Source organism: Dermacentor albipictus, chromosome 1 (assembly GCF_038994185.2).
Source record: "Dermacentor albipictus isolate Rhodes 1998 colony chromosome 1, USDA_Dalb.pri_finalv2, whole genome shotgun sequence".
Classification (NCBI taxonomy): Eukaryota; Metazoa; Arthropoda; class Arachnida; order Ixodida; family Ixodidae; genus Dermacentor; species Dermacentor albipictus.
This window is the reverse complement of record NC_091821.1, coordinates 87,623,350-87,695,438: the sequence shown is the minus strand read 5'-3', so window position 1 is coordinate 87,695,438 and position 72,089 is coordinate 87,623,350. Positions and strand designations below refer to the sequence as shown.

General features: G+C 44.7%; 2 protein-coding genes across 6 annotated transcripts in view; both read left to right on the top strand.

Moving 5' to 3' along the window:
• The window catches only part of LOC135897826 (uncharacterized), a 237,810-nt gene extending 224,758 nt beyond the window's left edge, over positions 1-13,052 (top strand). For all 5 annotated transcript variants that reach the window (XM_065426534.1, XM_065426533.2, XM_065426532.2 and 2 more), the window contains 8 exons: positions 2,867-2,994; positions 7,083-7,286; positions 7,469-7,542; positions 7,636-7,737; positions 7,824-7,994; positions 10,283-10,423; positions 10,510-10,591; positions 10,689-13,052. In XM_065426534.1, coding sequence (XP_065282606.1) covers positions 2,867-2,994; positions 7,083-7,286; positions 7,469-7,542; positions 7,636-7,737; positions 7,824-7,994; positions 10,283-10,423; positions 10,510-10,591; positions 10,689-10,835 — 1,049 coding nt within the window. In that variant the 3' untranslated portion in view covers positions 10,836-13,052. The remainder of the gene's footprint in view (positions 1-2,866; positions 2,995-7,082; positions 7,287-7,468; positions 7,543-7,635; positions 7,738-7,823; positions 7,995-10,282; positions 10,424-10,509; positions 10,592-10,688) is intronic.
• Positions 13,053-42,323: 29,271 nt separating this feature from the next.
• Positions 42,324-71,163, top strand: LOC135897814 (protein Wnt-8b-like). The gene is made up of 7 exons (XM_065426518.2): positions 42,324-42,698; positions 47,440-47,473; positions 49,643-49,781; positions 53,662-53,787; positions 62,042-62,184; positions 65,867-66,141; positions 69,466-71,163. Exons 1-7 carry the CDS (start codon positions 42,631-42,633, stop codon positions 69,650-69,652), a joined length of 972 nt encoding a protein of 323 aa, XP_065282590.2. The 5' UTR covers positions 42,324-42,630; the 3' UTR covers positions 69,653-71,163.
• Positions 71,164-72,089: the final 926 nt, after the last annotated feature.

Below are 72,089 nucleotides of genomic sequence, written 5' to 3'. Positions count from 1 at the left end.
TGATATTATCCTGCTTATCTTTCTGCGCATACATCTCGGTTTGTCCTATGCCAAGTTTCCTTCTCAGTGATTTCATGCAGCGTCCATTTTTATGGCTTCCTCAGTCTTTCTCACATCCCTTATTTTCTCCTTGTTGATCAGTTTTCAAACTTCCACGAATTCTATCTTATTACTTCAGTTGAACACTTTCATTCTTTGTCGCTTCTTTATTAGGTCCTTTGTTACTTGGGAGAGCTTGCCTACGGATTTCCTTGGTGTCTTACCTCCCACTTCAATTGCTGTCCCAGAAGCCAGCCTAGTTACGGTTTCATTCATTACCTCAATGTCACCTACCCCGTCCTAACACATGCTGTTTGCTGCAGAGAGCTCATCCTAACTAAACGTCTCGGCAATTTTAAGAATAGATATGTGTCAGGAGACAACTCTTTCAAATCTTTCGGAGCTAGTGGCCCTTATTTTACTGCGAACATTTGCTGCCGTAATTTTTATAGGGCTTCTAAACAGGCATCAGCCCTGCTTCGGACTGTCTGCTTCATCAGTACTCGAGTGTGATCAAATAACAATATGCAGCGCGTGAATACTACGTTACGATAATTGCAAGTTACTTCCAAAGATCTTTTCAAACAAGTCGGACAGCAAGTCACCAAAAGTTAGTGACATTTGCACCAGATGACACTATCAAAGTTCTAGCGTAAAGCTTTGTAGCTGTTTTTTTTAATGTAGAATAATATAGCATGCCAACAATGCCGAAAGCGCGATTGAGTGATAGGCAACTTGCAAAATAGTGCCCGTCCTCTCCCCTACGTAGCCGTGGCCGTACCACTGACTAGAAGATCTGGCTGGAAAACAAAGGTGATCTCCACTGTTATCTGGGCTGCAACAAGTCTGGCCTGCGAATGAGAACACACATGATAGTGTGCTGTCCTGTTTTTATATGGCCCTGTTCTTAGCGCTGTTAATTTTTCCAAGTCATGTCATTCCCATACATTATATAAATACATCAATTCATAAATGAAATTTTACTTTTTGAGATATCATCCTTTTTAAAAATAACATAAGGATGATAGCATAATTTGATGCGAAGTGACTGCAAAACATGCATCTTCATTGTTAAGCATTCTTGTCCGGGGATTGCTAGGAATTTATCATTGCGTGGTGTACATCCTAACACACACACACACACATACACGCACACACACACACACACACACACACACACACATATATATATATATATATATATATATATATATATATATATATATATATATATATATATATACATATATATATATATATATATATATATATATATATAAAGAGAGAGAGAGAGAGGGGTGTGTGAAGGAGGGGGAGAAGTGGTAGTTGTCGGCGGAACCGCCCCCCTGACATAAATTTTGTCTACGCCACTGGGATATGCTGATTGACTGCAGAAAATTGGTGCTTTGGAACAGCTGTTTTCCAAAAACAGCTGGCACCAAATAAAATAAAATAGTAGAACTTCAATGTAAACAGGAAACACTGGCATGAGATTGAGTCATTGCACAGTACCCTAAGCACATTTTGCTGTTTGACTCATGATATCATGCAGTCCAAAGGATTGTTGTAAGCACAGGTAAGTGACTGGATGCAACACAATAGAAGCCTCAAGTTGTGCAGTTTAATTTATGGTTTCTTCAGTGATGGTACAGGTTGAGTTAGGTAGAAGTTGGCCATTTATGTATAAAAATACACATTTCTGACACCGAGCCTGCCAAGATAGTGGAGTAACATACTCCTAGTGTCCTATTGCATAAATATGTTCCCAGATGGTACTCTGGGGCTGAATCCTCATGTAAAAACCACTTGACTATAACGAGCAAATTTGCAGGCATCATGAAACTTGTAAGTATGTAAGTATAGGCATAAAGCTATATCTTTTAGAAGGTTAGTGAGGCACACAGTATGAGGAGAATGTAATGTGAGAAATGTACATTGTGCATTTTAAATAAAGAAAGAAATTAATAATTTTACACCAGTATCAAGTACAAAACTAGCTGCCTCTGACCACGTTTGAAATAAATTTCCAGTATGATTTACTATTGTTGGTTTGTACTGCATTGCTTTACTGCATTGCTTTGCTGCATGTCAGTACTGCCTGAAACAAAAAAGTTATCAAACTACAAAATTTTGCGTTAGTGGGACCGCTAGTTATACATGACTCTTCAAGCTAAACCGCTGGCCGGCTTGCACTCAAATTTCGCACACAGATGAAATTTCAGAATTAATACATTTTAATACCACCATTTATCACCTTACTTGTCTGTTTCATCGAAAATGAATAAAAAGCATGTGTCATTTGTGGCAATGCCAGTCAATAAGTATAGAATTTGTGGAAATGAAATGGTGGTGTCATCTGTCATTGTTAGGATGAAACTGTAGGCTGCATACAAAACACAGCATGCACCTTGTTTCGCTGTTACAGTGCCACAGTTCTGTTCTTTCAAATTCTACGCTTTCTGTTTGGTTTTGCTTAAGCAACACATACTTCTGATTTATTCTGGATGAAACAGAGTAATGCACCCAATGTAGCATAAAAGATGCATCCACCACAGAATTCCACCTCTGTGCAAAACTTAATATCAAGTGAGCCGGCAGTTTACCCAGAATAAGAGTCATGCTTACCTAGCATTCTTATTTCTGCAACATTTGGTACACTGTAGCCTGAGAATGTAAAGACCAGGTGGTCATCTCTGGCAGTGGTCGCGCTTGCCTTTACTTGTTTTTGATCGAATATGCACTAGTTCCCACAATGTACTGGAATATTTAGTCACTCTATGCATTGATAAACTACAAACTTGATGAACTGTACTTCTGTATTTTACAGCATTCAAACTCGCAGTTTCTGAAAACGCATGGGTTAAATTCAACAACAACATGACTGGAGTCTTCTTTGTGAAGTATGACAAAAAGAACTTTCTTTTACTTGAAGACGTACTTAAACGGGACATTAATGTAAGTTGAAATTTATTTACTCCAAATAATTAAATACCAGTATTATTTCCAACCATGCTTAATTTGGGCTACAAATTGTGGTATGTTTTGTAAGTATATAAAATGGAGTATTGAAATGACAGTGTATGAAAGTGGCAGTTTTCTGTAAAAAATGGACTGTTTTGTATGTAGTCTTTATAGCGCATTTGCACAAGAAGGTACTACAAGGTAATTATCAGACTTAACATACTTAAAAGTTTGGCTAGTTATATAATCATGGCTCCTGGGGAGCAACACAGACAGACCTACCGCTTTGTATGCGGTAGGTCTGTTAACTTGAAGGGTTTCAGTGAATGAGAATGGGATAGCTGTTGCATTGCCATAAGGTGGTGTTACAAGAAATAGTAGACAAAGTGAAGATGAAATTATACTTGTGGTTACATCACTACCTTTATAGCACTGCTCTCTGTGCTATATGATAAAGGAAGTGTTACAGATAGAAGCACAGAAGCCTACAAAACTGGAGGCATGGTCTTCATAAAGTTGGTTTAGCAATGAAGGCACTGACATGCATTAAGTGCTGCAGAATCTCATAAGTCTTGATGAAAAGGATGTTTACAGGTTTCAAACCTCTAGGTCAAGTTCTACAAGATATGGCCAACCCTTGTGACATAGACCATTGATAAAAAATGCCTATATGGTTAAATGACATGTCGGGAATGTCCTACATGTGACATATCTGTCTAGAAGACATTTTTCCCAAGCTCAAATTACAGTAATCTTAGTAACATTGCAGTCTGAAACAGCAGTACTGTGCATGTTGCTCAGATAAGGAGATAAAAACAACGCTTGGGGAAGAAAAATTACAGACATTTTGAGCTTGCGCTACAAATTATTACTGTTACATGTAGTCACAACTTAAATACAAGCATACAAACTCGTCCTTCAATTATCTTCAATTGGCTGTTTTCTGTAAAAATGGACTGTATTGTATGTAGTGTTTATAGTGAATTTTTTTAAGAACTGTAACAGTGAGGTAAATTTAACAAAAAGGGCTGTCGCCAATTTTCAATGAATTGCACATGAAAAAGAAAGTGCCTAGGAAGTGGACATTGTATCTTAATAACTTTATCTTAAATGAAAAGGGATAAGACATACAGCAGTATGCGTGTGATAGGTTATTTTTGTTGCAGTTAAAGCATGCAACGTAGAACCTTCTTATTTAACCTCATGAAGTCGGGAAATAATGCAGTTAAGATACAGAAAAATGATATTATGGGACTAAACTGGCCAACTAGAACATAGGTAATGAAGTAGCGATTCGTACACAAATCGCCATGCAACAGGCCATATTGTTCCTTTTAAACTGTGATAAAAGCTCCTTAGCAGGTTAGTTTCTTGTGCAGCACTAAAAAATGCATGCTAAAGACAACCATAGCCTTCTTGGAGTAAATCTGCTGATTGAAAATGTAATAGTTTGTTTATTTCTGTTTCTAACGAACAAAAAAGACAAATAACAGTTACAATTGATATCAACATATTAAATACAAAACACTACACAGCTATGGTTGAACAGCTGTGGTTGAAACACTGCACAGCTGTGGTTTGATTGAACAAAATTTTCAGTGCAGCGAAACTTGTTTTCTTCCCTTAAACACTTTTATTGAAGCCCATGTGAATTTCGCTTGATTTTGTGGCCATTTTCATTTGCAGCTTTGATCGAATGGAGAACTCATGCATTGCATTTGAAACAGTCTCTATAAAAAGTACTCATGCAGAAGTGGCATGAAAAATACATCACCATATCATTTGCTGATTCAGCACCTCATCAGAACTTTTTTGACAAACATTGGCTGCATGCGCTGAATAACACGACAGCAAAAAGAGTTGTGCTTCTGTGACCTGACAGTCACATTTGTATTAAGTAGTGCCTGTTTGATCTATATCCATGGTTAAAATGTAATAGTGAACACAGTCAAACTTACACATGGAAAACAAGATGTCTGGTATGCTTTTACATGCGGTTCACAAGCAAGTTCCCGCAGTGGCTGGCTTGTTATTGCACTTTCGTTCATTTCTACCTCGGCAAAAAAAAAACTGAGCGCTCTTAAAACTAGTGAGCAGAGCAGCCTCTCAAGGTACGTGCGGCTCTTAAAGTATACTACAAGGTGGTGTGAGCTACGATACAGCCATGCTTCATGTGACCTACACAAAACACAATGAACCTTTAAAGAGTGCAATTCAATCACGATGCTCTAAGTGTAAAATAAATTCACACATATGTCACTTTATTCTTCATGAGCATGAAGCATTTAGTGGGCCTGCAACTCAGTAGCCACTGAATCATGTCATGCTTGGTACGTTAGTCAAGACGTCATTTGCAAAAACAAAAAAATTATGGCCTTCGAAATTAAATTTTGTTGTGCTCTTTTGGTTATGCTTCCCTAGCCTTCATCCGTACACCCGTTATCTATGAGTACAGCTGTCACGACAACATGGTGAAGTGATAGTCAGTATTTTAATTTATTGGCCATATTAACCCCTTCCGTGCTGTTGACGAGCTGGGTTCGTCTATGCTTTTCTGGTAAAAACGTCCAAGAACAAGCTCAGCTCATAATGGAACTTTTAATGTTCTAGCAATGCCATGAACAAGCTGGTTTCGTCTCAGTGATTTGTTGTGCTTCTGGTAGATGGCAGCACAGAATCCATGGGGCTGTGCAAGAACTAGTGAAATTATTCTTTCTGAAGAAGAAAAACATGTTGACAACTGGAATATTTACCTAACTTTGCCATTTTTGCTCAGAAATTGGTACAGTAGTGTAGCACGAAATGGGTTATGCAATTATCATTCTTAGCCTACTTCGCCCACTTTAGCGTGCTGCTGCTGTTCGCTATCTAGCTTCTAAACCATCGCTCTTGCTCAAGAAACAAAGAAGAAAATTACATGTCCGACTGATAAAAGTGAGAACACGTGCTTTTCTAGCCGGCAACGAAAATTAAAGTTTTATGCCAGAAAAAGATGCCTATGTAATCACACCATAGTTCATTTGAAGTCGGATGCGGTGGACCTCAATTCTACAGTGCCAGCAGGGCAAAACTGGCTGCACTTGGGAGGCTGCATTTAGCGAAGCTTTCTTTATGGCGTCCAAAGCTGTAAATATTGTAGTCTGTGGTGGCCAGCGGTACAAAATTGGCTGCAATTGGGAAGCCACATTTAATGAAGCTTTGGTTGCACCATCCAAAGGTCTAAACACCGTGGTCTGTGGTGGCTTTGTGGTGGCTGGGTGTTTTAATGCGATTGGTATTCTTAGTCTACTTCCCCGCTACAGATTGTAAATAAATGTGTCTTCAGCAATATGGTGTGCAGCTACATTGCTTAAATGATAATCGCACTAATAAGATATATTCTGCTAGGCGTTCTCCATGATATAAGGATCTTGAAAATAAACGGCGTGAGCTTGTACTTTTCTGCTGCTTGCTCTTCACTCGAATGCACCTCATTTCCTTCTCTCAGCTCACCAGCAGTTCCAACCACTCAGAACAGTATAAAATGTTGTACGTGTGCAGGTGTAGATAAGGTCTCAGTAGAAAACACTCCATTTGTGTCCATAACCTAGGAATGTTTTCTACTGAGACCTTACCTGAAGTTGCACATGCACAACATTTGATACTGTTCTGAGCAGTTGGAGCTGCTGGCGGGCAGAGAGAAGGAAATGAAGTGCATTCGAGTGAAGAGCAAGGAGCAGGAGAGTGCAAGCTTGCACAGTTTCTTATTGAGCTCCTTACATCATACAGCACACAGCAAGAAGTAGAGGGAAACTGGAGGTGAATGTCCAGGTTTAGAAGCAAGTGTATGTGGGTGGCTCAAGTAATGCTGCTACCGGTGCCGGTGCAAGGCAAGAGCTGACAGCAGACGTGCTAGTTATTCAGACTGCTCTAAGTTAATCGATTACTATTTATTTGCATCGATAAAACATGGGAATTAACAAAATTCGCTATTTAAGAAAGCTCTTTGCTTCAACCACAATGAACTTGACTGGTTAAAGGTTCAACCACACATGCATGAACTAACAGCTCTTTGTTAAAAAATTATATATTATGTTTCACAGGCTTTTACTCCAAGTGATAGGGGAGAGCTACTGGCAGAAGCCTTTTTCCTGGCTAGAGCAGGCCATCTGAGCTACATGTCTGCCCTGAATCTGAGCAGATACATTGTCCAGGAGAACCATTATGTCCCATGGTCAATATTTTCCACGGCAACTTCCTTCCTGCATCACCGCCTCACTGGCACCGAGACTGGAAAGCATTACAAGGCAAGAGGCAGATTTTTTCATATACTTTATTAATATTTTTGAACAGAAGAAGCTACTCCATGCAGCTTGATTTTGTTAGCAAAGGATAAAGTAACAGCTGATTACAAAAGAGCTATCCACAGCCAAGAAGTAAAAATATACAAACAAGCTATTTTGAAAATTATATGGTCTTTTTTTTCCAGGCATTTATCAGAAGTTTACTCACTGAAGCTCTCAAAGGTGTTAAGTTTAGTGACACAGGAACTCATTTAGAAAGGTAATGCTTTTCTTTTCACCAAGTATTATTTGACTTACTGAATGTTCTGCTGTGTGTTGCTTCCTTTGCTAAGTTTACTCCTATCTTTTGCAGGCTAAGGAGGGCAGCTATATTCAAAGTCGCTTGCAGATGCGGTGAGAAAAGTTGTCTCCATGTTGCCAGTCATGCTTTCAAAACTTGGCTGAATGGAGAATCGTAAGTGCTGGTCATCTAGAGACATACTGCTGACTTCACGGCTAAACATAATGTAAAAATAACTAATTTTAATATTTGTTTTCTAGGCTTGAACCAAATTTCAAGAACATTGTATTTCACTATGGCATGAGGCAAATCGGTGATGAAAGCACATGGCAGCAAGTGTTTGAAAAATATCTTCGGGAGCCTAACCATGCAGAAAAAATTAAAATAATGACCGGTCTTGGACAAGTTCAGGATGAAGTTATACTCTCCAGGTATGTACACGGAAGGTTTTCTTCAATATGTGAAGTGTGCAATAGGCCTAGAATGTATAATATCTATGATTCTGCTTCTCAAAACATAATTTGAACCAGACACTCGCAGAAGCATGTTGAAAATTTACATTAATTCTCTTGTGGTATATATAGGGTCAATAATTATCTTGCTCTTGTGAAGAAAAAATGAAGGTAGGAGTTGCACGTTTCATAAATGTGCACGTAACATTCATATAAAATGTTTTTGTATCGTATGTGCATAAATATAGTTTGAGTTGGTACTGCTGACGAATCAGAAAATAAATCATGATCCCGATCATGAGACTGAAATAATCAGAAGGATAAGAATGGGCTGGGGTGCGTTTGGCAGGCATTCTCAAATCATGAACAACAGGTGGCCACTATCCCTCAAGAGAAAAGTATATAACAGCTGTGTCTTACCAGTACTCACGTATGGGGCAGAAACCTGGAGGCTTACGAAAAGGGTTCTGCTTAAATTGAGGACGACGCAACGAGCTATGGAAAGAAGAATGATGGGTCTAACGTTAAGGGGATACGAAGAGAGAAGATTGGGTGAGGGAACAAACGCGAGTTAATGACATCTTAGTTGAAATCAAGGAAAAGAAATGGGCATGGGCAGGACATGTAGTGAGGAGGGAAGATAACCGATGGTCATTAAGGGTTACGGACTGGATTCCAAGGGAAGGGAAGCGTAGCACGGGGCGGCAGAAATTGAGGTGGGTGGATGACATTAAGAAGTTTGCAGGGACAACATGGCCACAATTAGTACATGACCGGGGTAGTTGAAGAAGTATGGGAGAGGCATTTGCCCTGCAGTGGGCGTAACCAGGCTGATGATGATGACCCCCGTATATATACATACATACACCCACCCTATATGTTTATATCCAAGTCCAAAAAAATTTATTGGGTCCAATTGTGTTTTCAGTGGGACACAATTAGACATTTTTGTGTTGCCAAAACCTTGTTGTGTCTGCTTGGTTACAATTGAGCATCAATGTGGGTACCGTTTGTAGTAATAGGTATGACGGGGCCTCACTCTGCGTCCAACTGGCTCTATTTGAAGCCAAAGGGTTGCATGTTTAGATAAATGCTGCTGTTGTTCAGAGATACATAGAGGAATCTATAAATAACTGCTCTTATCAGGACCCTAAATGCCAGTTCGTCTTAATGGGACTCTATATGCTGATTGATGTCACTCGGAATTGACATGAATGAATAATGCTATGGAACAACAAAATAGTTAATAGAATGATAGCATAATTAAAATTCAACTCCTGCAGTTTTGTATGATCATTGGAAAGCAGTTGCAGGAGTTGAAAGAAGTGTTTATTGTTTACAGTTACAAAATTTGCTATACAATATTATATCTATTTATTTTAAACACTAACAATACTTAGTGATATAAATTTTCTTGGCATATATAGCATGAGAGTGAGGTTACATTAAATGATATGGTGGACACCTCTTTGGAATGAATAACTTTGTGCATGAGTAAGCCTCTGTAATTGAATTTGAAATGATCTTGTTTGTGAGCAATTCAATATCACAAGCATCAAGGAAGTTTCATTTTGGCCAATCAATTGGAAACCGCAATGTTTTTTTTTACTGGGATTACAATGCTAATTAGCTATTGGCAGTGTAACCATATCAATGAGCTTAAATGAGAATATTTTGGAAATGTTATTGTATAATTTGATGCATAATCTGTCATTAATGTGCACCAGTACGAGACTACCTGCACAGCTGCGCTTCTCTATGCAAAAACCACGAGGTGTTGTGCCCCAAAGCCCCACAAAGCCAAAGTTATGTGCACTGAGTGGCTGTGCACAAGTGAAGCCACATGGGCACACATAAGGACAGACAGAACGGTTGCACACTGCACAGCACAATATGAACTTCAACAGCATATGTGACATTTGGTTCATCATCACTCTGTTGATGTTGTGGATCATTAGTGCATTAAATGGATGTACTTAATTCGTTGCTCTGCAACCCCCTTGTTCGTTCATTGCGTTCTCATTCTCTAGCAGAGCCTCATCCCCTCCATCACATGAAAGTGGGAAAAATAAAGTGATAAAGTGTATTTTTGCGTGGTTACAAATGTAACAAAAGATGCTTTCTCAGGGTAGTAGTTGTGCTGACAAAATTTTGCGTTGTATTTGTGCGAGTAGGGTACTCCCATTGTTTTGTTCTCTCAGCATCATTTTTGAACACGTCTGGCATAATTGTAAAGACTCACTGCATAACTTCAATGCTTATTCTAGATACCTCAACTTTACTTTTGATGAAACAAAGATAAGAGGTCAAGATATTGCTACAGTTTTTGGGACAGTTGTAAGTAACCCCAAGGGGCATGATCTTGCTTGGAACTTTTTAAGAGATAACTGGAACTCCATAATCTACAAGTAAGTGGCAATGCTGGAAAGCATGCTTCTAATCAACCATTACCAATGATTACGTGTGATTCCTTTCACTTTTTTCATTTTGTTAGGTTTGGCAAGCATTCTCGCATACCAGGAAAATTGCTTCGTGTTGTCTGCAGTGATTTCAACACTCCTGAGAAGATGCAGGAGGTAACAAACCATTGCTAGTTGCTACACCTAAGTTCTATGCTTATAATCAATGGTATGGGTGCAGCGCCAGAATATTTGTGTATTGCTTTATCTACAGATCAAAGAGTTTCTCAAGGAGCATCCTGAAACAGATATGACAAAGCAGTCTCGGAGAGAATGCCTCCAAGATGTGGAAAACAACATCAAATGGATATCAAAGTTTGAGCCAAAAGTTGCAGAGTCTTTACGTGGATTGCTCAGTTGACCGCTGTAGCTCTGCAAGCAGTTGATGACTTTACACTAAGCCAGTGTCTATGGCTACAAGAAAATTTGAAACAAATATCTCATTTGAACTTTACTCTGTTAAGGGATACAGAATGAATGGCATGCATAGACACACTGGGATTGACAAAATTTTTTGATGTACAGTTCTTTAGATATAACTGATGATGAAGTGGGGAAACATGCGATAGCTTAGGTGTGAGTCAAAGAACAACTGTTTTCTTACCAAAGTGATTTTACAGGAGTCATGTAAATAGTTATTTGTACATACAGTATTTTATTGTGAAAAATTATCTTGTTTCCTTTTCTAGAGTATACATGCATATATTAATATAGTACAACATTTGCATTTCAAGTTGCCACTATTGTCTGTACTGTAAGCAAAGTAAGCTGCCATGATTGTGTGACTGCCAGATATACACGATTAAATTGTAAACAACTTTCACAACTTGCGTTTCATATTTCATGAACATTACATTCCTTTTCACGTTAATGGACACTTACTATAAACTATGGGCATAAGTCATACTTATAGCATACTTTTAAATCATACTTATAAATCATTGCCCTATACCAGGACTTCTCACAACATAAATATTTCAATGAAATCACAGGCGTGGTTTCCCATTTGTTAAATTCAAGCCATTTGTGAAAGGCAGTTCTGTGTATCTGAAGATGTGCTTTTTAGAGAAAATGAAAATGTAAACCCTAGCATTCAAAGTTATTTGAATGTAGTATGAAATATGTGTGCCTGGCAAAACATTCATGTTATCTGTTCAAACCTAGGTGCTCTTAGTAGCACTGTGATGATAGTGCAGTGTGACAAAAGAACATGTAAAGGGGCACATTAATGCTAAGGCTATTTATAATGCAGTATTTTTATAGGATAGTTCTATCATTTTCACATATCATAATTAAGTAATACAAAAAATGTGCGCTCAGGTATGGGCACTTTTAGTGCAATGTTTTGAATTTTGGGGGTAGACTCTCTTTTCTTCATTGAATATCATTTGTTAACTTTCTGTGCAAGGGTTAGTCAATATATGAGCCACGAAATGGAGGTAGAAAAAAAATTATTGTCAGTAAATTACTGCATGTGTAGGCATGCTTCACCATAATTTTATCCCAATTCGGAAACATGTCCCATCATTATATGTGTAGGTTTTTTTAAAGCCTGAAGTAAATGACACTCATAGGTTGCTTTTACAGTCACATTCGCCACAATCAATAGTAGTTAATACTTTTTCGAACCTTGTACTTTATTTGAGTCAGTCATTCAATGTGCTGGAGTTGGGTTATGCATTGAACCCGAACTATACAGGCCCCGTGTCTGTCATCACATGTCCTTCTTCACATATCAGTTGCTTCCATATGCTATGCTATGGTCTTATATTGACATGCATGGGATGACAGTGATGTTCTTCGTCTGTGATGTTTCTTTCATTTTTGATTGTGCACCCTTCACCATACACTGAGAGCATTTCTCAGCATTTTCTGTCCCGCCAGTCTCTAGGCTTGAAGGAAGTGCCAATTTGAGCGCTCCTGTCCTACACTAATGCAACATATCTGCTATCTAAACTGGCTGCAGCTGAGGTACTGTGGTGGCAGACTTTGATTTTTTCATGGGTGCCATTATTTAGCAGCAAAAGGTGTATAGTTTAAACTTCAAGTAGCTTTGTGTCTGAAAATTTGTGACTTGTATATTGACTCACCCTCATAAATACATGCTAATGCATTGCATTAGCCCTGTGTCTAGTCTAAATAGAAACCATATATACCATTGGTACACTTTATATGGTACTATAACAGTTGCTCTTCAAAACTGAATGTTCTGTAACATTTGAAGGTTGGTTGGATAATAATTCCAAGCCTGCAGAATGATTGCCATTGTTCATGACACTGTGGTCAAAGAGTACAGTTTTCAAGTGACTGTTGTGGACTGCCCTAACTCCTCTTATCTGCCAAGTACTTCCAGCACCCTTGAATGTGCCTGCATATGTTATACAGCTCAGACTGTCCTTTAATCCATTTGAGACAAGCTGACTTCACTACTTCAGTACGGGCCATGTGGCACCTACTTCTGCTATCATGCAGTTCTGCTCATGGCAAGATTAAAGCTTTTGGCTCCCTCTATAATGTTTACAGTATGAGATAAAGACTGCATTCTATAACAGAAATTTGAAGTAAACAAACACTTATAATATATATATATATATATATATATATATATATATATATATATATATATATATATATACAGCCTACAAAACCTTACAACAAAAGTTGACCTATTGGACGTATTAGATTCTGAGAAAGACAAGGTTGTTAGTTACGCAAATATAATAGGAAGGGTGCCAAACAATTTACTTGTGCTTTAGTCTTGAGGGAAGCTGTGTGTGCTTTGCAAATTTTTTTAGCCTCTAGCATGTATTCAACATGTGAACCTCGATGTAATTAATGTTGGCATGGTGAAATTTCAGTTTACGTGCAGGAAGTATCAGCAATCGTGCAAGTCATGCTCTGATAAATGCTGCTATCTGTTTTGACTCACAGAGCACCACAAAGTGTGGCACGCTCCAGCAAATACATGCAGTAGTGCAAACAGAGCAATTTAAAATGGTAGAATCAGAAATTTATTTGGAAAAAGCTAGTAAAATTTGCCAAAGGGCAGTTTCTTTAATGGTAAAATGGAGTGTAATGCATACTCTTTTTTATTTTCTGTGGTTGACTGCAGTTTACCAATTTTAAACGCACCGTTATACATAGTAGGAGTTGGCACCATAATTTCAAGGCAGCGTAGTCGATCCTGTCCTATGTTCACATAATTTTCTGACTTACGGAAGCTATGCCCTCTGTAAAAGTGATGCTTTGGGCATCTTGGAATCCTAATCTATCACCCGGCTTAACTTAATATTTGCATCTGAAGCACCTTAAAAAATTTTGCATATACAAGGAGAAACTAGAGTAAACAGGAAGGTACAGGCACTGATTTGCTGCTGCTTGCATAATCTTACATCGTAGTACATATTACGTCAGGTAAACAGCAAAAAATAGGTCATATATTTGTGCCATTGTCACATTCACTTCACGTTGGAGTAAAACACAGGCACCTAAATTCCAACTCTTGTCTTATATTCATGCCCATAGCAACTAAATTTTTATAGTTCTGCAAGGAGCATCCAGTGTTCTTGTATTTCAGAGTTTAGAGCATTACCGCTGAAATTTTCATGTTTATTTGCTCTGGAGGAAGAAGCAATTATGGGACAGTCTGTCTGGTGTGACCCCTTTGCAATACATTCATGACTGCTTTCCTGCATATAAAAAAAATTATCATGGTGAGGAAGTTCGTACTGCAGTGAAAGCTAGGTGCATTATGGTGTTACATAACGCATGGTCATTTCCTGCAGACCTGTAGTGATCATGATCATGCAGACCTGTGGTGATCATCCAGTGGATGAATTTTCGCTGTTCAGGGACACTAATTTAAATGCACTGCATAGTCTCCTTCTGTAAAACTTGGGTCCTTCCTTACCTCTAAAAATGTGCATGCAGCGAATAACATCATTTGCTCGCATTTAGTTTATTTGTGAACGTTTAAACCATACATCACACAGTCTAATATTTATGTTTATTTGTACCCAGTGAAGACTGCCTACAAACAGGCTGCCGTCCCCGTGACAGCTCAATGTGCCAAAGCGAAAACTATGGCAGCTGTGAATAAAGTGGCTTATAATGATTTTGCTAATCTTTTGTACTAACAGTAGATGAAGTTGCCAAGAAATGCTGAACTTGTCTGGAAAGGTTATTTTAAATAGCGTGTGAACCATTCAATCTAGAATGACAAGTAGCTTTGATTAAATTGTTTTCTTATGCTACAAAGCTACTTCACATTGCAATGTTCCTTCTACTGCATTAGTTGATATACTTGTCATTCCTGTAGAGTTTCTCAGTCTATGACATGTTTAACTGCAGTGAAGTTGAAGTTGATGTAGCTTTATCGGAAACTAAAATGTGCTACATTTCCTCATTTGTGATCAGCTTATGCTTTCAAGTTTCTTGTTTTGTCAACAACCATAAAATTATTTTGTCTGTGCACTCCTGTTAGAATAAAGAAATTTGATGCGACATGTTTGCATGTTTTATGTGAAATGGCAAGCCTTTAGTCATGTTTTGGTCTCTTCAGTATTTAAAATTAAAATGATATGTCACTGAAACAGCTGGTCTGTTTTCTATAAAATGCTCATATTTTACATGTCGTGCCTTTCTCCTTATGCACACACCACTTGGTTGGCAAATATTCTCTTTATTTTCTCTTTTCAAAAAGTCAGCAGGGTTACCTGACTTGCATAAGCGCTGTGGTTCTTACTGCCAATTGCACATATGCTCCAATCAGGCTGTGGTTCAAGGCAGCCCTAGGTTGAGCACGGAGTAGGTCAAGAACTATCTAGAGATATAATAAAAAAGGTGCCCGCTTAACATTTAATAACACGCTACTGAAACCTGAACGTATGTCAGAAATAGTGAGAATGGGAAAAAGCAAGAGAAATGGTCCGAGACAAGGGGAGTATTTGGCAGCTTCCCGTATGGAAACATACGCTAGCCCAAGACGTGCCATCACGCCTGTGTCAGCCTGAGAAGAGCAGCTGGGTATAGTAACTCCCGACCCGTCAAGGGAAGCATTGCAGTTACCTTTATCCCATGCCGAAGTGTATCAAATATTCAATAAAATTGGTAGAAAGGCTGAGTGAGTGATGAAAATACAACATTTGGCAAGCTGCAATAAACACTGTGAAATGAAGCAGCTTAGGACTGCGATATTGTGATTTTCACCAGGAGATTCTTTTGATGGAATTTTAGAACGCCTTCAAAAGAGCAGGTTTGATTTTCTGTTTTTGTTGCAAGGAAATAATTTACGAGGGAAGACACCTTTTACAGTGTATAGTTAAAGAGGTAAAAAGTTTATTCTGGCCTGGTTTGTTGAACTAAAAAATATGGCAACCCCCTATAGTCTTGCTCACTCCACCTCAAGGCCTGAATGTCTTAGTCAAAAGGTCCAGGAAAGTAATGACAAACAAGATGAAGTACCTAACCATGCCTAAATGTCTAACAGTGTGAGATGCTTAATATGTGGACAAAATTATTGCTTAAATAGTTGGTTTACAATGGCTTGCAAGATGACCATGATGCATGCTAACAACTAAAGGTTAATTTTTTGATTGTGCAGAATAAATGTTGCTTTGCAAGTGGTAAGTTAACGTCACGCATTAACAAAAGCGTAAACGTAAAAGAAAAGAACCATGACACATCCCCGCAGGATTCCAATAGGTCGGATAAAAGATTATTCACTGATGAAGCAACAGAAGAATCGCACAGCCTTTTCATCTGTAAATCTTCAATTATTTGCATTCATTAGCCTACAGACCTACAAGATAAGGTTCTTCAAACAGTGGTGTTGAATGACTTGTTTTACTTTACCTGTGCTGTGTTAAACTTTCGTTTAGGCATCTGCCTGCAACGAATATTGCTCTTCACAACTCACAAAACTGTTGCGGAGTTACTTGGTGGATTTCGAGTTTGGCTTTTCCTCCTTGTTAATATTTCGGTAAAATATCTCACTATAACGAAGTTATAAACATGGCAGAAATTACTTGGTTATAACCCTTGCCTGCCCTCACTGCCTACACATTGCCCTCGGGTGGTGGAAGGAGATGCTGCTGTTATTTACTGCTAGGTAAGCCGAAAACAACACAAGAAACTGCAGCGCTTTGCCAAAAGACCACGAAGGATTTTAAGAATGAAATTATTTTAGCTCCCATTGGCGGCGACCTCTTTGAGCCAAAAACCAGAGCCGTTTACGAGAAGAATACGAGGTCATCCGGGTGACCCGCCAAGACATAAAATAATGTGGTCTCTGGCCCCAGCCTTTTATACAAGACTGCATTACAGGACTGCATTACACTCGCTAGTTACTGCCCAAACAAGTTACAAAAAATATTACTTCCAAGTTCTTAATGTTCGTTCACAATATCCCTAACATCCAATATTCCAATATTCCAGTACGCTGGGGTTTTATTTGTAATTTCCGATAGTGATGTTCAAAAGGCAGATACAGGACACTATATACTTCCTTGTCATCTTTGGCACTGAGCGCTGAACGCCAGCGGCCCGCTTGCTCCGCGGCGCGGGTTTTGCGTCACTTCGAGAGATGGCGCCTTCAGGCGCTTCTGCACGCCGCGGTGGCTTAGTGGTTATGGTGTTGCGCTGCTAAACACGTGCACGGTGGTCGCGGGATCAAATCCCGGCCGCGGGGACCGCATTTCGATGGAGACGAAATGTAAAAAGCCGGTGTCCCGTGCATTGGGGGCACGTCCCTTGGTGGTCAAATTTAATCCGTAGTCCCCCACTACGGCGTGCCTCGTAATCAAATCGTGCTTTCGGCACGTAAAACCCCAGAGTTCATTTATGTTCTAGCTGGGCAGTGCTCTCTGTCTCCCTGGCGACTTTCGCTGCCTGTCGTGCGGCGTTTAGCCGTTTTTTTTTCTAGCTGGACAACGTCCATATGGACCAGTGCACAGTATGGCGTGGTGTGAAGTGGTGTGCCGTTGCGAACATGCACTACATCCGTTTTAAGATTGTGGCTAGTATCATCTCCAACCAATCTTGTTTGCTGGTGCCATTTCATGCTTACATCCAATGTCGATTACGGGAGCGCCAACAATTTTTTTTGTACTTACCATCAGATAAGGCAAAGCACTAACTTTTGATTATCCCGCCACGACGCACGAAACAGGCGCCCATTCCTAGAAAGCGCCTGCGTGAAGTAATTTGGTGTAAAACGGCCGCACTGCTTTTTTTTATTTTGTGTACGGCCGCTACACAGTTTCGGTCTGTATTCATATTGTTGTGGCATAGTTAAGCGCATCCATCCTCTGTAGTGCTCAAATTTAATTATTCTGTCCGTTGCAACGTGTACTAGGTGTGCCATGAAACGATCGATTGGTTCATCGTCCATGCGCAGTCGGTAGATCTCTGTTCCAGTAATTGATTTTCCAATGTTAACCCAGCTGCAGCGTTACAAAGCAAAGCTTGATTAAATGATTAGATATCGTCGATTTACCCGTCAAGAAAAAAGCATGCATCCACTTTAGATAATAATGTGAACCAATTCCTTCGTTTCTATAGCAAGAAAATAATAAGTGATAAGCGAACAAATTTACACCACCCTACACGGACGGCACCATGAACAGCTAGTATACCTCTGCCCAAATTATTCCCGTCGTCCACACAAGTAGGCGCAGTGAGACACGGGCAACTACTGGGAACGTTGAACCTCTAAAACACCAACGTTCATGGACTTCAGCCTTCTCTACTTTCATTAGTGATTGCAAGGTCAATCCGAATCAAACGTTTGAATCATATTTGGGATAAGGACGATCAACGTCAAATATGCGATTGGAAATGAATGTTTAGCAGCGTTTGGTCCGAATTTAGATATATCTGAATCGAGCTAGTTCGCGATCGAAAGTGCCCCCGTGACAGCTGTATAGTGCACTCGCCCGACTTTCTTCGTGACGAACGAACCGCAAATCATGATCTTTCTAGCAGTGATCGTTCTAGCGGTTTCGGCTCGTTGTCCGATTTTAAGCAGCCAGACCAAGTGTGATCCCGCAAGTGTCTTTTAGGAATGAGTGCCTGAACATCAACAGTATCGCTCACTGTAGGCACGCCGATGCCATTTGCAGTAAGTTAATAAACAAACAGATTGCACGGGGAGCAATGCAAACGAGCCTGCGCGCGAAGACATGCCCGAGTAACACTACGGTAGCAAACGAAAAAAAAATGCTGGCTCTCCCGTAATCGAGGGTAGATGTAAGCATGAAATGGCTACCGGCAAGGCAGATTCCTTGGAGATTATACTAGCCACAATTGGTTAAGTGCATGATCGCAACGCCACACCCCACCACATCACACCGTACCACGCGATACTGTGCACTGGTCCATATGAACGCAATAGTTCCCTGTCACAGACAGAACCTCATTGCAAGTATCGTCTCGGTCAAACGGCCATTCGCGGCGCGCCGGACGCTTCCAGCGCACTGGACGCGCCGCGGAACTCGCGGACCGCTGGCGTTGAAAAGAGCTCTCAGTGCCAAAACATGACAATCAAGTGTATAGTCGCTATTAAAAATTACAAATAAAAGTTCAGTATACTATACGTTACAGCTCGAGTAATATTATGAACAACCTTAGGAAGAACTTAGAAGTAACATCTTCTGTAACTTGTTTGGGAAGTAACTAGCGCACGTAATGTGGTCTTGACTAGTTGCCCGGATGATCTCGTTTTGTTCTGGTAACTTTTCCGGATGTTCTCGTGTGAGTGCTTGGATAACGGCTCTGGCTTTTGGCTCAAGGTCACTCGCAGGTCGCCGAAAACGGGAGCTAATGCATTTCACGCTTAAAATATTGCTGCAGGAATAGCTTAACGTTCTTTTAGACCTGGTAAATTTTTCAATTAAGACTGCTTGGATTCCGTGGCAATCGAAGCTTGCCAAAGTAATAATAATGCTTAATAAACAAGAGGGAGGGCATACATGGGACAACATTAGGCCTATTGCGCTTTTGTCAACCGTAGTAAAGTTAATTGAGATGCTTTACCTTCGTATCACGAATTTTTTTAATGATAATTCATTTCTTAGTCTCTGTCAGCTTGGTTTCAAGGCCGGCTGCTCCATCTGGCATGCCCACGTGGACTCAGACAGCCGAATACAACTAGCTCGATGTCATTATGAAATAGGCTGCCTTAGTTACGCTCGATATCGCTGTATCATACGATATACCGTGGAGCACACTCTATTGATAAATCGGCTAGCATCCTGTGGTGTTCCTGGGTATAGAATAAAGTCGATTCACTCATTTTTTAAGTGATAGAGAATTCTAGTGCTACAAAAGCGGCTTTTCGTCTTCTAGGTATAAACAAACAAAATGAGTATCGCGAAGCTCAGTCCTTTCTCCTATCCTTTTTAATATTCTCATGAGCACATTTCCCCTTCATGAAGCGATTACTTATGTCAGTGGCGTACCAACTATTTCTCGAATGAGGGGGAAGGGGGGTGGGGCAAATCGCAAATGATTGCTATATATATATATATATATATATATATATATATATATATATATATATATATATATATATATATATATATATATATATATATTTATATATATATATGTGTGTGTGTGTGTGTGTGTGTGTGTGTGTGTGTGTGTGTGTGTGTGTGTGTGTGTGTGTGTGTGTGTGTGAAATCTCAAGATGAGGCAGGGACAAATGGCAACGAGTGCCCCACAGAGGTCCCGGATCGCGTCCAGTATCAGCAGTACAGCGCACATAAAAATTGCACATTTGCTACAAAACAATCTTAATAATTCAACAAAAAAATGTATTTGATGTTTAAGTTTAGAGCACAAATGCATCGCTAGCTTATATAATATTATTGCCGTGGTTATACGCAACGAGGTACAATCAACCTATATTAATTGAATGATTCACAAGAAAAAAAGTCAGCAGATGCGTGCGACCTTGGAGATTTATAACCTAATTTCCAGCGAATCTATTTCTTTCGAGCAGTTGCAATAAAAGTTTCAGTATCTTGTAATTATATCGCATAGTTTAATACGCTGCCCGTAAAGATATGACGGTTCCGTTTGAAAACTTGACCGCATATAATGCTTTGGATCACTTCCTGTTGGGAATTTTTTAAAAGGCAGTTATTCATCAATATACATGTTACTTCGCCATTGCATTTACCATGGTGTCCTCCCTCCCTTCCTGCCCCCCTCCCCACTCACTTTCCGCTAGATTTGATATCGGTTGAGTTCAATGTTCTCTCAGGGTAACGGGATAAATTTCTTGTTCGCAAAACACATTCCTAAAGCTCCGGATCGCTTGCATGCGTAATTTACTGAAAATGCCATAATTATTCCCCTGTATATGAAGTTTATCCGCATATTGCCCGTAACGCGCCCTTTATATTCGCCAAATATAAACAAACTATTTTGTTTAGTTCAACGAGGACATCGCTGAAACAAAGTCGGAACCTTTTATGACGCCTGAAAATAAGGAAAGAAAATCGACGGCTCGGTAATTATTTGCAACGCTTTTAAGTGGACGCGGAATGTAAAAATTTTGTCAAACATTGCATAATTACCATGACACTCCCCTTTCCACGAAATATAAACCTGTTGTAATCTACAGCTATGTCGGGAAATCGCGGGATCGAATCCCGGCCACGGCGGCCGCATTTCGATGGGGGCGAAATGCGAAAACACCCGTGTGCTTAGATTTAGGTGCACGTTAAAGAACCCCAGGTGGTCAAAATTTCCGGAGTCCTCCACTACGGCGTGCCTCATAATCGGAAAGTGGTTTTGGCACGTAAAACCCCAAATATTATTATTATGTCGGGAAACTGGGAAGCATAACTGATAACGACTGTATCCCATGCTCTAACATTTGAATAAGAATTTTTGTAGAAGGTTGTGTTTGATGCAACCGTATTTAACTTCGCACAGAGAGTTTCCATAGCGTACGACCAATTTTCCCTAAATTTGGTCTTAGTGACTTTTAATATTCTCCCAGGGCAGCGGGTTAAATTCTGCCCCACTCGTTAGACGCGCTCACAACACTCTAGAGTGCTTGCAGGCGTAATTTATTGTGGCAGCACCAACTACCCGTCTACTTCAACCTTTACCTCTAGATCACCCATTATCTTGTCCTTGCAGTCGGCAAGCATAAGGAAGCTGCACCCTTTAGTTCAGTGAGGACACCAGGTGAACTTAAAGTATCACGCGTGGAAAAATAAAAATATGAGGGTTCAGTAAATATTCGTAACGCCTCTAAATAAGCCAGAAACGTTAAAACTGCGCTACACATTGCACTTAAAATGCTGACTATTCTTTCAAAGTAGAAAATATCTGAAACGCAGAGTTCTCTTGGGACATTGGAAAAGCTAGCTAATAGCAGCAGCGTGATACTTTCGAACAATTGCTTACAATTTTTTTTTGAAAGGCTGTATTTGATGAACACGCATTTACCATCGCACCTAAACTTGGCATATTGTTCCCATTATGTTCGCAAAAATTTGACCTCAGTTGCAATTATGCCAGCGCAGCCGTCAAAGTTTTACACTGCTCGTAAAACAGAATAATAACGCTATGGACCGCTTGCATGCGTATTCTACTGGAAAATGCGAATTTAACTCACTCATTTGGAACATTGCCCACACATTGGCCATACAATGCTCTAATTTTCCCCAGACTTAAACAGATGCCTTGTTTAGCTCACCGTGGACAACGGAGAGTGAAACTATGAATCTCGTATGATGCACGAACAGTTGGGAAAACGGGGATTTAGTAATTAACTGCAACACTTGCATTTAAAGCAGGAAAGTGAAAGTTTCGCAATGCATTGCGTTTAAAGTTCTCTCCAATGTCACGGAATTTCAACGGTCTTTCATGCTGTTGTTTTAGGAGTCTGGGAAACATTTCGATTAGCGGTAGTACGACACTCTGGAACGCTTCAATTAGTAACTTTCTACAAAGGCTGAGTCTGTCTGGCACCTTGTGCAATTACCCAAAGGAAACAATGTTGTGTACGCGACATTCTGCCGCCCACCCGGCAGCAGCGACTCATTCGAACTGGTATCTGAGATGCTATCTTTTGCGCCTAATAGCATATTTCTATGGGGTGATTTCAATTTTCCGGGCTTCAACTGGAGTGCCGGATGTGTGGCTTTAGAGTTCGAAGAACTGTTCGGATTAAATGAATTGCAGCAGTACGTGCTCGAACCTACGCGAGAAAACGCAATTTTACACTTAGTACTTTGCAATGAACAAAACTTAGTATCAAAAGTTACTGTCTGCCCAGCTATTAGTGACCACATGGTAGTTGTCGAAGAACTTAATATACAGCGAGTACAGATGGCGGTAATTCCACAAAGAAAAGCGTATAGCTACGACAGAGGAGACTATGCCGCTATTAAAACCGAACTTGAAAATTTCTATCCTACTTTCCGGTATCTGTCAAACGCACGCTGCCCATTAACTTTGTGGTGAGCATTTCGTGACAAAATACTTCAAATAGTCGAAATTCGTCTTCCATGCAGGTACGTGCGGCAACAAAAAAAAAGCCTTGGTTTAACGTAGAAATACGTAAACGTATAAGGAAAGCGAGACGAACGTATAAATGCTTTCTGCCGACACCAGTCTGGCAAATCAGAAGCGCTTGCAAGAGATAAATAATCTATTGAAAGCAACAATTAATTCTGCGAAAGATACCTTCTTTGTTAAATTAAACAAGGAATTAAAAGAAAACCCAAAATCGTTTTGAATATATGTAAAACAAAACCGAAAAGAAGACATATCCATACCATCTTTAACTATTAACGGCAAAACCTGACGTCAGACTATCAGATGGTGGAATGCTTTAATTAGTACTTCCAATCCGTGTTCTCGCAGGTATCTGCTGGGGAGACTTCGTATTTGAACAACTCAAATCAGGGCAATATGATGCCAGACATTGCATTTGATGTTAGTGGCGTCGATTCTTTATTACGCCATTTACACCAAAGAAAAGCAATTGGACCGAATGGAATACCCCCAGTGGTCCCTAAAGAGTGCCATAGCATCATTGCTTCGTATTTAACGATCATCTATGAGCTGTCTTTTGAAACAGGCCTCATCCCCCAAGATTGGAAAATGGCAAGCGTGACACCAGTTTTTAAATCGGGCGATAGAAAACTATAGGCAAATTTCACTAACGTCGATATGTTGCAAAATATTCGAACACATTTTATATAGCAACATATCTGCATTCCTTGACTCAAACACGCAATTAATAGAATTTCAGCATTTTTAACCTAAAGCCATTGATAACAATAGTCATGTAGACGCGTTTTTGGTGATTTTCAAAAAGCTTTCGATACTGTGTCCCATAAGCTCTTATGTGTAAAGCTTGTTGCATTAAATGTAAACGAAAACGTCAAAATTGATACGAAACTACGTAAACGGAAGAACACAGCCTGTCGTCCTAAACAACGCCGTATCTTCACCAATAACTGTTTTTTCGGGCGTTCCTCAGAGAAGTGTACTGGGACCCTTGTTATTTTTAATCTACATAAACGACATTGTCGAACTAATTACATCACCCATAAACCTATTTGCCGATGACTGTGTGATTTTCAGAGAAATTACAACTGAAAATGACATAGATACTTTGCAAACAGATTTAGATAAGGTAGCCAACTGGTGTAAAAAAATGGAACATGAATTTAAATATTCAGAAGTGCAGTAGAGTAAGTTTTTCCAGAAAATTTTCCAAATCTCAGCACCGATATAAGATCAATGGCCATCTTACCAGCATACAGCCGGAATACAAGTATCTTGGAGTCTATTTCACCGAATCACTCACTTGGCATAAACATATTGACACTGTCACCAAACAGGCAACACGTAAAGTTAAAGAAACTTTATACGTCTTACATGTCAAAACAATACTTGATTATGCCTGTGTAATATGGGATTCCTATTGACATTGCCTCATTAATAGACTGGAAAAACTACAGAACCAAACAGTAAGGTTTTTATTTTGTAGTAATTACAGCCTGTACTCTAGCGTTTCAGAAATGAAGGCCACTTTAGGATGGGATCTGCTACATATACGTAGGCAGAAGCTAAGGCTCAAACTATTGCACCAAATATATAAGAGTCAGACAAGTATCCATCGCTATAACTATCTTCTGGAACCAGATTACATATCGACTCCCTGTGATAACAACAAACAGATCTCAGCCTATAACTGTAGAACAAACAATTTTTACTACTATGTTTCCCAAATCAATTAGACAATGGAACAGCTTATCAAATGATATAGTAAATGTGTCAAATAACGAACTATTCTATTCTATGCTGTGACGGCGCTCTTGTAAAACAACTGCATGTGTTATATATCCTGAAAACATGTTCATTTCACCTTACTTATATGTCTTTCTCTAAATGCTATTGTAGTGCTTATGTTTGTGAGATATCTGTGCAAAGGATTTTCTGTTTTACTGGTTATGTTTTGTTCCTCCTACGTAATGCCTTTATGGCGATGCAGGTACTGCGTAAATCAGTAGTTTCTACAACCTAATACGCCACGTGTACTCTCAGACACATACGGCCAAGAAATTGTCCCATGGTATAACGCCGTGAATGTGACGAAAATCACGAGTTAGAAAACGACGCTGCCTCGTTTGTACAGGTTTTCCTTCCTGATTTCTTGACTGTTGCATTTGTAAATCTCCATGGTCTATTTTTATGCGAAGCATATTACGAGAGCTCAACCCAGCTCCTCAGGCGCGGCGGTGTCGCCTTCAATGACCTTTAGTCTGACCTTCAAGGCTGACCACGTGACACCGTGACGTCACGACAGAGGAGAAACGGGGCTCCAACTCGCGCCGTCGCTCGCGGCGTCGCGGCGGTATATAAGCAGCTGCGCTTGTTTCTAGGTGGCTTTGGCTCAACTCTTGCAAGATGGGCTGGGTGGGAATCGAACCAGGGTCTCCGGAGTGTTAGACGGAGACGTTACCACTGAGCCACGAGTTCGATGCTTCAAAGCGGTACAAAAGCGCCTCTAGTGAATGCGGTGTTGCCTTAGAAACGAGCTGTTTCGTAGGCTCAGGCGTGCGTCGCTTGCTCAGGCGCACATTTCGTTGCCGCGCCGAACGCTGCGTTGCTCGACGCTCACCGCGTCCAATGCGGGGCGCGTAGTCGCTGCGCCGTAGCCCATTGTCTTACACCCCTTGGCGGGTCGACGGGAACGCTGTCGCGTTCCACTCTTGAAGGCGAAGCAGAGTAACGCATGAGTTGTTTCTTCGTCTAGCCGAACCAAATATAGCCAAGCAACAGCAGTTCACCAGGCTAAACAGTGGTTCAACAACTAAAATAAAGGCTAGTATGCTTCGCATCCTGGGCTTAACCTTAGCTAAGCCACAGCCATTTTTATATCCATCCTTTGGATCCAATGTACCGTCTCTGTTTCTCTTGTGTTCTTTGTGATGACTCCGGGTTGTCTATTTACACTTTCAATTGCCCTGTACTTGGCGGCCAACTTTCTTGAGCCCTTCCTCCGTTCCGTGTTTACACTTTTGAGGTACAGATATTTGTGCACTTAAGCCCCCTGCTCATCTCTCCTGGGCCCAGTTCCTCTCCCGTGCGCCAGGGCACGGAGGAGTGCGAGTGACTCAAGCTCCAAGCAAAATTGAAGTTCAAAGCGAAGGTACCGCACAATGCCCACCCTTTGCCCAAGAGGCTTCCTCGGGGGCATACTAGGACGGGCCCAGCTCCCGATGAAGACGTCCTCGCTAACGGCAGGATTCTGAAATGCTCCTAACCTTAGACCGTTTCCCTACCTTCCGCAAGGAGTCCTCAATGCTACCTAAACGTTAGGCGCCCCTCGGAAGGCCACCGCGAATTCTAAAAGCTTCCTTTCGCCTTCCCTGCGGAAGGAGCGCCTCACCAAAGGAAGTGTAACGTTAGGGGCTTCTGGTTTCGAGATTACTTAAAATATTTGTAATGAATTGCCAAGGTAAAGTGCGTGGACTGTTAAAATTGCATTTCTACTTCTATACCGGAGCATAAATTCTATTTCTTTGGTTAATAATGCAAAAAAAAATTCAAAAAGGATGCATATGGCAGGAAAGAAAACTCAGTCTAGCAACTATGGCAGCATCATAGTTTGGTTGGTCAGGCGTCACTTTCTTTTTTTTTGTGCGTGCTTCTCTGAGCTTATGAGGCATTCTTCCTGAGTCATGTCATCTACATCGCGCCGTACCTTAATTGGGGTAAAGCGGAAAAGGCCAAGCTCGTCTCCCTAATCAGAACCGGCCTCAAGCGCGTGCTCGGCCTTCCGCAGTCCACAAGCACTGAGAAGCTGCTGGAGCTAGGACTCCATAACACCATCGATGAGCTAATAGAAGCTCACACAGCGGCTCAGATAATGAGGCTTTCATCCACTAAGCCAGGGATTAAGATGTTAGAAGAAGCAGGAATCCAACCAAGACATGAACCGGCGACCAAAGTTAGCTTGACCCGGGAAACCAGAGCTCGCATCATGGTTGACCCCGTCCCGCGAAACATCCACCCAGTGCATAACCAGGGTAGAAGATTCGCGAGAGCCAAGTCCATCCTTAAAAATGGCTGTGGCTTAGGTAAGGTTAAGCCCAGGATGCGAAGCATACTAGCCTTTATTTTAGTTGTTGAACCACTGTTTAGCCTGGTGAACTGCTGTTGCTTGGCTATATTTGGTTCGGCTAGACGAAGAAACAACTCATGCATTACTTCTTCGCCTTCAAGAGTGGAACGCGACAGCGTTCCCGTCGACCCGCCAAGGGGTGTAAGACAATGGGCTACAGGGCAGCGACTACGCGCCCCGCATTGGACGCGGTGAGCGTCGAGCAAAGCAGCGTTCGGCGCGGCAACGAAATGTGCGCCTGAGCAAGAGACGCACGCCTTAGAAACAGCGCGTTTCTAAGGCAACACCGCATTCACTAGAGGCGCTTTTGTACCGCTTTGAAGCGTTGTACTCGTGGCTCAGTGGTAGCGTCTCCGTCCCACACTCCGGAGACCCTGGTTCGATTCCCACCCAGCCCGTCTTGCAAGAGTTGAGCCAAAGCCACTTCTCCTCTGTCGTGACGTCACGGTGTCACGTGATTTCATGATCACCGCCGCGCCTGAGGAGCTGGGTTGAGCCCTCGTAATATGCTTCGCATAAAAGATCAATCAGCAGAAACTAGATGCCCTCTTTGTCGATGCTGCCAGATATGACAGTGGGGATAAGTTCGCTGTCTCGGCGGTAGACGCGGGGGGCAACCTGGTCAATGCAGCCTCTGTTTATACTAAGTTTGCCCATGTGGCGGAGGAAGCGGCGATCGCTCTGGCTTTTCACAGCTCAAAAGTTCCCGCTATCGTCTTCTCGGACTCGTGCACAGCGGTTAGATCCTTCTCGTCCGCCCTCATATCTGACCAAGCGTACAGTATTGCGATCAAAGCACTTCAAAGGACTAGGGAGAGTACCGAAGGAGGATACCAAATCTCGTGGTTCCCAGCCCATCTAGATAGCTCAATTAACCCGCTTGGATGTAATCCTTACGAGCAGACCCACCGGAGAGCGCGCGATTTCACGCACCGCGCTGTCGCGGGTAGCCAGGCTTGGAACGTGGTCAACATCCACAAAGATCCATTATGTACATTCCACGAAATTGTTTCCCATTATCGAATAGGCAGGAGGACATTTTCACCCCCTCACCACAAATTGGACAAACCTCAGACTACCACATTAAGACTCCTGCAAACCCGTTCGTATCCCACTCCTCGGTCCCTTAACAAGATAGATCCTGAACACTCACAGTCGTGCCCCAAATGTGGTAATGCCTCATGCTCCTTTGACCACATGCTCTGGCTGTGCCCAGCCCTTAACGCCTCTCCACCCATCACGAAAGAACAATGGCAAGAATCTCTCAAGAGCAGCAATCTCCGCATTCAACTCCAGGCTGTCCAGAGGGCCCACGACATTGCGGCGGGACTTGATCTCCCGGTTCCATCGTGGGCGGAGCCACCGACTTGATCTTCGGGAGCCTTCGGTTTTGGCTCCCCGAGGTCTCAGTCCCTCAGGACTCAAAAAGTTCTTGTCATGTCATGTCATGTCATGTCATGTTTCGTTTCGTGTGTGTGTGTGTATTTGCCGAGAATACCCCATTACTGTTTCGGAAGACTTCTACGTCGTCTCCACCGGGACTTTTAATGGGTGTATGAGTACAATCGGTGCACCCAGTAGCCCCAGGGTATCCTCCAATTGAATAGAACCTGGTCAATACTACCTTCGCTTCACTGGCGTTTGGCAGCCGAGCGTACTTGGGATAGAGACGTAGGCATGTCAGCTGTGTCACCTCCCAAATACATCGGCACACAGAGGGTTGTCCTCACGAATAAAAGCTAAAGTAGAAATAAATTAATAAAGAACTTAGTTTCCTTTGCTGGCTTTAGTGTCTTCACATGGATGCTTTGGCGCAGGTGAAAAATATGTTGATATGCTTTGCTGGGACATGATGGCACTAACGAACCACCGTAACGCTTCGTCTGATCGGACCTCGCTGCATGCTTTGTCAACTTGCCTGATAGTGTATTGATTTGGCTTGTCTCGTTGTGTGGTCCGACGTACGACTTAAGAAAAGTCAATACACCTTTGGCGTCAAATGTTTATAACAACATTAAACGCACAAAGTTTCGGAATTGAAAATCTAAAGCAAGACTTTGGAATTGTCAGTGCACCTTGCAGAACTTTATACCCATAAAGATTCGGAATTGAAATCCATGCGCTCCGTAGATGCCGCAGCCTCCGCAGGGTGCCGCGACGAGGCCGCTCGCCACCGAAACGTCCCCCGAATCTTTGTGCTCGGTTGGGGCTCCTTGCGTTATGTGGCTCCAGGTACATGGGCGTTGCCAGGAAATTCAGCCCGAGTTCGCAATGTTCGCGGCGAAACGGCTTTTTGAGCGTGAAAGACATAAAATCCAGAATGATTTCCGGCGTCGGGGGTTGTTTCGGTCGGCGGTGCATGACAGCACGAAAACATTTCAGGGGGCGGGGGAGCTGAAACTCCATAAGCCCCCTCCCCCCCATCCGCCTGGCTGTGCCCGTGGCCACGACCAATCGGGTCCCGGACTAGGGATTCCACCTAGCATTGTAAGGAAGCTGGCCCACTATAGGGGCTCGTTTCCCGAACAACCTCTTTGTAAATAATTGTTTAATAAATCTTTTCCATCACCACCACCAGCGAAGCGCTGCCGCGCAGGCCCTATTTCGAAAGCAATCAGCCAGGGCGCACCGAGTGCAGATAGCTTGCCGGTGCGCGCGTGATACCATGCTTGCTCATTTATTTACTAAGCGAATGTTTACTAGCTGATAAAGCTACTGTCCTTACTTCGCATATAGCTGTCTAATAATTTGATATCTCTGTCGGTGCTTCGCTTTTCGGGCGAAACTGCTACTTTTTTATGTCCACTGCAGGACGAAGGCCTCTCCCAGCGATCTCCAATTACCCAGCCTTGCGCTAGCTGACTCCAACTTGCGCCTGCAAATTTCCTTATTTCATCACCCCATCTAACTTTCTGCCGTCCTCGATTACGCCTTCCTCCCCTTGTCACCCATTCTGTAACGATAATGGTTCACAGGTTATCTACCCTACGCATTACATGGCCTGCCGAGCTCAATTTTTTTCTTTTAAAGTCAACTAGACACACACGCACATACCCTGGTATGCACGCGCACACACCCTACGGCAATGAAAAAAAAATAGTCATAGCTGGAGGTCTGAACTTGCCCGAGTTGTACAGGGAATAGCTCAATCCGGAGAGTGCGACAAGCGACATCATTCCACACATGCTCACTTTTAATCTCTTATTCCCCACTCGTACTCGAGGCTCTCTGACTTCGGTCCTAGATGTATTTTTTATCACTGACCATTTTTTAGAGTCCCTTGAACATACAACTATTGGAAGGCTTGTATGACCATAAGATAGTTTCGTGCTCCTTGCTATATCCGAATCGGCTTCACACAGAAGGCCCACAGAAATGTGTGCCCGCATTTAACATAGACGACGACGCTGCTATCATGGCACCATCTTGCACATGAATTTCCGAATTTTTCCGAATTTCCTCGCACGAATTAACACTTATGAATGGACATGGTGTGATAAAAATTTTAAAATAATTTTAGGTACCGCATAGATGTGTTCATTTTGAAGCTTAAAAAGCTATAAGAATGCACTACCTATACGTTTCGCGGGAAATAATCTATACGAAATTCAAAATAAAGCAGCCTAGAAGGGCCAGGAACGCACGTTTATGTAGTAATATTGGCTCGGAAGTCTCATTGCTAACAAAATAAGGGTCATGATATTGTATCGATGCCTTCCACTTGATTCTATGGCACTTTTATCATCCATCGTTCACGGCCAGCTGGCCCCATTGAAAACGCGGGCGGCGCTTCGCTCTGACCACTGACAAAGCACAAACAGCACGAAAAGAAACAGCATCGGAAAAAGCACAGCTGCAAATTCACGCCCCCAGTGCTGTGATTAGGACCGGGATTTTACCCGCGAACGGGGGTCACCAACTCTCAAGTTATTTCGTCATGTTCTCATCTTTCTTCAATAGTCTTCCTCCCAGCTGGTCTCGCAGTTTCCAGCAGTGATCTGACGCGACACTGCCGCCTTCGCACACTCAGGCGGTATTTCAGGGACGGTTGCTGACAATTTTGCTGACCTAAAGCTGGCACGACAAATTGACGTCTCTCTAGGAGCGCTGTCCCACGGCTAGCTATCAAACCGGCGCCGCGGCGATTAGTCATGTGTTCGTCGCCGTCTAGGTCACCTAGCAGTTGAACGCGGCGGCCAGGCTGAAAAAAAAAAGGGGGGGTGGGGGGGGGAGAGGGCGCCACGACGCAGGAAGTGTACAGACGCGGCCACCCGCCGCGCGCTGTCCGTGTCCGCCCGGAGCCACGTACGCGACCCAACTCGACACCTATTAGTGCAGCCTGTGAGTGACAGTGGGCGGCGCCGATCTGTAGCGCGCTCCTCATCTGGCGGCAGTTAACACCTGTCTGCACGCGGCCTTCAGGCGAGGCGCTGGATGCCGCCATGGCGCCGCATAGACACGCTCCGTACGCTATTGTAGTCGGCACACAAAGCATGGCTTAAATGCGGCTCCGCGTCGCATACTGTGGAAAAACGGCTGGGAATAATAAAAGACTTTCCTCGGGCGATTGTGAACGTTTGTCGCGTCGCTTCATGCCCCATGGGTGGCCGGGTCCCTGCGTGTTTCCGGCCCATGGTTTATGGCGCAAAGTAAACCACAACGGCAGGTAGCAGACATCACGCAGCTACACATGCGTATTTCTCTCGTCGCTACTTGGGGCCATTTATTTTCATTTAAGGTTGTACCTAGCAGCTCAGGCTACACTCACTCCGTTCGTAAGATCTGTTTGCGCATATGCCAGGCCCTTCGCTATCACAGATTGATGGGCTCCCGTTATTACGTAGCGTTCTCACGTTCGAAAGGGGGCTCGTAAATCGTGGCCCGGATTAGAGTCTTTTCCTCTCGCATTCCGAGCCGAGACAGTAATAAATGGGTCACAAAACGGGCAGATTTCAGGAAGCACTCAAGTCGTTCCTTAGAAGATTTGCTGACAAGTGCTATTAGCGAACATAAAGCTTTGTGAACTATCATTGCTTTCGTACGAAAAACGTATTTTTCATTGGCCGACCCACTTCGCTAATATTATGACTGCCACCACGATTTGCCGGCGCCAGTCCTTTGACGAACCGCTTTATCACCGTATGAACACCATGATCTGCTCGTGTGTGAACCGTATCCTCAGGATCGTCCATTGCTTGCTTGACCCGATGGTTCGTATGACTCGGCGTTTTAATGTAGATTCACACGATAGGGCCGATTTTTTTTTTTCCGGTCCAAAGACAAATAAGCGTGATGTAGCTCACCGGCACGGAATGACAACGCGGTCTATAGCCTGTCGTGTGAATCCACCTAAAGTCACAACGTTGGAGTCAGACAAACTTAATGAACTACAACTAACAATTCAACTTAATTCAGTTAGATGCTTTATTTATCTTTAGGCGAAAGAAAGTAGTAGTCACAAAAAGTTACTACATCGAGTAGCTTTTTGAACGAATATACCTCTTTGTTGCTGTATAACATATCACAATATTTCAGTACTGTATAGAACAGCGGCTCACAAAGTAAACAGCGCAGATGGATCTTGCATGAATAATTAAAATAGCTAAATAAAAAATTGACGCACCAGCAACTGAATGAAATGTTAACGTTGAATGAAATATTAATGTTAAGAATAGAAAATAAGGATCGTTTAGCTTTCGCCCACAACAGCACAGCTAAGTTATAGTTTTTAATGCTGTTAGTCAATGCATACCAAAAACGTAATAAGAAAGAAGCGTAATTTCTTTGCTGTGATTAGTTGTTAGTTTAGGCAAAAAGACTGCACTGATGCTTGAATCACATCGTGTTCGCGTTAGGAGCAAGCTGGTACTGAAATGTTACAATGTGGAGAGAGGTTTGTGGGAGTTCGAGTGCTCCATTACAGTTGCGCGCGCCGTTACAGTTGCGCGCTCCATTACAGTTCCGCGTCCCTCGCCTCTCGCCATGTCGGGGTGGAGCGAGTCATAAAAATATATTACAGTTTCGCCATAAGGGCGAAACAATGAATGCGATAGCAACATGTTAGAATATTACACGAAGTGTAAGACTCGTAGCTACAGTGACAGTATGAATTGAATTAAACGTAAGCTAAGTAAAAACGAGTTGTTGCGCTAGGGGCACTCTGTCTGAATCCTGCAATGGGACAATTTCGTTTATCTCTATTAATGAAAGGTAACGTCTTTCTTGGCGACTTTACTACCACTTTTCAGTATCTGGTTTGTTTCAACCCCTTTCCTGGGCCGATCCCGGAGGTGCGAAGTGCCGCGCCAATTTAAAGTTTGAGCTCTGTTATTGTTTCGCACATTTAATATTTAAATCTGAGAAGATTTAAGATAAAAGGCGTGCACTGTCGCACTGTCTGTGTTTTGTTTCGTGTCATTTCTTAGTGGGCTGACATTCTCAAAATTCTGAGGAATAATTATGTCAAGAACATATGTCCTGGTATGAGCAACTTTAATGATAGAATGGTGCGGAAATATAACCCGCATATACTGCATGTATTAAAGCATGGCGTGGCGTATACCATACATGTACCTATATATATATACGGAACCTCGCAGCAGCGCCTACGGTGGCGACGACGGCGAAAATTCGCTTGGCCTGTCCATATAATTGCTATCGCAATAAAACACTGTCACTTAGCCGGCCGGAAGCCCCGCCCTCTATGGTTTAGTCTCCTGTCCCGTTGGCCTAGATCTTGGGCGGGATTTGAGCTTGCGGGCGGGATGGGTGCACGTGCGCGTCGCGCGAGACAGACGGGACCGGGAGCTCGATCAATGAATGACTGAATGAATGAAACTGTATTTGAAGATGTCGGAAGGTGCGTACGTGTTTTACTTCGGCTCGTCGGGGTCCCACGGCCTCGGCAAGCGCGTGCACTCTTTTGTCGCTTGGGTGTCCCCAGACGGCGCCTTCCGTTCACGCTCTTCCCCACCCCACATCCCCCTGTTCCTCTATGCTGCTTGTCTCGCTTTGTACTTCCTAGCTCTGTTGTGGGCTGCGCGATGGCATGCGCTGGTCGAAGGATGTCTATGCGGCCGCTCCAGTCGATAGGCTTTGTCTCTGTCAGGGTGCGCCGTTCGCCAGCACCGCCAACCATTTGGCCATGTTGTATAATAATTAGGCTCTGATATTCGATTGCACTGTAAAATATTGCTTTGTAATGAAACCCAGAATAATAAAATATCCTGTTCTTTCCCGAGAACTATGCTGTCTCCCTTGCAGCGTGCGCGGTCTCTGGGGCCGGCCGGCCGCGCAGCAACGCGTCGGCACACGGAGCAGGCGCTGACGGACGCGGCGCCCAGTGTGTAGGCTATAAGTGCTCGAACCCTCGGTGGTCGTTCGGCGCGCGATTAGAGCGTGCGCGCTGTGAGCGGAGTGCGGGACCTCAGGTTGGATGTGTGAAAATTCTGACAATGAAAAGGAGTCCGTTCAGTGGGCCAAAGCATTAGAGAGTTTCAGATTAGGGGACGCAAGCGGCTTGCGTACGCAAGAACTAGGAACCACGGTACTGGGCATGCGCAGACCCCTACCTCTGGGTCTGCGCATACGCAGTACCATCGCCCCTAGTTCTTGCGTACGGAAGCCGCTTGCGTTCCCTAGCCTAAATCTCTCTATTATAACGCACGCACGCAAATGATACGTGGTCGCAAAGGATGTCAAGAGCATCCACAGGGCTCCTCCAGACAGTTTTGCTAGTGAACAACTAAAAAGAGAGAAGCGAGGTAAATTCAGGTTAGCGGTGCCCTCTGATGGGAGATGCGAAAATAGCACAAGTTGTTTCTTCCGCGTGAATGTGTTGAAATTTTTGAGCGATGCCGACAGAGAGCTGTATGTATAGGATCTCGGCGTTTGTTAGCATCTGACTGCGGAAAGGGTGAAAGGACACACCGCCTGCACTGACTGCATCCATGGAGCAAGCAAAAACTAGGGAGAGGCCCTGGCGTTACTCTTTGTGAAGCTCGGTGACTCCGGAAGTTGGTGTTATTTAGCCATCTTGTTGGGGCAGATTCTCAAAGCAATGACGTCACGTTCCCGGCGCTGGACCTGCTGCGGCTAGTACTGCGGAATCCCATGGTGAACAGCCACGGCCGTGGCCCACACGCAAGGATTTGACTTTGTCAAAAACGAAAATTGAGTTGAACTACGTTCAAAACCGACTTGGCCCACCCACAAAATTTCGGTGGCCTACCCCCAGAATTGACTTTGCCCATTTCGAGCACATTACTACCAAGCGAAAACTATAGCTGTGTACACGATATAGCTGTGTACAAGTTGAGTAGTGTCTCCTGAATCCATCCTGATATTTAGTTTTTAAAAAATTGTTAGTTTCGAGGAAGTTTGATATGTGATTGTGAATTATGCGTTCAAGTAGTTTACAAGCAGTCGATGTTTGTGAGATTGCGTCGTAGTTCTTGACAATCGCTTGTCTACACTTTTGTGAAGCGGTTTCACTCTGGCAGTCTCTCGGAATTTCACCTTCACATGCGGACCTTGTAAATAATACGGATCTTGTATGCCATGTAGTTGACCCGTATGCCGCTCACACTATATCGGTGCCTATAAAGTGAAAATTCATAATTTTGTGAGCTGTTTGTCGACTGACAGTTACCAGCAAGTGCTGCATGCGAGGTTGTAACCACACCTGCTACTTAATTTGCAACCTCAATTGCACTCTGAATTAGGATATCTATGTAGTCTAGCTCTGCATAGTTTACATTTTGAACTTTAAAGAGAAGAAGTGTGACTGCGTTCAATGAACATGAATAGGTATACTCTGCCCGTTACAGCTCTTGATTTACAGCTGCAAACCCACCTATTTGATTTGACGAAAAATAACAGCGCTAACACATGCAACCACAAAAGAACAAGGACGAGACACAAGCGCTGCTGCGCTTGTGTAGCGCTTGTGTCCTTATCACGTCTGCTCGTGAAGAGCGGTTGCTGATCCCTCCTAGCTGGCGGGATCAGTAAGCGTGGAGAAATATCACGCTTAGATTAAGCGTGTAAAAAAACTGCAAACGCAGGCTTAGATAAGTGTGGATTTTTTTAGAGTGTATGATGGCATGGAGTGGAGAGTCTACCAGAATACGGAAAATCAACTTAAGGTATGCAAATAATAGTTGCCCCCGACGGTATTCCAGAAACGCCTCTTCAGCCAGTTTTTATGCCATGGTTGACCGGCGAGGATGCAAAAGAAGCGCAAGAACCGGAAAGCGCTTCTTTTCAGCAATGTTTGTAAATTGTCTGGGGAAAACCGAGCATATACGTCCCGCAAAAGACGACTACTTATTATTTTAAATCGTGTCGCGAAGTAACAACCCGCCGACAAAGAAAGAATGAAGCACTAATTTAAAATAGCCTTCATATGAACACCCGATCGCTCCCCGGTTGTCTAGTGTAAGTGCATCACAAATTTTTGCCCACCAATTTTAGAAACATACATTAATAAAATCCACAAACGAAAGCTCTACGTGCGCTCGTCATCAGTCACTTATTGACTTTTATATCAGGAGCCAAATTAGTAAAGCTTTTCGTCTGTAAGAACTATTTGCCGCTGGAGGGCAGCCTACGCTAATGATATTCCCAACATGACGACTGGCTGTTGCCTGACGAACAGTTCTAGAGAAAAAGCTTTTTATTATTTATTTATTTATTCATACTGCAGGCCAACATACTGGCTCATGCAGGAAGAGCAATACAGTTGACAAGGTAATGACAATGCAAGAAAGACAATACTATATATATATATATATATATATATATATATATATATATATATATAAATAAAGAGTGCATAAAAGGATGCAGCCCATAGCCACTTTACAAAAGTCAACAGGCTTGCCTTAGCACAGCAACTACAACAAAAAGAATCGCACATTTGAATTTACATGTGGATAAAAAACGCTGTGCCAAACAACAATCGGGCACTAAACATAACAAAATACAGGAAATTTCACATAAAAAACGAGAAAAATCGCGAGAAATACTGCTTATGGTTGTGTTATTTTATGTGACAAATAGTTTTCCAACTCATTTGTGAAGTTCCCTGATTGAAGTACATCAAGAGGGAGAGAATTGCACTCGTTTATAGTACGTGGATAAAAACTATTTTTGTGAATATGGGCCCACGAGACGACCAGGAGAGATAGGTTCGGATACGCGAGGAAAAACGTGAGAAGAAGAAATGCAACAGCAGAGCGGTTGGCAGGATTCCGCGTAATTGCGTGGTTCGACGGCACACAAAGTAGTGCAAAGCTGAGAAACAGCCTCTGGCGAAATATTAAACTCAAATTCCTCCTCACCTATTCAAATGTGTCCACCGATGACGTAAATTCCGTTACAAGTATTGACAGAAAGTTGCCGGGAGAACTGGCAGAAGAGCGCGCGCACAAAAAAGTCCTGCAACGACATGCACACCCAGTGCGCCAACTGACCTATTCCTCGAAAGGATTACGGCCCTACAGCTTTTCCTACGCAGCTCAGTACGGAAGTGGCGGGGGAGTACGCCGACTGGCACGCAGAATGAAGGTGCCTCCGGGAGAGACGGCTTGCTCGTCAAGTGAGCAGGAAGGGTTGAGTAGGGAAGGAGTGGGGCCTAACTGAGAACAGGCCGTAGTTTATCCGGTCATTTAGGAGGATAAGAGCACTGCTTCGGTAGCCGCGTTTGTCGCCTTTGCGGGGCTATAGACACACAAGGCGTCTGCGTGTGTGGTGCTGATCAGGTTACTGTTGTGATACCTTACCTGGAAACGGTCAGGGTGCCGCTTCGAGACGAGCCGGGGGGAGAGGGCTCCTGCGGGTACAAAGACGCACAGCAGCGTCTCGACACCAGCGGTGGGCAGCGGAACACGTGTTTTCAAAAACACTATCACTTTCGACGGCCCTTCTCGAAAGTGTCATGTTTCTTGACGAAAGTAAAGCGTATCAGATGCTTTACACGTGCAGGTAGAGAAGATGACTTTCTTTCTTTTAATTCTTATTGCAAGCAATTTACTAAGGCCACATAGCTGGTGGAATTGATTAGGGCACTATAAATATTAATAATATCGCCATCATTTTTTGTGATTTCTCATTTACTACATTGGACACTCGTGTGTTGTTCGTTCCAGGTTACAATTCATTCATTCATTCACTGAAGAATACTGCTGCTCTCTTGAGAGATCATCACACGAAAGGGGGTACAACAAAGTAAGTATAAACAGCAGATCTCAAAGAAATAGCAGCAACTCAACATAAGCTGGTAGAGAGAGAGAGAGAGAGAAAGAGAGAGAGAGGCCCCACCATCTAACGACAGTGTCGTCATAGAGAAGATGACTTTCTTTTTTTTAAATTCTCATTGCAAGCAATTTACTAAGGCCACATAGCTGGTGGAATTGATTAGGGCACTATAAATATTAATAAAATCGCCATCATTTTTTGGTCATTTCTAATTTACTACATTGGACACTCGTGTGTTGTTCGTTCCGGGTTACAATTCATTCATTCATTCATTCATTCATTCATTCGTTCACTGAAGAATACTGCTGCTCTCCTGAGAGATCATCACAGGAAAGGGGGTACAACAAAGTATGTATAAAAAATAGATCCCAAAGAAACAGCAGCAACTCAACATAACCTGGTAGAGAGAGAGAGAGGCCTCACCATCTAAGGACATTGTCGGCAGGCTGTAAGATATAATAATCGATAAGGATGGTAATTGGGTCTCTTCTTGAGCGTTTAGATACCAGAAAAAGCAAGAGGATGGGGTAGTTTGACAGGTACCTTTCTTAAATTCTGTGCACCGCTCATGCCTCCTTTCATCAATATAATGTACCCAAGGTCACGAGCAATAAAAACAGCGCTAAACGACGGGACGAGTGAAGGGACACAGACAACGGCGCTTCACTCGTCCCGTCGTTTAGCGCTGTTTTTATTGCTCGTAATCATGAACCAACCAGCCCAAATGCGTACTCTTTTACCCAAGGTCATTGACCACAGGCTACCGTCCAAACGAATAGCAGATGACATGCGTTCCAATGCATAAATCAGTATCACTGAAATCGGGCGCATATTCACAACAAACTTATTACGTTCAGAACTGTTCGTAAGAGCAGACGGCAGCCAATCGTGAGGTCGGACGTATTGTTAGCGAAGGCGGCCGGTTTGTACATGGCAAACTACGCTTACGAACGAAAAGCATTTATGCAACGATCCTTTTAAATTTCTATTCTTTTGGCCCTCTTTTATTGGCTGGCAGGACGCCACTTCTACGTTAACGTCGGTGCAAATATGCTGGACAGGGGAAAGGTGCCTGTAAGTGGAAACGTACGTTTTGCTTCCAGATTTTTGTAATGCAAGATGAAGTGTTTCACATACTATTCTGGGCGTATATGTTGAGAAATATATTAATTATGTTATACGGCCCAACTCCTGACTCCTTCGACTACACGGGGTAACGTGTGGAACGTTTCCGTTGAGCGCGGGGAGAGTTAGCAAGGCCTCGCATTTCGCAACTTTCTTAGGCGCTTAACTTTGCATTTATAGAGTGACCGTCATCCAGGGGTATCATGCTATTTCTTTCTTTTTTTTGCTTTTTCTGTTACGCATAGTTATTTATACAAAAAATGATGACGTTTTGTTAAAAATCCAAGCGTTAATCAGGGGCGTAGCCAAAGGGGGGGGGGGGGGGGGCACACCGGGCACGTTCACCCCTCTTTCCACCTCGAAATTGCAGTGTGTGGTCATTTGACATAAAACGACGTGCGACAACACTCGCCAGCTCCATCTTCCCTCCCCCAGTCAACTTCGTGCCCCCCTTCCCCTCCCCCAGAAAATAATTCCTGGCCACGCCACTAGTCTTTATAACTGCATACAGAAAGTGACCGCTCGAGGCAAAATGGCTCGAGCAGCCAGTCGCGCGGCAATTTTTCCTGTATTCGCGGCCTCCTTTCATGCTTAGAAGACACTTTTATGTAGCACGTATTGAGCAACAGAAAGGTGTATAATGAGTTTTTCATTTCTCAATTTTCTCATATACACTTTTCATCGAACTATCATATTTGAGGAGCTGATTAATTAATTAAGACTAATTATCTAATTAGGCGGAATGAAAAAAATGTAATTTGAGTAACTCCAACCACTCCAAGCGACGGCAAACAACATCACCTTGGTTCTGTCCCGCTACGTGGCATTCGCATATTTTTAAACTATGGCTAAAGTTAGCTGGGACACCCGGTATTTGTTCCACTGTCTCAACTAGCACAGTTATCACTGTAGGGATCAGTGGTTCGCCCACCGCAACACAGATAACTAATTGATTGTTCAGTCGATGTCGCAAAGGGTTGTTAAATTCCGATGACGTCAATATCAGCCAAGGGGCTTTGACAGACGCAACCCACGAGGATCCAATATGAACCGAAAGGCCGTTTACAAAGTACAATGATCTCTCTACTCCGGTCGTTGCTAAATAAAGACTGATATGGCACTTCTTATTACTATTTCATGTGTCGCTTTCACCGGTACAACCATACAAGATAGAGAAAACAAAAGGAAAAAAAAGCATTTTACAACTGGGATAGTGACGAGTTACAATACAAGTTCAATACGCAGACACACTGCATCAAATATATGCACGTAAACACCAACTATTTTAAAAATATAACCTAAGAGAACGTACAAACGACATCGTGAATATAGCAATCACATCGTGCAATATGCCACAGAATACATAGGAAATAGTAACATACTTGGCGTAAACATACTTTGTCACTGATACGAGAGTAATTATAAAATAAGGAGTTACAAAAATAATTCTACAAGTTCAGCAGTAGTATGATAACATTAACACTTGTGAAATAATTTTCGTGGTGAACTGAATGATTAATCGGGGATTTTTTTTTTTGCGCAAGGGCCAGTTTTGGCCAAAGAGCCCCAATTTTTACCCTGGTAAACTCTGACAATGAATCTGTATTGGTAACAGAAGGATCGAGCTGATTCCGTTCCATAATCGCAAGGGGAAAGAAGGAATACTTAAATGGTCATTATTGAAGAGGTATTCTATAAGCCCATGTTTATGTTTGTGTCTTGTAGCTCTTGTTTGCGAATGAGATGTAGCTTGATGTATCGATCTTCTAGTGATAGTGTAGTATCTGAAACAGAAACTTCAGCCGGGAATGCTTTGCTCTGGTCGTCAATGCGGCAAAGTCTCAAGAAGTTAGCAGAGCGCAGGTTGAATCAGTAGTCCTGTACTTGTTACCTATAAATCTAACCGCCTTTCTTTGCACATCTTCTAGTTTTGTAGTATTAGTTGCTGTATGAGGAAACCATATATTGCGTTTCCATATTCTAAAACTGGCCTGATTAATTATTTGTAAGCAAGAAGCTTAACGGACACAGGAGCATGTCGGAGGCAACTTTTAAGAAAGAAGGGCGTTCGCAATGCAGTTGAAGTTAGCTTAGATATGTGAGTGTTCCAAGCGAGGTCAGAGGTTACAGTTATACCAAGTTATTTATGTTCGGAAACTCATGTTCGGAAAATAAAGGCAAGACCAGTCGATCGTTGACCCGCCGTGGTGGCGTAGCGGCTTCGGCGTTGTGCTGCAGAGTCCGAGGGCGCGGAATCAAATCCCGGCCGCGGCAGTCGCATTTTGATGGAAGCGAAATGCAACAACGCCCATGTACCACGCATTGGGTGCACTTTAAATGACTCCCGGTGACCGAAATCAATCCGCAGTCTTCCACTACGACGTGTCACATGACCAGATCATTGTTTTGGCACGTAAAACCCCACGAGTTAATTTAATTAAAGTGCGACCGTATAAGAGATGCCTGCTTTGCATTGTTCCCAATCCCTGGACAGGAACGCATGTGTGCACGTGTCTTGCAATATGGTCGCACGTAACAGCAATCCGCGAAGTGTCAAGTCACTGAGCCGACAACGAGACAACGTGATTCTCGCACAGAAAGAGCATTGTGCATCGAAGCGAGGAGTACGCGACTCGATTGAGCATGGCGGCACAGTGCGAGCGCATATAGTGTGTCCATTATCAAAAGCACACGTACCGCATTGTTCTTCTCGGCGACGTGCGTGCTCGCGAGAGAGACCTCTTCCCCCGTCTTGAAGAGAGAGTAAAATGAGCTCTGCCGTATAGGGACGCCGTCCTCAAGGCTGCGAGGGAGGCCGTTCCTTTTGTACGCTTGTCTGGTGCGGAGACCACCCAACGCCACCTAAGCAGTGGCTCCCCGTGATGGCCACTGGCAAAGCATAGGCGAAGCTCTTGGGCGCTGTTTGCGGCCTTCCCTACGTTGGTTCAGTTGCTTCCAGATGCGTCAGCCGGCGAACAGCCACCACCTGTACGACGCGGTTCCGCCTGGGCCAATGTGGCGCCACGGACCTGTTCACTTGGCTGTGTGATCCCAAGGGCGCATCATTCGTGCGTCAGGTCGCTGCGCGAGCTCGAGCTGGAGCGGCGTCATGGGAATCGTAACTTACCTGCTCTCGATGCTCACCTTCCTCGTGCTCAACACGTGCTCGTGCTCCTGGTAAGCGTAACATTGAGCTTTGGTCTTTCTTTTTCTTCAATGGCCTCGACACTTGTGCTACAGCATGCTCTGTCGTCATGTTTCATCAGGTGGTTGAGCTTTAGCATCTGGTGCGATGAAAATAAGTCTTGAAAAGGTGAAAGCCGCATAAGAAAACAAATTCAATGAAAATTCGTATATTTGCTTTCAATGGAAAAGAACGGTCTCGGTAAAAGTCTAAACATTTACTCATACTGGCGGCAACGCGGAATTTGATTGTTGGACCACTTTATGCGGTGCGCGATTCGTTACCACGAAGCGTGACGCGGCCAAAGTTCCATGTGCGCACGCACGTCTTTCTCAGAGCTTGCGCACGTGGAATCTCGAGGAGTCGATCGTTGTAGCAGAGCGGAGGCTGAATTTACAAAACTTCTGGACCCGTATGGCCAAAACCGCTCTTACACTGAAATTGTTCGATTCAAGTCAATCGGAATGACAGACACGCTATTAGCAAAGGAGGCTGGCCAGCGGGAAACAGTACTTGTCAGTGATTTCTCGCCTTCGATAATGATATGCGAACTGTATTGTTGCGAAGCACTCGATAGCGCATGGATTTCATTGTAAACATGAACCCCGATGTTTTAGCATGCGGTCCCACCTGGTCCCATAATCGCACGTGCACGCGGCTTGGCCCGTGCCCTAGGCCACGTGCTTGTGGGAAGTGAGACTTTGTCAGTGCACATCGCGGTATAACCTATTGCTGGTGATCGTGGTATAACCTATAACCGTCGCGATAGTATAACCTATAACCGTAGCGATAGTTGTAGATGGGGCCGAGTGTTCAGCATCTAAAATGTTTTGAGACAACAGAATTACGTGATAGAGAGGTGATCTTTCGCTTGAAAGATAGCGCGATGCCACTGTTTTTTTTCTTCCTATTTTGAACCGCGCATGTTCCCGTGTACACGTTGGGCAAGGAATCGCGCCAACCTTTGCATGTTTGTGTCAAGGTTGCGACGACCCCTTGACAGCGTGTAATGCTCAATGCTCAGTATTATGCCAAGTTTGCTTGCTTCTTTTATTGTTGTATCAGTTTCTATACTTCGTCATCTGATTGCCACATTTCTGTATTGTAGTATACGAGGGCCGTTTTTTTTTCAACCTCCGATCGCTCCGTGCAGGCGCTACGCGGGCAGCAGAAAGCGGACATGCGCTGTAGGCAACTACGCAGCTCTCGCACTACACACTCCGCCATTGTTCACATTCAGGCGTCAGTTGGCATTGTACTACAGCCACGTAAACATGGCTGCCATTATTGTTGCTCCCGCCAAGTGTGAATTGCGAAGTGTTATTTGTTTTCTACAGGCTGAAGGCCATGGTGCTGCAGAAATCCATCGGAGAATGAGTCGAGTGTATGGGGAAAACTTCATAAGTGATGGTGTTGTGCGTGAATCGTGTCGAAATTTTAAAGATGGACGTAATGATGTGCATGATGAAGGGGGCCGAGGACGCAATTCTGTCGTTTCAGGTGACCTGGTTAAACGAGTTGACAGAATGGTTAAAGAAAACTGCAGTTTCACCATTACTGCTTTATCTACGGAATTTCCAGAAGTTTCAAGGTCTGTTTTGTACTCTATTGTTACTGAACGGTTACGCTACAAAAAACTTTGTGCACGTTGGGTCCCAAAAATGTTGACGGAAGGCCACAAACTCGACGAATGGCGTCAGCTTTGGAGTTCCTTGAGCGTTATCAGGATGAAGGAGACAACCTTTTGAAATCAATCGTGACTGGGGATGAAACCTGGATTCAATACGACACACCGGAAACAAAACGACAATCACAACAATGGATGCATTCAAATTCACCAAATAAACCAAAGAAATTCAAAAAAACCTTTAACAACAGAAAGACCATGGCTACTGTGTTTTGGGATCAACAAGGTGTGGTGCTTGTGGAGTTTATGGAGCCCGGAACCACAATCACTGCAGCTGTTTATTGTGAAACTTTACGACGTTTGCGTAGAGCCATTCAGAACAAACGAAGAGGAAAGCTGACCACTGGAGTTGTTCTGATCCATGACAATGTCCGTGCACACATGCTGGAGCAACTCAATGGCTTCTCGAACAATTTGGATGGGACATTTTTGATCATCCGCCATACAGTCCAGACTTAGCACCCTGTGACTTTCATCTTTTTCCTGGACTGAAGACGTGGCTTGGTGGGGAAGCGCTTTCAAACCAATGGAAACCTTCAAACCAACGTCAAGGACTACTTGAATTCATTGGCGGCAACTTTTTTTGAAGAGGGTATTGCAAAGCTTGTCCAGAGATATGAGAAATACCTCAATCTCTTCGGTGATTATGTCGAAAAGTAACCGTAACTGTACTAATCTTTTGGTAATAAAATTATTGTTTTAGATGAACTTGTCTTTTATTTATAGCCTATCGGAGGTTGAAAAAAAAATGGCCCTCGTACATACCGGTGAATTTTCAAATGAATGTACCGTTGTGATTAGCACTCGTCTATTCCATTCTTTCGTCTGTCTTTCCATGCTATATAATTCTAGACATGCAGTCAAAGTGCTTACACATTGCATGCTGTTTTTTTTTTTAATTCCATGACCTATATATGTCAAGGCCACTGCATATTAGAGTCGGTGCTTCTGCCATCCGGTCAAGGTTGTCAAACTGCCATGCATGCAGCATGTGTTTTCTTCGTCATACACTTCCAATACTTCGTTTACGCGTTCCATGAGCACTGAAATACCGACTCTGTTTAGTTCTATACTACGCTGCCCAACTGAGCTCATGGTATTATCGTGTGCATGTTGTGATGTTACATTTGCCATTTCAGTGAGGACACAGTGCAAATATCTTTGCCGCCGAGATAGAGATAAATATTTGGAATACGTGCAACTAAACTTGTCGAGGCGGCTAAAACAATTTTCCAAGCATGCGGAAGGAATATAAATCACGCCCATGGCCGCATTGGTGACGTGACAGGCTCCGGGGATGGGTCGGCCTCTTCTCGGGTTATCGCTCAGGCTTTCGACGATTATTTTTTAGTCTGTGTATTAACTTTCGGCACCAATTGTGACGGACATGTGCGATAATACATTTATTAGTGAAAACTTACTTGTCAATAGGGTGACATTGTCAAATGTGAACTTTTCTAGCGTTTGACAGTGTTGCAGATCTTATCGTAAAAGCTTGTGCGTGGTTGTCGTTGCCGTTGTCGTTGCCGTTGTCGTTGCGGTGCATATGTCTAATGACAACGACAAAGTAGAGAATCACAGATCGGTATCACCTCTTTAGTGGTTTAAAGCAAGCAACTGTGCTTTCATTTTAAACACTCAAACTAACTACAGTAACAGATGTATTTATGCATTCGCGATCTGCAAAAAGCAACCTCCTGTCTTTTCTTAATGATGTTGCATGGGTTGTTGCGGGACGGGGTTCAGGTAGACTGTGTTTACTTTGATTTTTGAAAGGCTTTTATATGATTATTCATACGTCTCTCGTACAAGAGCTAAATATGTACGCCGTTAGTGCTTCTCTTTGTTTGCTTATTTTTTAAGCACTAGCTTTATCAAAGTAAAACATTTGTTCGTATATAAGGGGATATTTATCGGAACCATATACAGGCTGTTTCAACGAAGATTTAAAAGTAATACTTAAAAAAGTTGTTCCAAAATAAAAGGGCGGTTTCTTCGGAGGCATGCCGCCATTGTTGCGAACAAGGGTTGACGGGTGATATACATGCTAATTAGTTGGTAATCAACAAAAATTAATTGATCAACTTTCAAACTTTCAATATCAGCTGGCTCATCGTCATTGGGAAATTGGAGCAAACTCTCCCCGCGCAACCCATATCGACTCTTTGATCTGGAAAGATGCGCTTACCCGCAGAACTGCGACGCGACAAATTGCGGCTATTAGAATGCGCGAAACCGAAGCTTAGAGGCTGCAGCGAGCACGTGTAAAGCCGCGCCCTACGAAGCGACGTTCTGCTTACGTCACCTAGCTGCGAGCAGCAGTCGCGCTGCGGCTCCGTGCTCCGCGCTGTCGCAGCGCACAATAAGCGCAATACAAATTTCATATATCTCCCGCAAGTGGCGTAGTTAATATGGCTTCGCGCTACTGAAGCCCGAGAGCGCGGGATCGAATCCCACCCGGCGCGGCCGCCCTTCGAGAGGGGTGAAATGCAAAAAATCCCGTGCACCATGCATTGGGTGTGCACGTCACTATGCATTGGACGTCATCCGGAGTCCCTCACCACAACGCGTCTCATAATGGTTTTCGTGGTCATCGTGGTTTTGGCACGTCAAACCCCAGCATCTATTTATCTTACTATATATTGCGCGCTTTTTCGTATGTTTAACGATAACGTCCATCGTGCCACCATGTTGCCGTGTGCCCCGTTTGGCTCTCATTTTTGTCTTACACCCGACAGCAAGTTACCTCCGCTAAGTGAGATTTCTGTCAGGTTTGAAGTAGTAAAGGCAAGGCGCAGAAGACCAGGACTCAAGAAGAACACACACGACAGGACCGGCGCCACTCACAACCACCTTTACTACTTCAAGCATGAACCAACTAGCCCAAGCAAGAGTTTTACTGTCAGGTTATTTTTCCATTGCATTCAAATTCATGTTTTGTACCATTTGGTAATGTAATCTGAATGAAGCGGTAAAATATTGTATGCGGAATTAATGCGCGAGTGATTGAGCGTAACTTATTCCTGGCATATTTTATTCTCTTGCAGGTCCCTAGAGAACCATGTGTTGTCTGGATCAAGGGTACGTTGCACGCCGATGCTTGCGAATTCCATAACTAGTGTTCTTGTCTTGTTTTGTAGTCTTGTGCGCATGCTTTATTCTAAAGACAGACTCTAGCTTCTTTACTCGGGACACGTTTGTCCGGCGACGAGGAGGCTTGGGTTTTAACTAACTAGTCAAATAGGTCTATATGTATGCAGATCCCATCGCATGTATACACAGAATAAGGGAGTGGTGCGCTCCGAAGTGTGTTTGCGCCGTCTATCAAAGTCGAATTGTTCGCGATGTATTAGTAGTAAAGCGACCACCACACGGGGCGTATCTACGACGTACTCCCTGTTTTATGTCGCGCAACGTGGCGCAACAGCATACTTTGTAGGTTATAGCTCGTCCATTTGGCGTTGCGCGCTGAGCGCGCTGTAGCCCCGTCCGCAATGAGTTCCATGTCTTCAACGGTTAAACAGGGTATACTCGACCCATGACGCGCATATTGACCACAATACGAGCGGCAATATCATAAACGCGCCGACGTCGGACGACGCGGCGTCAGAGGTACGCTTGAAAAGGCGCTGGGTAGTCGCGATAGAGAACATTCACGCAGCGATCGACGATGAAGAGCTCTTACGAAAGAAAATTCTTCTATAAAGATCAGCCCCTAGTTCTAAGTTTATCGTACTAGCAGTAAAGCCTATATGTATTAAAGCCTATATAAAATGTACGCTCATTCATGTGATACGACAAAACTGTACGCTCTGGCAGCGACGTTTTAGTGGTTAGATCTTTATTCTTTAATTAAGAATAGGCAAACTGAGTAGCAAGTACAGTAATGGATATCTGAAGCACATATGGTTGAACAATGTTTTTTTTTAATTATGTTCAATTTCAGGAATGACGACTATAACCTGAATTAAAGCGCATACTTTGAATTCAAATATTAAACATTCATTATGATAGCCTAATTTAAAAGAAGTGTGCCATATAAAAACTAGGTGCCTTTCGTGCCGTAGTTCGTCTGTGCGACATCTTATGCGACACCTGTAACAGCCCGTATTCGAAAAAAAAATTCTCTTGCGTGACAGCATTTGCTCATTGGTCAGTGTTCGAGTTACAACCGGTAATGATGGCGATTACCGTGATAACGAGATGACCATCCTTGCAGTAGCCAATCACGGACGGCATTTACGTAAGAGAAACCTCATGAATATGGGTCAATTGTCTGTTACTTTTTCTAACGCACTAATAGCCCACAGCATGTACAGTGAATGCGGACATGTGGGCCTGTATGCAAATGCTTACGCTATAACTGTTCGTAAAAGCAAGGTTGTATATATCATTAGAAAAGGCGACTGACCAATGGCAAAAAGCATTTGCAAACGTAAAGCCTTGGGAATTCAGTCCGTGGCCCGCATTCACACCCAGCATATAACTGCATTTACTCGAACCAGGAAGTCAAACTACCTACGTTAAGCCGGAAGTTCGGCTTTGCGGCATCATGTGATCTAGAAAGTGTGTTCGTTATCTATCTACGTGTTCCAAGTGTTTTTTACGGATTGCCGAGAAGCATACCCTGCAGCGGCGGTGCGTTCCCTATATATCTTGCATACGACGCCGCTTGTTAGACAGGAAAAAAGAAAGCAAGAAAGAGGGCGTGAAGAGACAATGTTGTATTCCAGTCCAGACAGCCAGAACCAGAAAGTGTGCCTTCCTCCAAATACAAACACAAACTTTCAATTCAGGGGGCTGGACGGCCACCTTGGTTGGCAAACGTTGTCGCCTCAGTTGTCGCCTGCGTCTGTGCTCCCCGCTGGGAGAAAGACTAGCGTATTGGCCCTTGACGTCCGCTCGGGAGCCTTTCACTTCGACCCATGCACAGCTCTCACTTTGAATCCTGCGGATATTGTTAGCCTAAACACCATAATTTAGGGCTTACACTTCTTCTAGGAAGCTTTTATTTTTTCTTCTCTGCAGTGAACCATGTTTTTGGATTATCCTCACGCCACGAGAAAATTGTTACGAAAATTTTCTTGTGCGCTTTTTCCTTGCTCGAGGCTTCTAAAGAGAAACGAAAGAAAGGAAGAAGAAGAAAAAAAAATACGTTTCACAATGTGTGGTTCGCTTCCTTCCTTTCGCTTCTGCACGGACGAATGATGACAATGCTCGCACCTCGCATAAATAGCCACCGTTTCACAGGTTGGGCGCGCGTCGCTGGGAACTCTTGGCAGCGGAATGCGGCAAGCACTCGACGAATGCCAATCCCAATTCAAGTGGGACCGCTGGACCTGCCCGGAAAGCTCATTCAACGTCGTCTCCAAGCATGGAAAACTTCCAGGTTCGCTTGCCAAACAGTTTAAACCGCTGCTGACGTGCCCTGCATCCGACCAGACTTAAACTGTATGACGCAATATATACTTGTCCAAGAAGAGCCTCGTGCGAATGTTAATCAACTTCAGTTTGTCAGTTTGTCAAGTCAGTTTGTACGCATATCGCCAAACGCAAGTGCTACTCGTTCAAGTCGCGGTTCTCTTGGCCTTTCTATATTGAATGAACGGCGTTCCTCAGAACATTTTAGCGCGTGATATTTGAGTTTGGGCATTAATATTTTGTGGATTACACTCATTTACTGTCATTTGTTTACATGTTACTATTTAAAAAATGTTCGCATAAGCTAGAGAGAATATCTTGCTTTTTACTGAAAGATTTCGCGTTTGATATCTTAGGTGAGTACAGAAAGGTGGAAGTATAGATAATTTTTTTCTTCACATCAGGACATCACGCGCTGAATTTGGCACAGCAGGTAAAATAAGGAAGATTTTTGCATTCCTTCCGGAGAGGTTCTGGTAGCAAAATGGTTAATAGAGAGGGAAGAGAAAAAAAGAGAGAGGGGGAGGGGGAGGGAAGGGGGGCGAAAGGATGTCATTTTAACCAGGAAGTGAACTCCGGTTTTCTACCCTGCACGTGGGTTGGGCAAAAAAGGGTTAGAAAGAAGGAAGGGGGAGAGAGAAACAGAAAAAGAAAAGGGAAAAACAACAAATATACAAGAAGTACTAATGGCGTTCAATGAGTCCTGCAGATCGCAAAAAAAAAATCGTAGCAATGTTTTAACACTCTTCTGATAAGACACAAGCTCATGTCTACTTTGGAGGATTGTCTCTTCCGACAGAAGTCGACTGTCAAACTTTTTGAAACTAAAGTTGTACCATATTGCCTGCACGCGGCAGATATGAAAGAGCAAAATTCATCACGCTAGTGTAGTTACTTGCGCTTCACTTAACATCGGCGGCTCTGTTGCGTTGAGGCAAAACGTCACACGCATCTAATTAGTACTTCAATCTGCAAAACGGGAGCCACGTCATCCGCTCAAAATGTGGCGCCAATTCCTGGTGAAACAGACTCTGTCATTACGGATCAGGGCCCGAAAAATAAAAGACGTTCCATTTCCAATGCCGCCACCGTAACATAGCCGCAGGACAAGCAGTGACACGAAGGACTACTCGTTTGAGGCGCTTCCATATCCTTCTCATTCATGAGGCTGGCCTCGGCATGCTTGCTAAGGGCTTAAAGCATGTTCCAAGACACGGCTGCCGTTGCCTGCAAGAGTGCAAATCCCTCAAGGGGCACCGCATTTGCAGCACATGTTAGTGGCACATAAAGAAATTTAGTTTTTTTCTATTGTACTTATTTTCCCTATTATTTCCTTTTGTTCGTAAACACAAAAAACTTTCATTCCGACCAACGGACTGCGCAGTCCCGCTCAAAATTAGCATTTCTTTGGCGGGCTGACGAAATATTCTATTCGTATATTTCATGTTTTAACGAACGAAAGATCCCAAGAAAGAAAGAAAGAGCGACACGAGCTTTGAGTTTCGTGACATTCTCGGCCCGCGGAAAAGCGCCAATTGCACTATGCGTGCAACGATAGCGTTTGTTTGGGCCCGCACTCACAAAAAAAGCTGTTGCACTAGACTTGTTCGTAAGAGCAAATTCCAATCAATTAGCGGAGGCGACAAGCCACTGGCAAAGTTCACTTAAGAACGAAAAGCTTCGTGAATTCGGCCCCTGATTTTTTTTAAGGTCGATGCATAACTTATTGATACTTTGTAAACAGCTTGTGCACCTGCGTGTGTACGTACTATGCGTTCGTTTATACGATCACTTTGTATGTCGTAATTATCACCCAGCATCCGGAGTAGCATGCCAGGCCACCAGTCAGGCTAGCATCTACAGCTGGTTATTAAGATAATATTCATCTCTCTCTCTCTTTCTCGGCATGGTAAAAAAAAATGGATTTCTGCTAGTCTTCATAGCCAAACATTCTAAGCCTTTTGATGTCATCGCAGTAACTGAAACGCCGTTGAAGAAGAGAGGAAACGTTGTCATTCCAGAACACATGTGCACGTCCATATCAAAGCAACGTTACTCACGATATCGTGGTGGTGGCGTCGTCGTACTTCTGGCCAAGAACGAGTGAACGCTTACCACGCTATCGTACGTTACTTTTGGTTCCCCATACAGTGTGTGTTCGTGTGTGTATGTGTGCACGCTTCGACCACTTAAAAAAACGTATCCCGAAATTTATTTTATGTACATTACTGCAGATAAATTACGTGCCAAGGCGGGCATCACTTGCAAGAAAGATAAAATAAATCTATACATTAAATAAACCTATTACGTCATTTAACTTTGTCATTATAAAGGTTACTGCACATCTTAATCTTGAAAACTTGAATGGAATTATCCCAACAAAGTCTAGTTTCTATTTTATACTTTTCAAAGTGGCCACCTAATCAATATAGCTGCTGTAATATTATTCGTAAAGCACGCGAGACCGCCAAGTGCGGCTCGCAGACCCTGCCTCCCCCTCACGTAACGTCGTGGGACGGCGTTCGATCGATTTGATCTTTAACAACCAATGAGCTTTAACGCTGGACACTCAAATGTAACAAGTGCTGTGGATAATATCTTTAGATTCAGTCATTGTATATCAAGCGGCCATGTTCACTTCCGGCGCAAGGAGGACTGCTTCCGCTGGGGATTTTAATCTGTTCCGTGCTTATAATACTAATGGGGAAATATTATGCAGTTTGCGGGCACTAAGGCTTGGAATAATATACGTCCTGGACTAAGAATGGTAAAAAAACATTATTTCGGAGATAATATACATAAATAAATAAATAAATAAATAAATAAATAAATACTTCCTCAAGAAATTTGCACAGTTTTGACTTCGTCGCCATTTCCCACCTATTAGGTGACTGCCATCTGTGTAAAGTTCCAAGATTGCCTATTTCTCATCTTGTATCCGCTTATTCTTCATTTGTTTATAATTGGCGTTTGTTGCTTCTGTGCACTTGTACCCTGTTTTATTCTGTTTGCTATATGCTCAATACTGTTAGCGTTGTTTTGCCTGCATGTAAATGACTAGAAACTGATTTGTGACTAGTCTGTGACTACAGCTGCAAAACAAAAAGAAGAAAAGAAAAAAAATAGAAAAAGAAAGGAAAGAAAGACTTTCTAGAAGAATTAAATTCGAATACCAATTAACACCTGCTCAGTTTTATAGCGTTAAAGTTCATATTTGTTTGCCCAGCGTTATCTTACTTATAAAGAAAAAACTTTTTTTTTCTTGGTAAAAAACATGACACCATACAGCTAGGCTGACATGATATGACGTCAGGCTTCAGGTTTACTCTTATGCGTGCTTCTACGCGGCTGCCGGGAACTAAAAATAATACTAAACAAACAAGCATTACACAGCGATTCTATGAGACGTAATGTGCCCATAAAATGAGATAATGCTGCTGGAAAACGTGGAGCGATGCGCGAAGCGTCGGCGAGATTAAAGTACATCTATGACGTCACGAGCCATTCTACGTGCAGGAATATTAAAAAAATGTGCATAAAAAATTTCAAGCTACACTTTACAGGTTGAAAATAATCGGAAAATTAGTTCTGGAAGTGCAGTCTTACTTATACGTACAAGAGTATACGTCGAGCATGCTGACAGTGTAACGGACTGCAAGCTGATATGTACCTTGAGAGGAAAGATAACGTACAAATTATGAAAGTACCCTGACCACCATATGTTGCATTTGCATAGGTGCAACCTATCCTCTGCATGTGCAACCCAACTTGTGGAGTACATGTTGAAGAGTTCTAAGAGCTACTGGCAGTCTCGTACTGAAACGTGGAACGTGCTGCTCTCTATGCAGCGACCCGAGAGTCTGCTTTCGTCGTCGCCATGGTGAGCGCAGGCATCACACACATGTTCGCCAGGAACTGCAGCCGAGGCCAAAAGAGCTGCAGATGTGACGAACGGCCTCGCAAGAGAGAACCCGGTGAGCATTAAGTTTACAGCGAGCGAGGCGATTAACGCCATTCGCCAATCCTGAATGATCTATGGCATCACCTCATAGTCAGAGAGAGAGAGAGAGAGCGAAGTAAACTTTGTTGGAGGTGTAGTAAGTAGTTGAGACCCTGGCAGAGGGGCTAGTAGCGTGGAGGCCATGTGGCCGCGACGCGGTTAGCCCACTCTGCCAGCATGACTTGGAATTCGGGGTCAACCGTCTTGATCGCACACTGTCAGACCTCGAGCGTGTAGGCTTGCCGAAGAATCGTCCTTGATGGGGGGTTGGATGGGCACCTCCAAAGTATATGATATTGGTGCCTACAGTTAGGTTTGAACTCTTTGGTTGCAGATTTCAGACAACCTTTTGGCGCTTAGCGCGGATCGAGTCTGTATCCGCCGTAGATACATGGCCTGCTTCCGGGAGGGAATCGTGCTCGGGAACGGATACGCTCTGCGCGAATCCTTGTAGAATTGCGTGAAATGGGGATAGGTGAGGGTGGGCTCAATCCGGCCACCCGGGTCCAGCGATCCCACCTCTCGATTACCTGCTGCTTGGGCGTCTAGGTGAGCTGCTTCGTTACCCGGGTTGCTGGCATGAGCTGCACCCATATTAGATGGATATTGCCCTGGGGTTTGAGAAGTCTACTTGCAATGGGGCCGATTGCCCCAATAGAGTAGCTTCTTATGGCTGATTTAGAGGCTGACACAATGAATTTAACATCAAGTAACATTTATCAATGGAGGACGTGTTGACCCTGGCGGAGCTAATGGTCCGACCGGTACCATCAATGGCAGCGACTGTGCATCGGCCATTGCCCGCGCAAGCGGCGTCCACGTAGATGGCCGGTTTGTTTTCAAGACCTCGCCAGAGCGCGTCCTCCCTGGCTTTACGTAGATCCGTGTTGTCCTTTTCCTGTTTATGGGGAGAGGGATATTAGTAATTTTGCGCGGATGGGATCAGGAATCGGTAGCGACGCGGGATGTCTAAAACGGGATTGTACCCTAGGGCGCAGAATATTTCCTGTTCTGAGGCAGTTCCAGATAGTCTGATCATCTGTGACCCTTTCTGTGCTTCAGTAATTTCCGCCGTATTGTGAATGCCAAGAGCTAGCAGCCGATCACTGTTGGTCTATTTTGGCAGTCCAAGGGCTTGTTTATAGACTGCGTGGATGAGGCTGCTGATCTTGCCCAGGTCAGCTTTCCTAAGATGCAGGTATGGACACATGTAAGCTATCTTGCTTATTAGGAGGGCCTGTGTTAGTTGATGTGCTTCTTTTTCTTTTACACCATGCCGCCTACTCGACTACCTTCTGAGGTGGCTATTTAGCTGCTTGGCTGTCCTCTAAAGCCGACTAATGACTTCGTGATTGTGCGTGTTCTGTTGCACCCATAGTTCGAGTATCCGAATTATGGGTACTGGCGGGACCGGGTTCTCGCCTACTTGCACGTGAATGTGAGAAGGGATATAGGAGTCTGAGCCCGTTTTGGGTTCAGATGCTGGGTTTAGATGCTGGACGCAACACAATTCAATTCGTGACAAACTGAATAGTTTGGTTATTAATGCGAAGCCTTCTCTGCTTCTCCCTTCGACTTTCCCACTACTGCTGCCACCTTGCGAAATAGCTCACACGCAGGACAGCACTCCGATCTTTACTACTGCTACAAATGTGTTGGCTGCTGGCCTTGTTTTCTACGGAATCACGCATGATACAACAAATATCGTACCTAAATGTCCTCATTGGAACGAATATACATCGTTAAGAGCAGGATTATTTTATTGAAGAGATGCGGAATAAAAAATCTGTCGCCGAAATTTCTGGCTCCAATGACAACTATAGCACAGCGTGTGACAAAAACAATACTCTTTCTGAGCAGAAATGAGCGAAAATGAATTATTTTAATGAATATTTCTCAAATCACCCCACCTAGCGACGTCCTCTGAAGGTTCCGGCAAAACTGGATATTGCGTCACACTTACCTGTCTTACTGCTTCCCGCCCGTTGCAAGCGATCACAAAGCCTCGGGGTGTCATTGAAAAGGCAGCGCCTCAAGCCCGACGCTGTGCCGTCCGTTTTCTCGAGGAAGCGCAAGCAACAGCACGTCAAAGGCGCGTTTGAAAAGAGAAGGCGAATATGTATAGCTCTGCTATCGCAAACACCAGAGATCAGCGGAGCTGGGGGAAGGCCAGTGAAGTAGTGTACACGACACAAACGCGCACCGGCAATGCGTCCCTACAGCGTCGGCCAAAGGCGCCTACTACGGCGTTCGCGATTCGCGTGGCCAAGACCGTAGTAGACGCCGCGGTTGTCTCCACTCTGTATACGGAGCGGCAGGCGAGGTGGACATCGAGGCACCCTAGCAGCCGCCGGAGAAGAACACCCCTACTCCCTCACCTCCAGTACCAGTTGCTATTGATGGAGTGCCACCGGAATGTCGTTCGTTCCGGTCGTTGCCGGTCGCTCATCGAAGGCGGAGTCATAATCTCCGCTGATGTCATCATTCTCATTAGAACTTAGCATGTTGCATGGCGCAACGCGGGAAAACAAAACAGCGCGCAGCCGGTCAATTCGCCCCGTCGCTGCTGAATGTAGATGTGACGTCAGTTCCGCCGCCTTGTTGTCGGGAGTGCGTTGCGTGTGACCCGGAGATCGCTCACAGAGCGTCAAAAATAAATCCATCCGCTCAAAAATAGCCAAATAATGACTACACGCAAGAGTAATCGTGTCTTAGGAATGCAGTTGTGGTGCTTTGGCAATATTCTTGGATTGCTATATCTGTATTCCTTTAAAGGAAACCTTTATATACATTTCCCGCAGTATGGTGCATCTGCCTCGTCCGACTCTCGCCGAGTAAAATGCCGCTTACTTTTGCACTATTTCTCTAAGATCGACTCACTCTTGTTGGCGCGTCGACCCTGGTTATAGTGTCATAGTAAAGTGGGCCGATCCCGGAGACAGCATAATGCGCGGTCGCGTGGTGGGGGTATTTGCGTCTCGCTGTCTTTCCTGGCAGGCACGTAATTGCTACGGTGCAAAACGCTGTGCAGAATATAATCATTTGCATAGTATTTAATTAACCGCTTCACGGAAGCTTCGCTTCGCACAAATTCCAACGCGTGGGTTGGATTAGCATATCTTTTTTCTTGTAATGTGCCCTAGGAAGCTGGCACTGGGGTAGATGCATGCGATGGTCACCTAATGGGACACATAAAGATGTTTATATTAAGCAGTAAAAATGTTAATCCTTATCAGGGGCCTCTGGTCTTCTGCGGCCTTGCTCTTCTACGATAATCCTGCTCACAATTAAAACGTGCGAGTAGCCGCTGATCATCCCTGCGATTCCAAGGAGGCGTCTGGTAGCATTATTTTGTCTCATTGTTGCTGCATTCCTCTTCCCCTTCATCCTCAGATGATCTTTGTGAATGTTTGATTAGGTCTTTCCTTCGTCTGTGCATACCCCCGGATATGTATGTTGCTTGACTAGGATTATGACTTGCAGTTACATTGATACCAAGTCATTACTCGTCTCTTCATGAAAGATCATAACTCCTGATTTCTTTGTGCTAAAATTAAGGCCTAGATATGTCGCTTAATTGCCGCACATGTTCGCAAGTCTCTGTTGCACACCACTGCCGCAACTCCGCGATAACCGATACGTGGAACTGCTGACGTGACAGCGTCTTTTCATTTCAGCCACCTCAAATTACCTTTTCCAATAAGCATGCGAAGTATAACTTATTATTGTACTCCAGCGCAGTAACGCATCTGACGACAGAATTTGCGTTATGATGTAAGGAGCTCTTCGGCGGCTCTTGAATCAGGTGCGAGCGCCGTCATCGAGGTAGAAGTGCACGTCCCTAACTGCCCTGCTAAGGGTTTGATGAGACCAGCTAATCTTCCATGCCTTCTAACAGGTTGTCGTGTAAGGGTTGGAGGTCGTGGTTTCTGCAGCGTGTAATGAGTCGATTTGCTGTGCCCTCCATACCTTTTGTTGTGATCGTTGTCTTTTCAGGGAGTATCCAAAATATTTGGGGCCAGTCCCCGAATTCTCTGGCTGGCACGGTATACTGGTATAAGCTTCTGCACGAGGCTGGCGTTCCTGCTGCTTAGAGGGGTCTGTTGCATAGATCAAGCCTACCCCGAGCCTGATCCAAAATTTGTCACGTACTCAAGCGACAGAGTCAGACTAGAGTCAAGCTCAACAGGGTCTTCTTTCCCCGCTGATTTTGCCAAGCCCGTTCCCTTGGCTGTGGTTTCGCTAGATAGTAGATAGGGACAGTGGGAATCTCGTTAATCCATTCATGCGCGTCACTAATTAGATGACGAGGCATTTGGCTATTCCTACTAGTTTCCACCCCATGATGGTCGAGGTGGGATAGCCGGGCTACCGGTGACCTGTCTGTAACAGGAAGAGATCCTGAACTTAGTCGGGCCCAGAATTGTCCAGGCCTCAACAGAATAGACAGACTATTTAAAAAACCGGAGTGTCCTGGTCGTGCATCCGGCAGCCCCTCGTCATCCCGGTGCAGGGTTCACCATTTCTACAGTTTGCTTATGGTGTGGATTGGCCGCGTAGACCGCAGGGACGCCCCCGGGTCAGACATGGGACGTGCAATAGGGCCGTTCCCCATGGGTGAAGCTGACCCGATTGTTCGGGCGCAGCCACAGCACCATGCAACCTCCCCACACGCGGTGCCATAGTGCCAGTGCAGCATGAGGATACAGAGCAACCGCAAGCGATTTCGGACGGCCCCTCTGGCCCTCCATAGGGTCGCCCTCCACCACTCAAGCAAAGATGTTCGTCAGTTCTGCTTACCATGGCACATCCCCTGCACCGGATTGCAGGGGGGGTAGACGACCCACGCGTAGTTTGCTGGGCGCCATAACGAATCGGTTCCGCTTTTATTGCCCCCCCTGCTGCTGCAGCCCTCCGACTCCAGGCTCGCAGCAGGAGCTCCCCCTCTTAGCCGTGCGGGCATCCGCCGCCACCCGCACGTTGCCCGTGACGCACCACGTGGAGGTGGGGAGAGCTCATGTCCAGAGGCCGCGACTCCACCTAAGCTGGATTACACGGACGCGCAACCGTCCGCATCGTTCAGGCACCTCTGGATCATGAATGTTGTCGGAGACCGACTTACGAGAAATTCCGACTTCCGCGCTGTGGCCTCCAGTGAGCTGGATGACAGGGGCGCGCAACCTATCCCCAGCCCTAACAGCACGGTTTAAGAACTCTCACTCAAGGACGCAGATCCATGCCAAGGCCTCCTTGTAGCTGGATTACAAGGGCGTGCCAAAACCCCCAGCCATTTTGACATGGTAAAAGTTCACCTGGGATTTACCCGGTGAACACGGTGGTAAGTCATCCTTGGATGTAAGCCGGTGTACTCAAATTCATCCGACTTCATTCGTGTGTGCGTTGATCAACACCTTGCCCCCAGGCAATGGGTTACAGAGGCTCGCCACAAACCTCCGGCAGGGACCACCCAAGGGATAGTACAACACCACACTGCGCCACCCAAGAGAGTCATTGTTACTCCCGCCGTTTACCCGCGCTTTTCTGAATTTCTTCACGTTGACATTTAGAGCACTGGGCAGAAATCACATTGCGTCAGCACCGTCAACGGCCCTCGCAATGCTTTGTTTTAATTAGACAGTCGGATTCCCCCGGTCCGTGCCAGTTCTGAGTTGGCTGTTTTCTGCCGGCCGAAGCAAGAACCTCAGGCGCGAAGCCCACGGAAAATGCACAGCTGTGGCTTTCCACAGGAAGGTCCCGACGCTGGTCCGGGCTCGGCCGCACCGCTTTTTACGGCGGCGAGCCTCGCCCAGTCCCGGTGCAGTGCCGTTCCTGCTTCTGGACCCCAGCCCGACCGGCTCAGCCCTCAGAGCCAATCCTTTTCCCAAGGTTACGGATCCGTTTTGCCGACTTCCCTTACCTACATTGGTCTATCGACTAGAGGCTGTTCACCTTGGAGACCAGCTGCGGATGTGGGTACGGTCCGGCACGAAAATCACACTCCCTCACTCGGATTTTCAAGGGCCGACAGGAGCGCACCGGACAGCGCAAGAGCCGCACTGCTCTACGGAGCCACCGTCCCTATCTCGGGGTGAACCCATTCCAGGGACTCGATCTCCTTACAGAGAAAAGAAAACTCTTCCCGGGGCTCCCATCGGCGTCTCCGAGCTGGTTTGCGTTGCCGCACTGGGTCCCAAAGGACCGATCTCCGTAGCCGGGTTCGGGACTGTTAACCCGATTCCCTTTTGGTTGCAGCGGGGCGTCTCCGATTCACAGACTGAGCTGCACAAACGCGCCCGCTTCTGAAAGGATTTCTCCTTTCCCTAAGGACCGACTGACCCATGTTCAACTGCTGTTCACATGGAACCCTTCTCCACTTCAGTCCTCAAGGTTCTCACTTGAGTATTTGCTACTACCACCAAGATCTGCACCAGCGGCGGCTCCAGGCGGGCTCACGCCCGACACCTTCAACGCCCACCGCTGCGGCCCTCCTACTCGTCGCGGCTTAGCACCCCCACATTTCGTGCTTTTCTGCCGGCGACGGCCGGGGATAGGCGCGACGCTAGAGCGCCATCCATTTTCGGGGCTAATTGCTTCGGCAGGTGAGTTGTTACACACTCCTTAGCGGATTCCGACTTCCATGGCCACCGTCCTGCTGTCTTAAGCAACCAACACCCTTCATGGGTTCTCATGAGCGTCCCGACTCGGGCGCCTTACCCCGGCGTTTGGTTCATCCCACAGCGCCAGTTCTGCTTACCAAAAGTGGCCCACTTGGCACTCTCATCGCAGCGGGAGGCCTCAACCCAGAAGGCCTCCCGTACACCCATTGAAAGTTTGAGAATAGGTTGAGGACGTTTCGACCCCAATGCCTCTAATCATTCGCTTTACCAGGTGTGACTGCTCTCCCATCGAGCGCCAGCTATCCTGAGGGAAACTTCGGAGGGAACCAGCTACTAGATGGTTCGATTGGTCTTTCGCCCCTATACCCAGGTCGGACGATCGATTTGCACGTCAGAATCGCTTCGGACCTCCACCAGAGTTTCCTCTGGCCTCGTCCTGCCCGGGCATAGTTCACCATCTTTCGGGTGCCAACGTGTGCGCTCTCGCTCCGCCCCGGCGACGAGTGAGCGCCTGGGACGGGCCGTTGCTGCTCCCTTTTTCGGACCCCTGTGCGGTCCGGGATCGCAACGCAGCCCGCAAGGGGCCTTCACGTTTCATTGCGCCATTGGGTTTCGAGAGACCCATTGACTCGCGCACATGTTAGACTCCTTGGTCCGTACTCAAGCGACGTACTCAAGCGACAAATGACCGTCTTTTGATGTTGAGTCTTCAAGTATCAGCACTACGCACAGTATATTAGTCGCTTTTGTAACAACAGTAGCCCATGCTCCCTCTGGGAGATTGATCAGTAACCTGGCAGCACAAATATTTTTAAAAATGGACTCGCGATCCCGGGCCTGCGTAAGTTGATGTCCAGCGAAGCTGATGAAAACCACTACTACAACTGCTGAGGGGGTATACAATGTTTTATTGCTTTAGAGTAACGGCAGTAATGGGAGTAATGGTAATTTTGATTGCTGCCCATAGCAGTGCTGAAACGGCACTGAAACCTGTTGCTAGGCTGGTTATTTTATGTACTAAAGGCTAGGGACGTCATTGCCGACGTCGCTAGCTGCAGTCGTCGCGGCAGCTTGCGCAACAGTAATATTTACCGGGAAACGTATGCGGGGAGCGCTACGTGCTTCGCATTGTTATCAGGAGTGCCTTATCATCGATTATGTGGTTCGGAGGCTTGTTTTGTGCTTGTTCTTTATTGAAACGGATGCGGTTCTGTATGTTGCATGCGTGACTCCAAAGAATGTATGCACTGTTCGCTTCACTTTGCTGAGTGCTTGAAGCCTCGATCTACCTTACGGGGGTACGAGCCCTGCACTGCCGCCGGGATCGGCCCCTATTTTTGCAAACGGATGCGAACACGAAAAATGCCGGCCAATTAGAGGCTAACAACGTCGCTGTCAAAAATGTTTAAATTTAACAGCAATATAAACACATCTTACGCGTCCGCGTGCGGTCTGAAGAGTCTTCGTCGTGTTCTTCCTTAGTCAATTCTGGTGCACTTGGTGGCAATATAATCAAAAATATCTCTTTCCAGAATGACGGTGCATGTACCTGACACATTAAGCTTTCTTGAGTGGTCGAAATCGATTAAAGTATTTCCATGCTTCCTGCAGATTCAAGTTGGTCCTGGGGAGGCTGCAGCGTCGATATCAAGTACGCAGAACATTTTTCGCGCCGGCTGCTCATCGGCAAGGTTGAAGCAATCAGAGACCTAAACGCCGCGATGAATAGGCACAACAACAACGTCGGAAGAGCGGTGAGTGCTCGACTGCGATTGGGAAGAAGTCTTGACTGGGACGTAACCTTCGCTGCGTGGTTCTGTATTTGTGTAGAAGCTACTCGTTCATTTTGTTTTGTTTTGGTTTTAATTACTAAACGTGTAGCACCATATAGTATTACTTAAAGTTCAGGCGTACGCGCGTTAGAGAGGCGAGAAAATGGACGAAATTCTCTATATGTACCTATGGTTCAATATGCAAAAGAACGAATGTAGTCAAATTTTTTGTAGGGATTCGAAAGGCTAAAACGATTTATTAGCAGAGAGGAATACGCTTCTTGCGTAACGCACATTAAAACCAGTGCCAGAAGGCGCTGGTTCACGAAGTAACGCTGTCTGTACGGTCGCGTTGTCTTCATGTTTCTCTCTCAGAAACTCGTGCCCAGAGGCGTCGTTAGCACTGCTCTTACTCACAGGCAAGCACATGCTTGAGTAAATACAAGTCGCATTATCCGATGGTGGTACCTAGTAGGGATACGATGAAGACGGTATATGATTGATGCGAAAAAGTCGCGAGACGTACGATGCGACTCGAAGATAATATTTACAAAGAGACATTTAGAGTTTGCTCAAAAACCAAATAAACGAGAAAGAACTAGACCCCGCGACTCTCCAAGAACGATTCCCTGTCGACAGGGCCGAAGGTGCGAAGCACGCCTGCGAGACGCGAACGAGACGATGGAACTGACCGAGGCTGACGGAGCCGATGCTACATTGCACCGCATTACAGATAAGAACTCATTTTCGCAACCCCCCGGTAATTATAGCGCTTGCAGGAAAAAATATCATTTCTCACTGAATGTCTGAACATTGAAAGTCTAAACTTTCATCCTCAGTGAATCTCTTGTCAAGTAAAAAGAAAAACGAGCTAATTGCCCCTGCCTTACAGCGGGCTTCCGTTGGCTTAGTGATTCAGTCGCACCTGCGCAGCCGCGTTTTGTATCTCGCGGTCATCATACGCTAGCTGATTGCAACTTCGGAACTATACCAGTCCGCGTTAAAAGCATGTGCCATCCTGAGTACGCAAAGTCGAGAGATTGCATTGGCGTTCCTATCATTATCTTCCCACAAAGGCTTCCTCAAGCCCCTGCAAGAAAAAAAAGGAACTATGCGGAGCACCAACATATTTTCTAGAATGTCTTGAAACTGCTGGTATTCTAGTAATTCCCACCAAATAGACGTCGGTTGAGCACTGATCGGTTTCAATTCCCAAATTGCAGCGCTTAATGTCACAATCTCAAATTTAAGTTTAAACAATACACTTTATTAAAGATTATCTCACTATTTCTTACTTTGGCCAGTGCAATCGGTGCATTGCCGAAAAGATAATCTACTTATCCCTACTGCATAACTTCTAAGATGCGCTTAATCTTCCCTGAAACACCTGTATTCACTGAGTGTGTACATCAGCCAGTCCAACGCAATCCACGCCTTGAAGGCTGGCTTCTTCACAATAAGAGCTTGTGTGAGGAGAAGCGCGCTTCTTAATGTGAACCGCGAACGTTATCGCGCAGGCAGTAGCCGTTGCAATAAATTAATTAATTAATTAATTAATTGATTTCAGGACCGGTCATACGCATCCTTGACACTGAGGAGGCCCATGATTAGTCTAAGGCACGCTTACATTTAAGCTGCCATATGAAAAAAAAAAGAAATCGCGTCTTGTTGCTGCCATTGTTTGTAAAAGGAAATGAGCGAAATTAAATTCTGTTGCACTATTTGCCTAATTTGAGGGAAATCTGCAACGTCGAGTCGACCACGAGTATGGACCGAAACGAGCGCCCAGGCGTTCTCGGGAGGCACCTGCTGAAAATGATTTTAAGCTGCACTACTGAGCCGGGTTCATTGGATAGCGAAGGTCTAAAACCTGGCAACCGTGATTGCTGGCGTACGATGGTTTATTGGCAAGTCTCCTGCCATTATCGCGTACTGACGCCCGCGGTTAAAACGATGTTCTATATACACCCGCCGCCATGGTCTTGAGTGGCGTCGGCTAACACTCCCAGGCTTAGGTTTACTGCACGCACACAAATACCTAAGAACGTGAACTAACGGACAGTTATAGCACGCGTAATGCGGTAGATGCAGGTTCGGCTTCCACCGAGAGGCAAGTTGCCTTTTCTTCCACTTTAATTTCTATTGTCCTCTGATGATAACATGAATGACGAATGAACTTCACATTCATAATTATTTCGGCATTTCAATTTTAAGAAGTTCACTTCCCCTACACTCTCCTTAGCTTTATTGTCTGTTGGATTCATATGGCGCGCATATAACATATCCGATTTTAATTTTATTTATAACCATTTTAATCGCATGAAGCACATGCTGCAATTCGGCCTATGTAGGTGGATTTCCTGAAGAGGAGGCCATCGCTGCATAAGAAATCGAAATGTTCCGGTAGCTAATTAAAAGATGCCGATAATATTTTATTACGCTTTAGAGCACACGTTGAAAAAGCGAAATTGAAGCCGAGCAGAAATGAAATCGTGTCTGCTTAGCTGAAATTGTAAGGCTAGCAGCACATGCGAGTATTCGTCCCTATAAAACATGCTACAAAATAATATATTGGTGTTCCAGTGATGGCTGACTAAAAGACATTTTTTTTTTTGTCAACTGACTTTTTTGGTCAGAAAAGCAAGAACTGCATCGTCTTTCTTTAAAGGGATTCACAACTGGCCAGGATGTTTTGTGAGACGTTGATGGAAATGAAATGACCATGCTTTATAGTGGCAGAATCCGGCACGCTGTTCACGATTTAAGTAGAAATGATAATTTTAAGTTGCTAAACAAAGTCTCAAAAACCACTAAGTGGCGCGAAATGGAGGTGAAGCCTTGGTAATTCGGATGTAGTATATCAGATTACTGTACGTAAGTCGACTGTTATTAGCAACCGCATAGGTATTGCTTAAGATTGCAGTTGGTATATTATTAGGCTTTTTCGCTTTATTCTATGCCCGTATTGCGAAGTAAAAAAACTCCACGCTACCTAGCGGGGCTCGCGTCCCTCAAAGCATGGCGGAGCACATGATTGCTGTTGTACGCGCGCGAAATTCTGAGCCCGCATGCCGGCTGAGATACTTTGTTCCAGCTTGCTCAATACTTCGAGAGACGACGTGCTTCGGAAATCAAAAGTGTGGCTACGGCAACACGCTGAACTGCGTGTCACGTGTAAAATCGTCGTTTCACTTTAGGGAACTTTACTCGGCTTAGCTCAAAGACGTCCTTGACTTGTTAATGACAAGAGCTCTTGGACAGGAAACCACGAAAACACGCTGCTATTATTGTAAAAATAATTTAACACTTCGGAAAACATGAATCGCAGGAACACCGGCTTGACAAACAAAATTATACTTCCTCACAGCTCTGACGGCATCTGCTTCCTACCGATGAATGCGCATAATCGCTATCACGCTCGTATATCACTGTACACCATGCTTCCAGGGAACGAGTACATCCTCACTGCAGATCCAAAAATTGTAATAACAAAAGTTGCACGGCGTTTTCCGCGTTACCACTGCATGTAAAAATAAAAAAGGGGGGTACCATAAAAACTGCTCGTCAGTTCCTTTAAATATCGCGAAATTTATTGTGAATTCTGAGAAAAAAAGCGAGCTACGGCAAAACGCACCGTGCCACATGGATGCACTTGTCCTTGCAGGCGGTACGAAAGTCACTACTGCGCGCCTGCAAATGTCACGGCCCGTCGGGCACGTGCACCACGAAGACTTGCTGGTTGCAACCGGGCGAACTGTCTGCCGTCGGACGGAGGCTGCGGAAAGCGTACGACCGGGCCCAACTGGTGAAGGTCAACCGCGGCGTGCCTAAATGGCCCGAGGCGAAGAGAGTCCTGGTTTACGCCGTACCGGCGGACAACTACTGCCTGCCGAACCGCAGCCTCGACACCACTGGCACCTACGGCCGTGAGTGCTCACGGTAGGCACCGGCTTGGTGGTCCTTCGATTCACTAAGTTCACACATTACTTTCAGCGACACACAAAGGGTCTATACTTCTGTGGAACATTGTGATGGCCGAATAAATACGGAGAACTGAAATACAAGAAGCGGTTCGAGCGTTTTCACGATTTAGAGAATTTAGATGAAAAGACGCGTAGGCACGAAGTCCTTAAACACGGCCTAGGCGCCGGATGGAGGGCTTACATTTTCTGTGAGCTCCATCCAACGGCCCACATTCCCCCCTATATGTTCCCTTTATCCAATGACCCCGTGTATAGCCCGACTACAATTTTGAAGATGGCTCCGCAACAGGGACAAAAGTTTCTCATGTTTTGCGTTCCAGGCAGAGTGGCGAGAACCTGATATAGGAATCTTGTCTTGCCCTGCCACAGCATTTTAATTCATCACGCAAGCATGGCGAAAATCAGCAAAAACCTTGTCTGAGTGCCAAATTCAGTAGTTAACCTTATAAACAATAGATAATATTTTCAAGGTTACCCTAAATGAAGCCCTTTGTCCTGGACGTTTTCTACGAATGAGTTGTCCTTCAGCGATTCTTTAGCCAATATTTCACGCATGTATTGTGACGGCACACCTAGTTTAATGCAATAGCGTTATACATATCAAAACTTGGCCGTCAGTGTTGTACTCTGGTTTTTAACGCGGGGCGGATGAGGGCCGATTCAGGGAACAGTATATGGTATATATGTTCAAAGACATGGGTAGGCTGATCCTTATACCAGTACACGACTGTGTTCTCGTAAGGCTTTTTATGTGCTAAAGTTGTGCAGATCCAAACTTCGGCAATGTCGGGTGGTATGTCCTCAACGGAGCACTAGCGGGGCGAGAGGGAAGGAGTGATATTATCGGTGTAACGTAGCGCGGCGCGCGACAGGAGAAGCGACGGCGAGCATGATGGCTGGCGCAAGGCGTTTGATCTGCCACGCGTATATGTTATTGCCGTGTTCAGCACACTTGCCGCTGTAAACACCATACCCCGCTACGCATATTCGCTTTTCTTAAAGAGAGAAGTTTGCGTGTGTGCGCCGGGAAAACCTTCAGCTCGCCCCGTGTCCAGCGGTGTTCTGCAGGGGTGTGCATTGAGCCCCTTGTTCAAATTGGTGTCGGCTCACCTCCCTTTGTGCGTCACCGTGAACAGGCCCTTCCCTGCTCGCGTAATTGCTATTTATGCGGACGATGTCACGCCAGCTGCTCGAAGCCCCATCACATGTGCTGTGCGCGTGTGACGCTGCGTTCAGTGCACGCCCTATGTGGCCACCCACTACTTACATAGTGTAGGCCTGAGCATCTCTGCATCCACGATCGAGGCAGTGGTTGTGCGCTTTCGCGCGGCTGCATGCAGGAGTATTTCTCGTTTGTGCGTCGGCGACAACCAGTTGCCGCGGCAAACATCATTCCGTTCTACTAAGCCGAGGATAACTCGCCGCGTCTCCTGGAGCTATGGTATCACTAAGTTGAATATGGAGACGCGCTGAGCTCTGGGCGTCGTGTGCCGCATACTTTCTCGCGGACAGAGCTGCTTCCCCAAGCTTACCGTTCGCATCTACGACGCCCTGGCTTCATTCCCATCGTTGGCTTTCTGCATTCCCTAAGCTGTTAAGTGCACATTTGGCCATATCATCGGACATCAAACAGCAGACGTCTGCCCCACAGCACGTGCGAAGGATGCGGCACTCAGTTTGTACAGGGTATCGACTCGCAATACAGTCTCCGCGACTATGACATGCGATGCACCAGTTGCGGAGAAACATGCCGTTCTAGAATTTCTACCTACCCAAGAAAACAAGCAGCATATAAGAAAGAGGGAGGGAGGGAGGGAGGGAGGGAGGGAGGGAGGGAGGGAGGGAGGGAGGGAAAGAGGGAGGGAGGGTAAAGCAGGAACGTTAACCAGTCAAAAAAAGCATGCTTTGCTACCCTGCACAGGGAGAAAGTGAAGAGGAATCTAAGTAGATAGAAAAGGGAAAATATTATTAGCGAAGTAAAAATCGGCGCGCAAACACTTATAACAGTATCCTCATTAGCACGCGTACAGTCAAATAGTACGCTGAGCTTTCCTAATGGGAAACCGGCCCCATTCTATTCACGATACACTGCATCAATAAACGACAAAATAATCCACAACAGTGCATCATTATGCAATGGTTACCAATTAGCCACTCTGACAGCACAGGAATGAGGGCCAGATGCTGGCCCACATAGGGCCTGTGTTTCGATAACGTTGGCCCCGACATTGTCCCCGTTTACAGGGCTACTTGGATAACATTGAAGGAAATGAAAACGCCCAGGCTCTATTCCATGCAAACATTTCAGCGCCATCTCCCTAGTGGAAAGACCCATTCACAATTACAAGAGTACTAAAACAAATAGCCTCAGGCAAGCGTGTCTGAAGATTAGAGGGCTGGCACGAACAAGAAACAACCTTCCCAGCTACACACCAAACTTCAAAACATGCAATGCTACTGTCATATGATTCCAGGCCCAAACACGCTGTCCATTCACACAAAACATCCTTCACTGCATACCTGGAAAAGATGGCTTCCTCAAAAAGATTACATAGGCAGTCTGTACACGCGCTCCATTCAATCTTTACGACACTACCTAATAACCTACACATTGGGCAGTGTCTGACTGATCCAATACCAGCCAACGTGGCCGTGTTAGCGGAGCTCACCACGGCCTTTGGCTCAACTTATCAGATGAGTCGGATCAGCCCCAATTAAGAGACAACACCATCATCATCAACGTCGCATCTTCCTCCCAACCTTGTATCACCCCTTACCATCCTAACCCACACTAGCCCCGGACAGGGGGCCGGAAGCCAATAAATGTTATTTGTCTCGGTGTGGACCAGCGCAAGGCCCAGTGGATATGCTTGGGCGTCCGAAGAGCCTCACAATTTTCCAACTACTCTCCTCCTACCCGCGCGTGCACGCAAACACGCACGCACGCACGCACGCATCTACTCCAGAATTCGGGGACGCCTTTGTCACCCCTGAAGCCACGCTGCATTTGCTGCGTTCTCAACGGGTCGTATAAAAGGTGATGTTTCAATAATTTGTGGTGTTCTCGAGAAATTAAGGCTTCGTGTTGTAATTATGGAGTCGACAGCTACCTAAAGAAGCAAGAACAAAAAAAAAGCGCGACACAAGAATGTGTCGGTACTCTTTTGTAATAAAAAAGTACGAATGGCGCAACAAGTCTTGGACTTGCATAGCCGGAAACGTGTTGATCGTGGTAATGTATTACAATATAGCATTCGTCGCCCCCTTTTATCACTTGCAGCAGGACTGGCAGTGGCGTCTCCCGGACGGAACGCGACAGCTGCAAAAACCTGTGCTACAACTGCGGTTATGGCGTCAGGCAGGTGGCGGTGACGACCAGGAGCTCGTGCAACTGCCGGTTTCTCTGGTGCTGCTCGGTCAAGTGCGACAGCTGCGACATCAACGTGACCAAGTACTTCTGCCACTGAGCTACCTGCCTTGTCGCGCCCCGCCCCGTGCGTACGCGCCCTTTGCTGTTGACTCCCAAAGTACCGCCATCGTGCTGCTCCTGCAACATCTGTGAACACTGTTGCCCGTGCCACGGTGTGCACCTGCGGCACCGACCTGGGATCAGGACGAGCCTTAGCCGTTTCGCTATGAGGTTATACGGACGCTCGCCGTTAGTATTACAAGACGGCTTCAAGCCTGGCATTCGTATCACAGCAACAGCTGTTAGGAGACACACGGGTGATTCCGCGTGCGAACCAACGCACGACTAGCAGTACCAGGTACAGCACCGAACTAGTTGCCAAAAGTCGGAACTGTCATCTTTCTGACGCACGGCACGGCGCATCGCACGGCGCTAAGTGAACTATAGTGCATGCACTGTAGCGTCGAACCTAGTACCTTCTACTTGTTATGGACTCATGTGCAATGTATATGCGCGGTATCGCAAAAATATCGCAAGAAAGAATGAAAGAAAGAAAGTTAGCGCGTGCGCTACTTTAATAATGTTGTGCTAATGACGCTATATGTTTATTTATTTCCCTTTTCCGTCGCGCAACCGCATTTGCATATTTTCGTTTTGTATCGTTGTGTGTTTTGTACGTGTGTCTCTACTGACTACTGCCATCATAAATGACTTGATTTCGTTTCGCTACTTGTGTGGAGTGGTAAAAGTACACCATCTTATGTGACGCGCATATACCTTTGATTCTCAGCAAAGTGTGAAGGATCCGCTCTTTGGCCTAATCATGCGCAATCTTTGTCAATAATTTTCAAGCCACAGAGTGTATAACTGGACCTCTCGTCGGACTACGTGCTGGAGCCCGTGTGGAACTTTATTTAAACCACATGAGATTGAAGTGGCCAGCACGTGCTCCTTTTCTTCCAGAGCTTCCAAGCCGCGTGCGTGTTATAAAAGCCCTGCAAAAGTGCCGGGCGACAGATATTTACACTCGCGGAGTAGCTTCTAAACTTGACAAAGACTATGCAGTATTTGGGGACAAAAGTAACGGAAACGCGAAAACCGTGAGAAACTGCAATTACCTTGCGGCGTAAGCGCATCCTGGAATAGAGACGTGTGTGGTGCGGTGGCCTCGCGCATACATCTCTTGCACCTAAAATGCATGCCCAATACGCACCGCAATGCAGGTGTATCAGGTTAGCCGTTGTCCGGTTGCTTTGGTCTCAGCATGTTCCCGTCACCGGAAAGATTGACAGCAATCCAGTGCAAATTCATATTGAGATTTCCAGCACATGTTTGATCACTTGCCTGTATTCATTTGTGTAAGCTTCACACTCATTTTATAGTTCATATGTTTACTTTCCATTTCGGATACGTTGCAATAGCATTGATACTTGTCTCCTTGTTAAGTGTTGTAATTACGCTCACGTTGATTCCGGTTAGTTTGTTAGAGCGATGTGTCGGACCACCCAAGATATAGGTTTTCCTCTTTTTTTTTACGTAATAGTAATAAAGGGCTGGTTGCCGTTGTGACCTTTGTGTGGATGGCTTTGTCTAGTTGATAAGTTCACATGAAATGATGAACATGCACTACGAAGACATTTAAAGTTTATTTCCGCACAGCGGTTTAAATACATCACCAAAGGTATTTTATGCAATTCTCTAGAAATTATGAGTTGCCGCTGCGATGCCTCTAATGTTTGTGCTCTAGTGGCATTGCAGCAATATATGACATTTCCTCCAATTATGAATTAGGTAAACTGTGCTAAGTAGTCGGGCATGACTTAAACCAAGCTTGCTTTTTAAACGCACGACGAACGTGTGAAAACGGATATGTAACTAAGTACCAAGTACAAGATTTGCTTAACATTTCGCGTTTTCGTCACTTGCGTAAAGAGATTATCCGCTTTTCGTATGAAAAGTGACGTTCGTAAAGAGCGCACCAGTGAGTTCCGATGCCAGAAAACCGGCCAAACGCCCATCGAAGCGCCACCGTTTACATACCAACGCGAACCATCGACCGCCCATTGACAGGCTTTTGCTGGTTATGAAATATCTAGAACCTCAATTAGTAGGGCGGACGAAAATAGTAGACAAAGCAGACAAAGTTGCAGACGTGCTGCAATGCTGACCTGGTGGTGCCCCAGCTGATGTCATTGGAGCGCCGTTAGCCGCGCCTCCATCGGTTCCCTAATAGTCCATTTATAGCAGAGGCAGAAATATTTGAAGTGCCGCGAACCCATTATTTCTGGAGACCAGCGTCACCGCCAACATGGACACACTCTCCGCTCTCCCCGTCTAGCCTCTGCAAGCGAAATTTCTTCCCTGTGCTCTCCCATACCAGAGCCGGAGTATCGCGCGACAAATACGTCTCGGGCCCCGCCTTCTTATTTTTCCCTCTCTCGCACGTTTTTCCTGAGGGGTGCACTTCCGGTGGCGGTCTCGCGCGCGAGCTGTTG

What these genes read in the sequence shown, in the direction of transcription:
- LOC135897814 (XM_065426518.2), top strand. Translation starts at nt 42,631, where the DNA reads ATGGGAATCGTAACTTACCTGCTCTCGATGCTCACCTTCCTCGTGCTC. An exon ending in ACAACAACGTCGGAAGAGCG is followed by an intron (nt 62,185 to 65,866) that starts GTGAGTGCTCGA and finishes TTGTCCTTGCAG; the next exon opens with GCGGTACGAAAGTCACTACT. An exon ending in TACGGCCGTGAGTGCTCACG is followed by an intron (nt 66,142 to 69,465) that starts GTAGGCACCGGC and finishes TATCACTTGCAG; the next exon opens with CAGGACTGGCAGTGGCGTCT.